A 72089-nucleotide genomic window follows, 5' to 3' on the forward strand; every position below is an offset into this window, starting at 1 on the left:
TAATTAAGGCTACAAAACTAAGTGTATACCTGCAATGTGTGTTGGTAACTCTGGCCAGAATCGAATGTGGATATACCCTGTAGCATGATGTTCTGCAAATGCTGTGTTTCAGCACACGATGCTAGATAGTAATACTTGGGAAGTATATGACATGGTATAAACTCCCAATCCCCCATCTTTAATGGGAAGTGTATCCTTGTTGAATTTTTCCAAACCCAGCACCATCACCCACCACTAAATGTCTCAAGTATCGACCCAACTGATTATCAAATAATGTTGTAGATGACTGCAAAGCTAAAGGAGAAGTTGTGCGTAATGTAAAATATAGCTTGGACACCCCAATGCAAATGCGTAAGAGAAGCAATTCACTTTGCGGGTCCTGTAGCTTTTTAATAGAGTTCATTAGCTGCACAAATTTCTCTATTCTGCCTGTAACCATGTTATTGCAGTCAAGGCTCACTGTCCCTCAAAGCAATTATTATTATTATTATTTTATTTATTTATTTTTATTTTTAAAAAAAGATGGCATCGAAGGCTTTTATTACTAAAAAATTATTACACATGAATGGGTGGGAGTCGGGCAACAATATTTGCACCAACACCCTTCTGGATAACCAAACCTACCCTATGGAAAAGCAATCCACCTACTTTGATATTAACATCATAGTTGGTCAAACAATTCTTCAATCTCTTCAACAGAATAACAAAGTCTTCTCCAAGCTCACCTAAAGTAGAAAATGCCAAGGCACAAAAACGGTACCCTTGAGACGCACACTTATCCAAATATTTGTTACACTTGCGAGTAACTGCTGCGGAGATAGCGTGGCCTGGTGTGAAGCTGCGAATCACTCCACTCGAGAAAGGTGAAACTCCAGTCACATCAAAGCAGGTGTCTTGTCTGTTTTCCCAATTATAGATGAGGATGTCAGCAGGCTTGAGAACATTGGCGTTGTCAGTAAAAAAGCCCAAAGCTACCTCCTTCCCAGCTGCGACACTTGATCTGTAATAAATATCCATGACAACATCTCTCACCAAATTATGACAAAACTTTATACCAACCTCGCTTGCACAATAGAGGGAATGATCCCCATAAACATCCATAGCACGTCCACAATATAAGCATTTGCCATCTTCAGGAAATAATGGAATACCAAGTCTGTACTGAGAAACGACACAAAATTGACGTGGACCAAGAGATTGTCCAAGGATTGGAATGGGAATCGCTTTCAGAAAGTCCATAGCATGATCCATCTTATTACTTCGCCACAAAAATGCGTCTCTTGCTGTCAAAGTAAACTTGGCTGGCAGTTCCCTCTTAACAACATCGAAATACTGTATTGCCAAAGCTTTCATGGGATGCGGGGAAACAGAGTTGGTGTTAAAAGTGGAGAGGCCGCAAACCTGCATGTATTTATTGAGAGCATATTGGTAGTTATGGCTTGTCTTTGAAGTGTCGATGGAGTTAAGGATAGTATTCTACAAATGTTGTGTTTGAATTTGTGATGCCAGGTAACAGTAATGGATGGTATCAGCCATTGTATAGACCCCAAATCCCCCGTATTTAAATGGAAGTGTAGCAAGTATTTGCTGAAGGAGACCGAAGCCTGCTCCATCGCCTGTAATCAAGTGCTGTAAATTTCGCAGTAAATGTTGATCATAGTAATCTATAGCAGCGTGCAAGACTTGAGGATTAGTGGTGCGTAGAGTGAAATATAGCCTTGAGATACCGATACAGTTACGAATGAGAAAAAATTCACTTTGTGGGTTCTTCAACTATTTAACAGAGTTCATCAGGTGGATAGTTTTGTCAACTCTGGACATGACCAAATCACTGCAAAATTGGTTGTCGAGACTAATTGGCCCTCCAAGTAGTTTAACACTACTAGAAGGCCTTCTTATATCAGCGGGAAAGACACCTTCCATAAGACTCCGGGGATCTGCAGAAGGCCAAAATATTTCAGTCTTTTTGATGTTCGAGTGAAAACCTCGTGCAACGCTTTCTTGTTGGATGATCCTGAGAGCTTTTGACACTTCCAAAGTATCTCCTATGAGGGTCCCATCATCGAGATACCACACATGCATGTTCATAGAGCATTGTGCAACAATGTTGCAAACTAATGGATATAGAAGCAATGCAAAAAGAAGCGGTCCAAGGGGGTCACCATACTGCACTCCTTGAGCTGATGCTAAAATAGAATCATTTAGTATAACATTGTAGGTTGAGCATAACAAAACTCAACCCACCTGGATATACTAGGACATCTAGCTCTCACCTCGCTAATTAGAGTTGTCCGATCCACTAAGTTAAAAGCATTTGTAAAGTCCACAAGCATCATGGTGATATGATTTTGCGTACCTTTCAATTCCATCATCATGTTTGCTGCATGAAGGATACTTTCACCTCTGTAGGGAACTCCAACACCAAATTGATAATCACCTAGATAACTGGCCATTTCTTTTCCCACTGAGGTCGCAACAATGTTAGAGCAGAGTCTCCTCAAAATTGTCCCTACTTAAATGGGCCTAAGTCCACCATCTGGCTTAAGTAACGGAGTTAGAGGAGCACTGGCAGTGTATTTCCCTAGAACTGCAGGACAAGCTCCAGATAACCATAAATTTATAAACCCAACAATTGAGTTAAGCAGCTCTTCAGAAACTGCTGCTGCAGGACCACTCAATGCATCTAATAAGTGATGAGCACGAAGTCTATCCCTCCCATATGATGTACCTTTAGGAAATCTCCTAATTGCGTTCAGAATTGTCTTGCTATCTACTACAACAGGTGCATCTATAACATTGTCTGTAGGGATAGTAGGGAGGGGTGCATGAGGGTGTTTTTGTTGTAGTTTATGAAGGGTATATGGGGTATTGGGTGCAACTCCATTAGAAGATAAAACCCTAATAGCTGCAGTATAGTGGCCATAACTCAGCTTCTTTTTGTAGGCGTCTACATTGGTCTTCCGTTTGTTGCCTTGTTTCCTGCTTTTTTTAGTCTCCTTATGTTCCTGAAGAATTTGTTGTACCAAAGCAACACAACCCTGTGGTTCTTTCCACCTGGCTAGAGCATGATTTACTGAAGCAGCTTGGAGTTTTTTTTTCACCTGGAGTTTTTTTTTCACCTGGAGTTTTTTTTTCTGTTGCCAGACCTCTCCTCCTTAGAACTTTTGGGAAAGTACAGATTGCGAGTACATATAGGCAATAAAAGCAACTGTAGCCATGATATTATATACTTGGGATTGGCCAACACTCTATCTAGAGATAATTTTAAAATTATTATTATTATTTAAAATTATTATTATAAAAGATTGTTGCAGGGGGCATTTATTGAAAATCAAATAAAGTTTTTATACATGAATGGTTGGAAGACGTCCAACAATCTGTGTGCCAACTCCTTTATGGATAGCAAATTCTTATTATTATAAAAACACCCCAAGGGTAAACTATTGAGAAGAAATATCAAGTTACAAGAAATGGTGGCAGCCTAGCGACACCCTTTTGAATAATAATGCCTAACCTATGGAATAGTGAACTTTCAGTTCTATGGTTAGCATCATGACTATACATATAGTTGCTTAACCTCTTCAAAAATACAATAAAATCCTAACTCAACTCTCCTAATATAGTGAATGCCAATACACCAAACACGTGTCCATTTGCTGAACATGTGTCCAAATATTTGTTATTCTTGCGCGTGACAGCAGCTTTAATAGCTTGGCCAGGAGTAAAAGTGCGAGTTCTAGGACTTGTGAAAGGCGAGACAAACAAACATCTTTACCTCCTTCCCAATTATACACTAAAATGTCAGCGGGTTTCAAGTCATTACTGTCGTTCGATAGGAAGCCTAGTGAAACTTCTTTTCTGGCAACAACCCCTGATTAATAACACATGTCTGCTGTAGTGTCTCAAACCATGTCATGCCTATATTTTAGACCCACTTCCTTGGCACAATGTAAGGCGTGGTCACCGTAGATATGCATAGGTCACTGACATATCAAACACAAGCTGTCTTCAACAAACAATGGCATGACAAGTCTATACTGCAAAACAGACCTGAATTGCCAAGGCCCAGCAGCTTGGTGGAGACCATGAATAGGAATAGCTTTCAAAAAGTCCATAGCATGTTCTTTTCTGTTACACATCCAAATGAGGGATTCACGTTCGCTCAAAGTAAAACTAGAGGGTTGGGAGTCTCGCAACAAGCTGAGCTCCGACACCCTTTTGAATAAAAATACCTAACCTGTGAAAAACAGACCTTCCTACCTTGTCATTTATACCAAGGTTCGACAAATAATTCTTAAGTATCTTCATAAAGACCACTGCATCATCACTAAGTTCACCTAATGTGGTAAAAGCAAACACACAAAAGCCATAACCGAGAGTCGTGTGTTTATCCAAGTACTTCTTACATTTGCGAGTAATTGCTCTGGAGATGGCTTGGCCTGGTGTACTTATTTTTTTTACACACGAATGGGTGGAAGTCGGGAAACAATATGTGCACCACCCATTATTATTATTGTTGTTATTTTAAAATAATTTTGCTATTATTAGATAAGAGCATTATTACAAGAAACTACTTGGAAGCCTAACAAGCTAAGCTCCAACAACGTACTACTACATTAATTTAACTGGTTGTCGTGCTAACCTACCAGCGAGCCTTATAGCCGAAGCGGGGGGGGGGGGGGGGGGAGATTATTTCGTAAGGGAGGCAAGCTAACTCTACATTCCATGTCAAATTCTGCAATATTTCTTCATTGGGGACTCGAACCTGAGACCTCCTGGAGCGCATCAACTTTTGAGGAACGTGGATGACTAGATGAGCTAGCTACCCGTTTATTATTATTATTATTATTATTATTATTATTATTATTATTATTATTATTATTTTACACTTCTTTCCTCTTTTGATCATCAGTTCGTATCCTCTTTAAGCATTATTGTTAAGTACACCCCCGTTATTTTGTCGTTGCTAATCGTTGGTGGTCCATATGCCTGAAAGGCGAACATTCCCTACTAACTCATAAAATTCAGCCGAGAAAAGTTATGAATTAAAGTCATGAAATCCAGCTGAAGAAAGCTATGTATTGAAGTAATAAAATATTTCGGTGAAAGTGAAATATTCTCTTTATATGAATTCAATTGATGAATAAAATTTATTTATAAGTCGCTCTATACTAGTATACAATATATCTAGGGGCATTATGTTTATTCAAGAGCAAGGTACATGATGAGAGTAATACCATACCGGTTCTGAATATCTATTCCTTATAGTCAGGAACATCTGGAGAGAATTGCTACCGACACTACCAGTGACGTTGTGAAGACATTATTGCCTAATACTAGTGGTCGATCCATCTAGGAGCTATTAAATCATTTTAGACTGAATAAAGAAGTGAATACTGAGTCATACAATATAATAAAAATATATAGAATATTGAAAGCTCGGCCGAGAGGATATAATATTGTTGTTATATATTTATGCTTTAAAGAGGCTACATGATCGATTTGATATCCTCGTAAATTTATTTCAATCCTCTTGCTATGAATTTCATACTTCTGATGTCGTATTAGAGACATATAAAATTATGATGTTTCTAAATGATTTCACGATTTTTGGTTTTGTCAAAAATCCTTTATCAACAGAAAGATAGGGCAATCATGAATAAAGATCAGTAGTGTTTCACAAACAACTGGAGCCTATTATTAACATAAACAATTTTTCTTAATTATAAGGTTGAGTTTTTTAATTATAAGACTAGGTATGTCTCACGAAGAATGAATGTAGACGATATCCAATTGCTCTTATCACGAATTTAAATTATAATTTGTACTAATTATTTTATAATTTTTAAACCATTACTCATTTTTCTAAAAGTAAAATCGTAACGTAGTTGTTGTTATAATTAACTAAAAATAACCCATGCCATGACGATATTGCTTCAATCTGACCTACTACTAATGAAATATATTTTTTTCGACATTATACATCGTCCAATTCTAAGAGAGTTATATATATATATATATATATATATGTTTCAAGCTAGAATAATGTTCATGCATACATAATAAAATTATCTATATGCATCACCAAAAATCCACAACCGAAATACTTTAGTAATAGTGTATAATTTCATTGTAATATTTTATACTTTAAAACATTGACAAAATAGTAAGTGTACGGTTAGGTTTTTTAACCCCCTGCTTGTGTTTGATCCAATCCTAAAGGATTTTTTTATGTGTTTGTAACCGTGATAGATATGGCACACACATTTTTTGTTTATTTCAGCATTTAATATTTTAATTAATATACTTCCTCCGTTCCATCTTACTTGATGTTTTAGGGTTTTTTTTATGTTCCAAAATAGATGAGAGTTTAAGCTTTTTTCCCAAATTCTCACTAATTTTCCCTTGCTTTGGAATCATACCATACCATTAATTTTTATTGGAATTAGTATATGGATAATTATTCTAAGTTTTAAATCCACTCCATGGAGGATAAATACTCTATCCCAAGTAACTTGCAATGGGTTTCGTAATTTATAATAAATATTGAAACTAAAAACTAGGTGATTTAAATTTTTAGAAAGCTATTAATAAGGGCAAAATTAGAAAAAAATTAGTCTCTATGTTGTTTCTTAATCTGCGTGAAAAACTTACAACATCAAGTAAAATGGAACGGAGGGAGTATTGATTAATAAATTTAGGTTCATAATGAAAGAAGTTACAAATGCCACGGCCTTCAGATGTCTATTGGTAGGATGAGATTGGGATGGTTAGATCATCCATTTGTTTCTCAAAATGTTATTTTGGCGTCGGTAGATTAAAAATCCCTTATGTTTTGAATTATAAATGAAACTCCAAGTTCATTTGATTTGTGTAATTTGTAAACTTAGTTTCATTTGAGGATGAAAATCAAAGCGAAAAGATACTACTATAGAACCACCTTTGAATTAAAGAGAAACCCTCTTAAGGGCTCGCAAAATTCCACCTGGAACACATTCAAGATCAAAAGGGGAAAACACGTAACCTTTCTTTAAATGATAAAGAAGACGGAGAAAAAAGGAAAAAATGCGTATGTTTTTGTAAACTTTATTCTCCCTGCTAAATCCTGAAGTTCTACCAAGTCAAAGTCAAGATTTAGGTCTTCGCCTGCATCATCTACACAAAAACCAAGTTGGCGCCCCCAAGTAACTTAGGAAAGTGGTACATTATTTCCCTCCTTACACTAATCTAAAAACCCTATATCTAACGTATTTACTGTTTGCTGACTAGGCCCCTGTTTCGGCATGAGTCAGATATCAAACCGTTCATTTTTTAGTTTAAGTCATATTTGATTTGCAACCTGACTAAGACCTAACCCTTAACTCAGACCCATTTAAACCAGGAAATAAAAAATTCTAACTGGTCAAGCCACTGGCTCGCATATTTTTGAGTCCAAATAGTTAAATAATAATCTCTAAAAAACCAGGTTAATACTATTTGAGTTGCCAAAACTCCATCCATATTATGTGGCTACCATAAAAACCATATCAAATAAAAATGGAACAAAAACCTCATTTCCATTTAAAATCGTTAAATTTAGTTTTTATTAGATTTCATAATTCTAATCTTGCCCTTCCATGTGTATACACGATCCTTTGGAGGAAACAGATTCAGAGATTATGAAGATCATATTTTCCGAGAGAATTCGAGATATTTTTTACTGATTTTTTCATGTATTTAGATTTTAGGGTTCATATAAATCTGATTCTTCCTAATTCATCAATCTTTTCAATTCATAAACTATTTTTTAGGTTCAATTTTATATCTAATCATCTCCAAAATTGATTTTGAGATCTCATTTTGGTTTCAGAATAGTTGAAGTAGTCAAGAGATTGTAGATAACAATCCTTCGAACTGTATCTAAAGACTAACTTTTTAGTGTTGAAGAAATTGAAGGACTTTCGTTTAGAAGAGATGTTACAGTTTAAGCCTTCGGATTATCATCTTAAGTCCATCATCTTCAAAGTGATCTAATCGTAGTAGTAGTCGAATTTCCATCAAACACGATTCCAGCTTATGAAAACGATACGTGGTCGTCGTGAAGATTCTCCGACATTGTTCAATTGATGTTTTAAACCTTAATATGTTTTTAGAATTCATTTTGTTTGACTGTTGTTGTTCATTTGTTTTCTTGTCTATATTTTGTACAGTTAAACATGTCAATTTTCTGCTGATGTTTCATTATTTTTCATTTAGATTAAGTTTTTCCTGTTGGTTTCACCTGTAACATTGTTGGAACCCTTTTTGGTTTCATCATTTTTACTACTATGAAAAAAATAAAAAATCACTTAAGCATATTGCTTGTTATCACCTAAACATATATATGTAGGATTTCTGATTCTACCTATATGAACAATGGATGGAAAAAAAATCACATTACTACCCAAGTAATTAAAGTGACTAGTGATTTATTTGAGATTTTTTGTTAGACCATATTGCAGTAGTTTAGTACAATATATCAAACTATGTTTGGTGTGTTTTTTTGTTGTAGTTTAATACTTGGGTGTAATTACACTTGTGTCTTTGAACATGAAAACATTTCCTTCCTAGAAATATATCATAATTTTTCATTTAAATCTTAAAATCCTCAGTTCTGATGTATGTGTTTCTTAAAGCTAGGAATGAACCCTGTATAACGAGTCATAATATTGTTATATGGAGTTAGGTCTAAGTTAAAAATACATTCTATGATTAAGACTTTAAATCAGGATCAAGACCACTTCCTAGTCCAAAACTCTAGGAACGGAGAAGATTCATTTTTCTACATGTTACAAGATTAAGCCGTGATACGACCCTTTTCCTTTTTGGTTTCACCTGCAATATATTGGAACCCTTTTTGGTTTCATCATATTTACTGTTATATTAGAACAAAAATATATTGGAACCCTTTCCGGTTTCATCATAAAGCAGTTAAACATATAATATTTCACTGGACATCCAGTATATTAACATGGTTTGGTTTAAGTTGCAGGGCACCAATAAACATAAATGTGATAATCAGAATTAAAACCATTCATAAAACATTTAAATCTTTTACTATTATAATTATTTTTAACGAAAACACATAATGTTGCAAAAGGCTGTTACAAGTATTATAACTAGCTAATGTTATACTAATTTTTATGTGTGCAATGACAATAGTGTCTTCTTTTCTAATTCTTTGGTGGTTTTTCCACCAGTGTCTTGTAGGAAAGCCATGCTCTCATGTTTTCCACCTTTGGTGATGTATTCTCCTCATGAGACTTCATGACTTCTCTTCAATAGGCTCTTCATGTAATAACAAACATGAAGTCCGCAATCTTCCCTGAAATTACAAAAAAAATGTCTCAATGTTTAGACTTGCAAAAGAAAATTGTTAGTATGAATTTAAAAAATTGTTTCATCGAAAAAACCAGAATAACCAAAACCACCAACAGTTTTGGTGGAACCAAATATAACAAAGGGAAAATGATGAAACCAAAATTGGTTTCATCAAAAAGACAAGAATAAACTAACATCACCAACAGTTTTTGTGGAACCAAATCTAATAAAGGGAAACTGATGAAACCAAATATAGTTTCATCAAAAAGGCCAAAATAGACTAACACCACCAACAGTTTTGGTGGAACCAGACCAGATCTAGCAAAGGGAAAATAATGGAACAAAAAATGGTTTCATCAAAACAACCAGAACTAATCAACACACCAACAAATTTTGGTGAAACTAAATTAGAAAAAAGTGAAAATAATGGAACCAACAATGGTTTTCATCACAACAACCAGAATTAATCAACACACCAACAGAGATTGTAACCAAAATTATACAAAGTGAAAATACTGCAACCAACAATGGTTTCATCAAAACAATCAGAATTAATCAACACACCAACAAGGTTTTGGTGATGAAACCAAACAGATAAACCAACAATTATTTTACTGAGAAATTCAACATTAGTGATCAGTTTACGAACAATAGATAAAACGATAAACAGATCCATGTTAGTTCAAACACTTAATAATTTACGAAGAACATGAAACAAAGTATTCAATTTACCTTTTGGAGTATTTTTGATCGTTGTACAGTGCAATTCATCTTTCTTCTTCACTTGTTGAGCATTTTCTTCACCATTTTTACCAGCTTTTCTGATTTTGGTTTATACTCTTTGATTTTAGGCCATAATTTGTTTCAATTTTGATTTCTAATCTTATGTTCCAGGTGAATCGATTCTTATTCAGTTGAAACGGAAAAAAAAAACGATTTCGTAGATCTGTTTCTAATTTTTGAGAAGCAAAGGAAAGAGAATGGGAAAAAGAAGAACAATGAATCGAGGAAATTAAAGGGGTCTACTTGTTATGTTAGTTTTGGGCTGTAAGAAATAAAGGGTATTTCAGACAGTTCTGGGATTTTGGATTTTTTTTATATCATTTGTTTTGTTGGGCCTATCTTACACCAATGTAGACAACCATGGGGTTGTAATGCACGCGTTAAACGGAAAAAGAAAAGGGCTTTTTGATAAAGTACCCCTACTTTTCACATTACACTAAAAACGTGCCCCCGTTTTTTATAAATTTGTTAAAGTGCCGTTTTATTCAAAAAACGGTAAACAACAATTAACAGACATTAACGCTTATGTAGCAGCGTCGAAAAGTCTAAAAAGCCCTTCCTACGACTGGGTAGAGCTGAATCGGAATCAAGGCCATGCAGTGCATAACTTCCTAGCTGAGCTCCACTTGCAACTTCATCCAATTCAAGCCACATGCTCATACTCAGATTGAGCTCAACTGCTAAATCAATCCCATTCCTTGTACATACACTTTCATTCATCACTACCAAACTACAACCAACACAAATTTTCTCTGCCTCATCTGAACACCACTTCACTGCATCGCAGACACTTGTTATTGTCCTCAACTACAACCCAACACCACCATCATCTCCGTATAACTGCATCATTGCATCAGTTCTTGTAAATCAGTCCATACACAACCAGCTTCACAGAACAACTCATGCTACCAATTCTTCTCAGTTCAGCTCAAGAAACAAAACTATTTGCAGCTTCTTTGTATTGCATCCTGCAAACTCAACCCATTAACATCACAATCTCTCAACACCTGCATCGTTACCACAATTCAACCATTCTCAACCAGCTTCAGCTCAAATCAAGAACTTTGCAGCATCCATCCAGCTGCATGAAAAATGAAAACACATCAGTTGGAGTGCATGAGTTATGAAGGAATTTGTTTTCAAGTAAGATATAATGATCAACTCAGTTAGTAAAATATGGTATGCAAGATACATATTTTGAATTATGATGTTTTTTCTTATACACCAAGGTAATACAAAAATCAATTGAAGTGCTTGAAGAATAAGATAGACTCACCCTCCACCATCACGGCTGGTTAAGAATGCAATGCATCCACCACCAAAAAATAAACAAGGCATAGGCACCATCACGTACATGAGAGCTACAAGAAATAGAGTAACACATAAGAAATAGAGTAACCATCTAAATGTTTTTTCTAGTTACCTGCCAACATTGGCCACCAGTTGTTGTAAATTGCACAGGCCTGCCAGTAATGAAATGAGTATATTAACCAATGACAGCACAACGATAACAAACACCACCAGGATAAACCACAAACATGTATGTTGCCATCATCACCTGCAGTTCAGCAATAACACCCATCTGCAATTCATAGCAGTTCTCAGCACCACCACTAAACACCTAAAACTGAAGCTGCAACAACTTCAGCCTGAGATTAACAGATTCACATCACCACCATCTTCTTGCTCAAAAATATTTCAGCCCTAGTTCAGTTAAACCCACCAGAGACTCAAGATTCATCTCTTCTTCTTTTTTCCCTGGCCTAACATACATCTAAATCTGCACTTCATATTCTACCTGTCTAACCATTCCAACACAAACCCATACTGAATAATCAATAGCAACAGTAACACCTCCACTTCTTTCTTGTAATCTTGAATCAGTACTAACCCTAAAATTCCCTTCTTCTTCCACGAGCTCAAACATCATCAATTCAACACTGGAATATGAAATCGACCCAGATTCTTCTTCTAAGAACCCTAAATCGTCATCAATTGCTACAATTTCATTCACCATCCGCACAATCATCACAACCCCATGAATTTCTGCTCAACTCAAATCAGACCCTAACTCTGTAGTTCTGCTCAATTCAAATCCTCAAATTGAATCATACAAAACCTAATTAAACAATTGTTTCAATTCAGGTTCAAAACAAACATTCACACACAAATTAATACAAACCCATATCTTAAATTGAATCAATTTAATCAAATCAAAAAAGAAAAAAAAAACTTAAATACACAGAATCAGGATGCTCTTCAATCAACTCAAAATCAGAATGAATGAATAGAATAAAATCAAAACAATTAATCTCATGAAGAACACAAGAACCCTAATTTAAAAAATTCCCAAAATTAAATCATTAGAAATCATCTATTCATGATTTTGTCTTCTTCTTCTTCCTGTTGTTGTGGACTATCTCTTCATACGCTTCTTCAACTCATCAAGGCCTACAAACATGTTGCATCGACAGTTTCAGAGAACCTCATCTTCCAACAAACCCTAGAATCATAATACAACAGTACCACCAACAACGACGACAACAACACCTTCATTCACTAATTTTATCCAATCGATTTCAATACCAGTTAAACTAAAACCATCATATCCTTAATCATACTAAAATCAAAGAACAACAAAAGGCGACGACTTTTTTTCTCACTGCTTCTGAAAGAGGAAGAGACTGAAGGAATGAATAGAGAGGCGTGTTGTATCAGGGTAGTTAAATATGATAGGATTGTGAGGTAATTTCACTCGTCTTTTTTGACTTGATAAACGACTATTGACTCAAATGTGGGCCCGGGCATTTTAACAAATTTTAAAAAAACGCGGCATTAATTTTATGGGTATAAAACAACGGGGTACTTTAAATTGGCCTGGGCTCACCGTGGTGCTAAACAAACATCCGGAACTTACCACTGGACCCGCGAGATAAATGCCATAGTCCTTATCAATACAGAAATCTAGCTGTTTGTTTCTTTATATATAGGAGAGAGATAGAGGGGTGGGGGTGGGGGGCGAAACAACGTTGAAAAGAGAATTAGGAGGCTTCTGGAATTTTGGATGTTTCATTAGTCTTCTCTCTTTGGGTTTCCTATCTCTCTTCAAAACTACAGTATATATTCTCTACTCCTCTCTTTTTCCAAGGAATTAAAAATAAAATTTAAACTATGAAGATTTCAGTGAAAAATCTCAAGAATGCAAAGTTCGATATAGAAGTTAATCCTGATGATAAGGTATAATTTATCATCATGTGTTTGTTTTATTTTTGATTTTAGGGTTTGCTTTTACAGTAATTAGGGTTATATTATTTTGATTTCCTATTCATGATTTTTGCGAGTTTGTATCGGGCACGGGAATGCTAGGGTTTAGACTTGTCATAGGATAACTAGTTATGATAAGTTCCACGAAGATTGCTAAGTTAGGTGGCAGAGTTTGATTTCTGTTTAGGTTGGCCCACTGTATCTATGAAACCGAGCAGACAGATTCACAATCCCTCAGATTACCCGTTAATTTACTATTTGATGTTAAGCGAGTTTTATTATATTCTGAGGATATATAGCAAAACAGAACAGCAAGTGTATGGTGAAAATATTATATTCTGTACTGTGGAGCTTATGGTATTCTTTGATCGTGTACATTTTAATGAGATTCATATGTATGGTGAAAATAATAGCTTACACCATTATGAATAAATGGTTGGAAATTGTGATTACATCTCACTAGCAACGTGATCCAATTTGGGTTATTTTTTTGTGCTAGTATTTTTCTTCCCAATATCACCATCCAACTTTTCCATCGGCCCTTTTACATCTTTTTACTTCTAATATCAACATAATTATAAAAATTATTAGTAAAGCAAGAAACTTAAATTAGATGTCTTCTGCAGGTGTCTGATGTCAAAAAAAGCATAGAAACTTCTCAGGGATCAGATGTTTACCCCGCCTCACAACAAATGCTTATCCATCAGGGAAAAGTTCTTAAAGATGACACAACGTTGGCTGAAAACCAAGTTGTTGAGAACAGTTTTCTTGTTATTATGTTGACTAAGGTAATACATCTGTATATTGATGTGTATATTTGTGTATGCTTTTGTAAGTATGAAGTGTAGTGTTAAATAGATGTTGTTGTACTGTATTTAGTATGCTAGTACTCACTAGGTGGGTGTTATGTGCCTAATGCGCAAATGGCTTATGTTCCTTGGCCATCTTATGTGTTCCTGTATCTCTTTTAGTGCATTTATTTGTGGCCTGCGGCATTTTGATGGGCATATTAACTTACCCAGAAAGGCAGATGGCAGTTTAGTTGATCGAGAGAGGGAAAACTGAGGTTAAATTGGTTTGTAAAATTGTGGAAGTCGTTTAATTATTAGAGCAATATGCTATCTGTCAATTAGAAAGTTAAGGGAATTTCGTTACTATAACAAACTGGGCTAATGAGCATAGTGTCAGATAATGTGGAAGAACCTGTTGATATAACTTCGTGACGACCGTCACAGATGAATGGATTGTACTTAGCGGGATTGGACAAGAAGCCATATTTCTGTGAATGTATGTTAAGGAGATTCATTACTATGACAATCTTGGTTTATGAGCGTTGTGTGGGTATTGGTAATGCGATGTAACCCGCTGACGAGCGGCACATAAACCCTGGATTGTTCTGTGAAGGACTGGACATAAGCCATTCTTTTGTGCATGTACGTTAAGAAAGCTAGCGTGTTGTAAAGTACTTCATAGAACTTGTGTACTTCTCCATACAGTGTTTCACCGTTTTCATCTGCTCGTGTGTAGCGGGTACTATATTAGCACATTGCGTCAGCATTTCGGCATGCATTATATTTCTTATATGTCCTATACTCAATTTTTTTGTGATGCATCTTTCAGACCAAAAGCTCATCTAGTGGAACTCCAACTACAACAACCACACCTACTGGTCAGGTAGGCATATGATGTATTGTATATCTTTGAAAGAAACTATGCTAGCATGCAGTTTATCTATTGCTTCTCATCAGTTTGACCAAGATAACAATGGAAATGACTTATGGTTTGCCTTAGGATGCAGTAACCACACAAACTCTCAAGGCTTGAGTATGACACACAGCCAGAAATCCCATTGTTGTATAGTCTTACATAAAAAACCAATTCTTGCTGTCTTATAATTATATCTACAGATAGATCAGTCAATGTGTTGTTTGATGGACTACATAATGCGCAACTGTAATCTGTCTTAAGAGCCATTTTTACGTGTAGGTTCAGTCAGCAGCTTCAGTGCCTCCTGCTGTGGCTCCAGCATCAGCCCTGCCTCAGTGAGTTTAACTTTTTGATAATTTTGGTATTTAGGATGCCTTTTAGTTTGTCATTGCTAAATTAGTTTAATTTATTCTGAAATATCTGAGGTTAGAAAGAGTTATGATACATGTAGCACAACTATGTTTAATTATTTACTAGTTATCTGATTATTTCCAGAAATTGATAAAAATATAGGATTATAATGTGAATTTTTTTCTCAAAGTTGGTGGGTTTCACATACAGTTGAAGTTAAAGTTGAACTTATGTAGTATCCTTGCTACCATTTTTTACTTACATAATCATCCATGACATTTTCTCTACCTTTTTAATGATGTGATGGTACGTGATTAATTACTTCTTTGTACAGACCACCATCTACTCTTGCATCTGCTCCTGTTCCAACTTCCGCAACTGCCTTGTAAGTATTGATCTGATGTCTTACAATTCCTTACTCTGGCACTATAGACTATAGTATTAGTATTACTTAGAATGTCCGGTTACTCAGATCTGCAGCTGTTCCCGTACCTCAGTGAGAATCTTTCTCCCTCTCTCATCTATATACACAAAGATAATCACAAGCGTGTCTCATATTATGTGTTAGATTTAGGAATGCGCGATGGACCTTGATCAACGTGACATTATTTTTCTAAAAACTCGGTCTTTACTCTTTAGATTGTTTGTACTCACAGATGAAAGTGTAAAAATGTGTAAGAAAAATCATTTATAGACATAGTAATTACAGAAAAGTTGCACATGAAGCGGGTAGTTAAAGAAGGTGGAGACAGCTTGTAGTGATGTTTACCATGTCCTAACAATTGAGACTGGCATTTTTGAACATTTTTGAGCATTGGAACTTTTAACCAGATGTCTTTTTCCTTAATTTGCATCATTTCTCTCTCTTACCCAATCTTACCAATGACGCTCTGAAGCAGGCAAGGATCAGATGTATATGGTCAAGCAGCATCGAATCTTGTTGCAGGAAATAACCTTGAGCAAACTATTCAGGAGATTTTGGATATGGGAGGAGGGACCTGGGACAGAGATACCGTAGTTCGTGCACTCCGCGCTGCTTTCAACAACCCTGAAAGAGCTGTTGACTATTTATACTCGGTAAGTTAGTTTTAACAGGTCACTAAGACGAAGTACCTCCAATTTGTACCCTTCTTTTTATCTTCATTTATTAGTAGGTGATAAGTACAAATTAAGGTCCTTGTTTGTAATTCATCTTTGGGAATGAACGATTGCAACATTTCATGGTAGAAAGCATATCTTCCTTTTTAGCTGCGGCCTTTTGGAATTGATTAGTGCTTACTCATAATTGTAAAAGTATGCTCGAAATTTGTTAAGCTTAATGTCTTTTTTTTTTCTTTCCCCCCCCCCCCCCCCCCCCCCCCCCCCCCCCCCCCCCCCCCCCCTGATCTGCAGCTACGAATCACAAACCAAGGGTTCTCTAAACTCGCCATGTTAACTGACTAACCTCTAATTAAATTGTACCAATGTTTTGTCTCATTGCACTAGTTTCTTATACTTCTTCCGGGAATTGGGATGGACAATTTTTATAGAGTCCTATATTCACATCTGAACACTAAATTAGACTAAATTGTCTTATTCCTTATACTAGGGAATTCCCGTGATAATTCTGCTATCTAATATTTGTCCTCTATCTAATATTTGACAGAGGTCAAATATTTGGTTTATTCCTTGCACTAATATTTGACAATTCTGCTGTCTAATATTTGTCCTGCTATTTGGGTTATACTAATATTTGTCAAATATTGGGTTTATTCCTTATAGCTCAATGACCTCTATCTAATATTTGACAATTCTGCTATTTGGTTTATTCCTTATACTAGGGAATTCCCGAGCAACCAGTTGTGGTGCCTGCACCCCAGGCTCCTGCTGGACAAGCTGGACTCCCTCCTGCCCAAGCTCGAGAACCAGCTCAGTTGGGGGTTCCCTCTACTGGTCCCAATGCAAATCCATTAGATCTGTTTCCACAGGTGTGCACCCTATATATGTATACTGTATTTTATTTTATTTTTTTCTCCTCAGTTCTTTGTTATTTGAGCTCAATATATTTGTCAATTAGGGCCTTCCCAACTTGGAGACTAATGCTGCTGCTGGAGGTAACTTAGACTTCTTACGCACCAATCCACAGGTATGCAATTGCAAGGGGATTTGTCATTTGCATGGTAATAGCTCACCTGAAACTTGGGAGTTCTTATCTAATTATTTTTCATGTGTAGTTTCAAGCTCTGCGAGCTATGGTGCAAGCGAACCCACAAATCTTGCAGGTTTTTTATGTTATTCATTGAAGCCTGTAAATATCTCCGTTTCTTTGATTATTCTTTTTTGGTAACTTATAAATGCTGTTTTCATCTACAGCCTATGCTTCAAGAGCTTGGGAAGCAAAACCCTCAGCTGGTGAGGCTCATTCAGGAGCATCAAACTGATTTCCTTCGCCTTATCAACGAACCCGTCGAAGGAGAGGAGTAAGCTCTCTCTCTCTCTCTCTCTCTCTCTCTCTCTTCCTCACACCAACACACACACACACACACATATTTGTTGAAGTTCCTGCTGAGGTTGTATCTGGCGATTATCTTATTGCTCATTATGGATCAGGAATATAATGGAACAGCTAGCTGCAGCAATGCCACAAGTGGCTGTCACACCTGAGGAGCAGCAAGCTATTGAACGTGTAAGTTTACGGCTTCCATTTTGATGAATGTGATCTTTTTCAGCAGTATTAGTGCGGTAACAGTAAAGTCTAATCTATCAATAGGAACTACTACACCCAACCCGAGACTGTTGAAAAAATATGTCAATTTAGTAACAAATGTAGAGTTGCTTATTGCATTCATCATGGTTAATGATTTATGTTGAAAATATTGTATTGTTGTAGCTCGAGGCGATGGGTTTTGATAGAGCGGTTGTACTGGAGGTGTTCTTTGCCTGCAACAAGAATGAGGAGCTCGCTGCTAATTATCTATTGGATCATGGTCATGAGTACGAATAGTTATACGAGAGGGACAGAAATTTTAATATGGTTATCCTTATCTTTCTGGCTTCCAGTTCTATTTCTTTTTTTAACCTCATTCACCACCTCCTAGTTGTTTAGATATGTGGATCGAGTACAACTAGAGTACCCTTTTCCTTTTTTTTCCTTATGTTGTTTTTAGTTTCTTCACCTGGAAAACGAAAATTACTAAGAGATGCATCGTAAAATGTGTTTCTGTTTTTTCTGGATTTATTAACATGTAAATGAATTTATACCCTCTGTTTTATTAACATTTTCTTTGTTTTTTTCCTCTCTGTTTCCTACATTTACGATGTTTATATGTTACTGTAGCATTACAAGCTGATTCTAGGTGGAAGTTTTGATCTACAATTGCGAGAGGTTGCATAGCAGAGTAAATCATTGGGATTTGCAAATCCTCTATTGCAGCCATATGGATTATGCACTTTTCATGTCGGTCTTCTTTAGATTGGTATTCTTTAATTTGTTTTTCTATAATCTATCGTCACCTGAACTACCTTCAAATAAGTCAGAACTTCCTTCAATTAAGTTGAAATCTATGGTAACCATATGGTGCGCCTATTCGGCAGTTGGATTTCACCTGGATCATAAAACACTTTTATGCGTCCTTGTTGTTGCTTCTTCGCTTAGAGCACTTCCTATGGACTCCACAAATTTGGAGTTTGTTGATTTTTATCCCACTATGGACTCAACAAACATGAAAAATGGATATACAAGCCAATAAATTTGTTGGTTTGTTGAGTGAGATGGAATATGTAGTGCGCGCGTGATGGAAGAGCGGGCGAGCTAGAGACTAAGGCTGGCGCTTGTCTTTGCAACGCCCGTTGTTAGTTCAAACGACAGCGTTTTTTTATAAACGCGCCGTGTTTTTCATAAATGTGCCAACGACTGAATCTGGACGGCTGAAAACTTTTGTGATCCAACGGCTATAATTTTTGAGTTCTATAAATACTCCTCATTTCAACTCTAAATCCACACATTCTTCACTCGCAAATCATCTACAAAAATGCCTCCCAGAGTTCGTGTTGTTAGATTTACTCAACAAGAGGATTTAGCTATTTGTAGAGCCTTTGTTTTTCACACACAAGATGCGGTCTTAAGTAATGTAGCCGAATCGACGTTGACTTTCTGGGAGAAAGTTTATAGAATGTTCACCGCTGAACATTAATGGGCGTGATTCTCACTTATTGTCGTATCGTTTTAGTTCAATAGAGAATCACAAAAATAAGCTCAACGGTGAAGCCGAACATGAAGTGGAACCCAGAACTCTAGCGATGTGGGAAGTATCTCATGGCGGTCGTCATTTCGACTTCCATACTTGTTTCAACATTCTTTGGGTGCTCCACAAATACAATCCCTACATCGCCCTAGGAATTCCACCACCCGCCGAGAATTGACGCCTATGTAGTAGTTGTTTTAATGTATTTCTTGTATTCTCATGTATGATGTGGTTGTTCAATGCAGTATGTTTTTATTTATGAGATTGGTGGTGCAATGTTTAATCCAGGAAAAAATTAAAATACTTATGATATTGATGGTGCAAATGTGAAGACATCCGCATGTTTGGTTTTAGATAATCGTAATAACACAAAATAAACAACAAACTAAAGAACATAATACCATAGTGAATCGATTTGTCCTTCAACTTCAATCAGCTCAGTCGACCAAAAAACACATAGGACATTCCCATAAACCTTCCATACGTGTCTACTTCATAAGAAGTCCGCAAATGCATAAAATTCTTGCAACCGGGCTTTGAGCATCCAATGATTCTCTGTGGACAATATTTGTATTCGTGATCTCCATATCCACAGTGCTTGCAGTGTAATAACTCCTTCTTCAATTTGGCTTTAAATTTGAAGTTTTTGCAGAGTGTTATATTTTTTTTTTCTTCTTCTTTTTTAATCTTCATAGCATCATCTAGCATATGTGGTTCCTATGGACAGTTGAAATCTTGACATTGCAAATACCTGAGCTTTTCCGGTTGTAATTCAATCACCATTCTGATGCGTGAACAACCTTCCCGCGGACACTTTGAATACATCCAAGGGCGTTACATAAGACTGTGGTTATCCATGAAACATAATGGACAAACCTCTAGACGTGTTAGCTCAATCAGTTGGCTAAGGCCCTGTTTGGGATATTAGTTTTTTCCTATAAAAGTACTTATAACAACCTTTCTTGAAAGCAGAAAGGAGTTTGGAAAAAAAAATTAAAGTAGTTTTCCCTAAGAGCATCTCTAACAGAGGATGAAAGTTTTATTTTCTCATGACACGTAGAATTTTAGACCCTCATTTAGCATAATTTCATCTCCAATAGTTAGGTCCTACAAACTAGGAGGGATGAAATACTAAGTATTAAGGTGTTAAAGAAAGTCTTAATTACACCTTCGGCTGCACCTTAACGGTATTAGTTTTAGTTAAAATTTCTTTAAGAGGCCATATATTCCAAGTTAGAAAATATAAATGTGCTCCGCCACTGATCCTAATGGAATAGAGTTTTAGGCTAGAACAATGTACATGCTAACGATATTAGATTGTATACGCATATTCTTTACACTTTACATTTGCATCCACAGTGTAAAGGGATAGCTCGCAAGGATGTTCATGTTGTTGATGATATTTCATTTATAGCAGAGCGAATCTTCGAAAATAGGATCCACGCTTTGTCCCTACTTCCCTGGTATTATATTACAAAAATATATTATTATGTTTATTTAATCTAAAATATAGGTTATAACCTTAACTACCGGAAATGAGTTTTAAAACAAAGGACCTTATTTGGACTCAATTATGAAAATTTTCACAAATAAAGGTCTAACAATGACCTCTACATTTCAACCTATTGTTGGAGATGCTCTAAAAGCACTTCTATTTTGAGCCGACTTTTAAAAACTATATATATAAACTAGCTTGTCAAAACATTGAAAGCGGAAATTGTGGAATCAATAATTTCAATTAATTAATTAATTTTATGTTTTAATCTTGTTGCAAAAATAACCATTTCTTTGACAATATTACAATAATAATAAAACTATTATTCTCATTAATTTTGAAAATTGCATAAAATAACAACAATAACACTAATACTAATAATAATAGTACTTTTATAGTCCTTCCGTCGCCAAATAGATGATTGGTTCAAGTTTGCACAAATTTTAAGGTAAGGAGGAGATAAGAGTATTTTATGTGAATCATACCTTATGAATAATACCTGGTAAGATTTTGATATTCGAAACTTTACTATTGAAAAAAATTTTAAAACTCTTACATAATGAACATGGTTATCAAGCTATACACATTTCTTATACTAACGATAATCAATTAAAATGATAGATTTAGAAATATCCCCTTGTTTAATGATATAGGTCATCTATTAGGTCGTTTCTATGGGCATGGCAAAGCCATGATTTTTCCACTTTTGCACCCACTATGGGCATGGCAAAGTGGCAAACAGACCTGGCTAAGTGGCAAATTTTCCACTTAGCCGGGTGAGATCCACCGCTCGGTGTAATGGTATAAATCGTTATCGGTAAAATCTCGAGCACCCGGTGCAGACTACACCGTTCAGTATATCTGATCCAACGACTATAAATCCACCCCCTATAAATACTCAATTCCAACTTCATCAACTCACACCTTCTCTACTCTTCCCACTTCTTACATTTGCGATAACCTAACACAAATTTCATAACCTAACTCCCATTTTCCCTACAATTCCTAATTTAACATGCGTAACAAAATTAAGAGTGCAAAATTTATCATATCCGAAGATGAAAGCATTAACAGAAACTATGTATTTTTTTTCACTAGATAGTGTCAATGCTCTCAATAACAAAGTAACAAGTTGTGGGATAACATATTTTATAAACTTTGTGAAGAAACAATGAACATCAACGATCGTGATGAAAATGGATTGTCGGGTCGCTTCGTTACAACTAACGACCGGGTTGCCTTATATGTTGCTGCTATAATGCAAGCTATTCGTGCTCGAGCGAGCGGTCTTGTTGATGTTGATGTGGAACGAAAGTGTCGAAATGATTGGCACCGCTAGCATGGGAAAACAATTTCTAATGAAAGTTGCTATCATATTTTGAAAGTGTTGCCTAAATATAATACAGAAGTGTTAGCACATATGCAGCGTGTACATGAAAGGTCACCATACCCTTCTTCTTCTTCTTCTTCTTCAAGACCAAGTTCACAACCATATCAATAATCTCAACCCCCTTTAGATAATCCATTTTCTTCACCAGACACCACAAAAAACCAAAACTCCAATTTGAATCTCAATGATGCGATTAAAAGAAAACAGTTAGGAAAAAACAATGCAAGAGCAGCGAGAAAAGCTGCACAAGAAGGAGAAGCAACTGAAGACCGTTGAAAAACAGAGGCCGTTGTTAACTTTTATGGATCATCACAAGACCGTTGAAAAACATAGAGCAGTTGACCGGAAATTCATGACCAGGGTGATGAAAAACATTGTAAAACTCAGGACAAGTTTGTTCCAGACTACAACAAGAATAATATTCTTGGTGCAAACACCTCGGTTATGACTGACCGACAAAAAATGGTATATGGGATGGAATTTGACATGTTAGCAGAAGAGTTGGAAGAAAAACGTAACAAGAGAAAACAATTTGGAAGTCAAAATGGAGATGATGATGATTCAGAACATGATGAAGTAGAACTACTTCATTAATTAATGTATCAGCTTTAATTTTAATTAAAATGTAATAGTTTGTTTAAGATGAATGAAGGTTTAGTAGCTTGCATTACTTGGATTTGAATTATATAAATGGTTTGCATGAAAAACACATAAAACTAAAATTAAACAACATCTCATTAAAACTTAAACTTGACAACATCTCATCAAAATTAACCAACAACCTAATAAAACTAACATCCCATACGAGTTATGAGAAACTCCTTAAGAATTTGGGAATACGCTCCATCTTCGCCATTCATCTCGAGTTCGCACTCCCAATCCAATGTTGGTGTCACCACTAAGACGATATCGATTGACAATCTGTCTCATAGCTATAAAATCCACAAGATCTTTTTTGATAGTGATGAATCGACAAAACAACCCGATATCGGTTATGTGGATTACTTATCTCTGTGCAGAAGGTTTCATGAATTTTACCCCAATAAATCATACTAGGTAAACCATTCATCCATCGTTCTTCACCTCTCTTTGGGTAGTATATTACATAATTTATAAAAAGAGATAAATCTTCATCTTCAGTAAAGCTAGGAGCACCCGTAAATTACCAAGAAAGTAAAGAAAATATTGAGTGAATGTGTGATTTTGAAATGGATGAATTGGTAGATTATATATCGAGTTTTTTTTTTGATAAATTCTAGTCCCCTCGATGCATCTTAGGCCGCTTGGTGCCTTCTAAGTCGCTCGGTCAAGTGAAAAACGTAAACTACAACCTTAGACGATTCAAACAATTTGGGTATTAACCAAAAATTTGAAACTTAAAACGATTCGAACAATTTCAAAACTAAACAAATAAACTTACAAAAATTTAAAAAATAAATTGGTCTAACATTAATCCATTCGCGCTCACTTTCTTCCAAAGTCAACCTACATATTCTCTTTTAGATCATCTCTTAACCTGTCATACAGAGCTATGTTCTCAATGTGACTAGTCATTTGCGCGTAGTTCCTTGCAGGTAATCGTCTTTCTGGTTGAACCCCAGGCCTTAAATCTTCATCTTCTTGGTTAGTAAAATATTTAGTACGACGCGTTTCCTGAATTACCATGTTATGCATAATTGATGTGATTTGTAGATAGTGGTAAAAGTGGTTCGACTCTCAGACTTGTGAAGGATATTAATTAGACTTAAATCATAATATTAAAATAGAAAACTCACTAAAAATTATAGAAAACTCAATCAAAGATGATATCAATACTAAAAGAAACACTGAGGCTAAGATTCCACTATTTTCCAAGTTCAAAGTGATTAAACCAATACTTATATTTATGCAATTTTCTTGTTTAATTTGATTCTAAAACATTGCAACAAGTAGATTTTCAAAAGTAATAATTGTAAATACCAAGTATGAAGCATCAAAAGTATTAAAACTAAGCATACTCCATCAAAATAGATCACAATCACTCAAATAAAAATCATATTCAATAATAATTCAAGGCAAATAATCATATAATTATTGCAAATAAAAAGATAAAATAGAATATACCACTTTTTTGTTGGAAAAATAGCTTCCTCTATCGCCTCAGCAATGTGGTTTAGCTCCTCATATTAATCATGATCTCAAAATATGTGTTTTTTGCTCAAAAGATGATTAAAAGAGTGAAAATTAATAACACAGACTGTTTGCAACAGTGTACTGAAGTTGCAAAACAGCTGTTACAATGGAACTGTTACAGAAAAACTGTTGCTTTGTCGCTGATTTAAGACTGCCCTGAAATAAGACTGCCCCGAACAGCTTATTGTTCTTCAGCTGTTAAACAGTGACACTTTTCTGCGACTGTCCACCGGGGGTCAATGTTCTTCAGCTGTCTTCTTCTTCAACAACAGCAACAACAAAAACAGAGTTTGGTAAAGATCTGATTTCTTCTTCTCTGGCTCTCCTTAGGTTCCCAAACTCTCGAAACATCTTCTATATGACCCAAGACATCTATTTATATCAAAAATACCGATTAAATCTCTCCCAAATCTTCCAAAATCTCTTTCCTTCTCTTCACGACCAAGTTACGACAATTTCTTGTTTTATGATTTCTACGCGTTTCCGAGCTTTCCTTTTTATTCTAAACTCTTCCTGATATAGATACAAATCTTTGGGAAGGTTTACAGCGTTTTAATCTCTCTAAAATTCCCTAAAACAGGTCACACACGTGACTTTCCATATTTTCTTATTGTGAGAAAAATCCGTCGATTGAGCCCAATCTAATCGATTTAAACACCCATATCAGATTCTTGGACCCATAACGAGTCTATCCTATGAAAATCAGAGGTTTAGTCGACCTCAAACTCCTCCAAATCACGATTGCCAAAACTGCTCTTTAACTACACTTTTTTCCCTCCAAAATCCTTTTTTTTTTAATGTTGAAGATGGTTGCCCCTTATCCAGAGTAGGGGTGAGATTAACAACTTACTGGAAATGGGATGCCCCTTAGTAATTAGGTTACCCCTTATCTAAAGTGAGAGTCCGAATAACAAATGTCCTCCGGGTGCTTTCCGACAACTTTTCGAGCCAATTTTTTTTCCAAAAATGTTTATTAGCCAAAAGTACCTACAGATAAATAAAACACCATAATAAGTACAAAAATGAGCCCTAACAATATATAGAATCGAGACAAATCGGACACAAAAATGTGTCTATCAAATACCCCCAAACCTATTATTTGCTAGTCCTCGAGCAAAAATAAAATAGAAATAAAATCCTAACTCACTGTCGCAGGCATCGTCGATTGCATTTAGCGTATGCAATAAGCCTTTAAACCCCTAGGTGTCCCTAGTGGCGGAGTGTTGTCTCCGGAGGGCTTACCAGATATACCCACAAAACCTACTCCAGACCCTAGCTATCTACACAGAACCTTGGAAGGCACTAAAGAATCTCCTTGGTTGGCATACTTATTGACTACAGGAGGAAGTACCCTGATGCGAAATTCCAATTGTTGTACACGAGTTTGCACTCAAGCATACTAAAATTCATATGAAGTGACAGAGCTCTACTCAGATAGTCGCACTATGGACATCAATATCCGGAGTCAAAACTAATCACATGGATAGATCAAGAAGATGGATATAGAAAAACATAGATGGTTTTGATGTTTACTAGGTGAACGGTGTTTCTCATATCTGTCTGAAGGCCTCCGCCAAAATGAACCTATCCTAATGGACTGAGATACTAGTCTGACTAATATCAACACACTGGCATATACAAGGGAACCAGTGATTGATAATCCTAACTCTAGGTCAACACAACTGGCATATACAAGGGTTCCAGTGGTCGACTTTATTGAATTTATTCCAGTTGGTCATGGTCTGGTCTTTTTTTTTTTGTATCTCAATCACTCTAATTCACCCTAGCATTGGTAACAACTTGAATCGTGAGCCCCACCTAATCACTTAGAGAAACATAGTTTAAAAACAAAACAAAATAAAAACAGAAGTGAAAAGGACTCAACGAGATATGGTGAAACTATCATGTTATTTCTAACACCTGAGCTCTGTGCTTTTATGAATAGACTCTTTAGATGTTGCCATCTAGTCAGATTGGTTCCTCAACTCCTACAACCAAAATGCTTCCATCCACTTAGATTGGTTAGTGCCATCCTTAATAGGGATAAATTTCTAGGCTCTGGAGTTTATTTTTGCAACGAAAAGGTAACAAAAAGTTCTACCCCACCCCCAAACTTAAATCTAACATTGTCCTCAATGTTTCTAATCAAAGAACAGTACCAAAAATATAAGTAACATGAGGAAATAGTAAAGAGAGAAGTCGGAAAGATAGTACCTGGGTGAAGTGTAACCAAAAACCTACAAAAATATTATACAACATACAAAATCGCCTCGATGGTCAATCAAGGTAAACAGGGTCCTCCAGAGGGACCTCCTCAACATCACCTGTAGGAAAAGGCTCTAAAAAGGGCTTCAATCGCTGACCGTTAACCTTCGAAGAACTACTACCATCTGGTGTCTCAATCTCAACAGCGCCATGAGGAAAAAAGTACGGACCACAAAAGGACCGGTCCACCGAGAGCGCAACTTCCCGGGGAATAGATGCAAACGAGTGTCATACAGAAGAACTTTTTGACCTGGAGAAAATGACTTTCGTAAAATATTCCTATCATGCACAAGTTTCATTTTGTTCTTATACTCCTTAGCACTATCGTATGCATCTCTACGAATCTCGTCCAACTCATTGAGCTGGAGCTTTCTTTGAGCTCCTGCCTTGTCAAGTGAAAAGTTTAAGTTCTTAATAGCCCAATAGGCTCGATGCTCTAACTCAACAGGCAGGTGACATGCCTTGCCAAACACTAAACGATAAGGTGACATTCCAATGGGTGTCTTAAACAGTACGGTAAGCCCATAAGGCATCAGTAAGCCTCGACGACCAGTCTTTCCTATTTGGATTAACTGTTTTCTCTAGAATACGTTTAATTTCCCTATTGGAAACCTCTACCTGACCACTAGTCTGAGGGTGATATGGGGTTGCTACTTTATGGGTAATACCGTATTGTTTCATTAAAAGAGAAAAGGTCTATTACAAAAGTGTGAACCTCCATCACTAATTATAGCTCGCGGCGTACCAAAACGTGTAAGTATATTCTCTTTCAAAAACTGGACTACGACCCTGTGGTCATTCGTTCTACACGGAACCGCCTCAACCCACTTAGACACATAGTCTACAGCGACAAGTATGTAAAGATAACCAAACGAAATAGGAAATGGACCCATAAAATCAATGCCCCACACATCAAAGACCTCAATCACTAAAATAGGGTTCAAAGGCATCATATTTCTACGGGAAATGGTTCCTAACTTCTGGCAACGCTCACAAGAAACACAATGACTATGGGAATCTTTAAACAACGAAGGCCAGTAAAATCCACACTGCAAAATCTTAGCAGCAGTCTTCTTAGCACTAAAATGACCCCCATGCATGTTCATGACAAAAGGAGATAATACTAGACTGGTCACTCTCAGATACACATCTCCTAATAATCTGGTCCGGACAATACTTAAACAGATAAGGATCGTCCCAAAAGAAATGCTTAACCTCGGCTAAAAACCTAGAACGATCTTGCTTACCCCAATGTTGAGGGGTTCGACCAGTAACAAGATAATTCACTATATTTGCATACCAAGGTGATTGGGAAACAGAGAACAATTGTTCATCAGGAAAGCTATCCCTTATAGGAAGGGAATCACTAGGGGAACTAACAACTAGCCTAGACAAGTGATCTGCTACTACATTTTCTGCACCCTTTTTGTCTCTAATGTCTGGGGAAAATTCCTGTAACAATAGGATCCATCTAATCAATCTAGGTTTGGTATCCTTCTTAGATAAAAGGTATTTCAAAGCAGCATGATCTGTATAGATTATGATCTTAGAACCTAATAGGTAGGACCTAAACTTATCCAAGGCAAACACGATGGCTAAAAGTTCCTTCTCGGTAGTTGTGTAGTTCATTTGGGCATCATTCAGAGTTTTGCTAGCATAATAAATCACATGAAGTAATTTGTTTTCTCGTTGTCCTAAAACGACGCCTATAGCATAATCTGAAGAATCACACATAATCTCAAAGGGTAGGTTCCAGTTAGGTGCCTGGACTATCGGGGCAGTAGTGAGTAAAGTTTTAAGCTTCTCAAAAGCCTCTAAACAAGCATCATCAAAGACAAACTTAACATCTTTTGCAAGCAAATTGCAAAGAGGTCTAGAAATCAAGCTAAAATCCTTAATGAATCGACGGTAAAAACCTGCATGCCCTAGGAATGACCTAATATCTTTTACGGTTTTTGGGACCTGTAAAGTCTTAATAAGGTCAACTTTGGCTTTGTCTACCTCTATACCCTTTGAAGAGACGATGTGCCCTAATACAATTCCTGATTTAACCATGAAATGGCATTTTTCCCAATTAAGCACTAAATTTTTTTCCTTACACCTAGTCAACACTAATGTCAAATGATGCAAGCACTCATCGAAAGATGAACCAAACACTGAAAAATCATCCATAAAGACCTCTAAGAACCGTTCTACCATATCAGAAAATATGCTCATCATACAACGCTGAAAAGTTGCAGGGGCATTACATAGCCCGAAAGGCATGCGTCTATACGCAAAGGTACCAAAGGGACAGGTAAAAGTGGTTTTCTCTTGGTCTTCTGGGGCAATAACGATCTGATTATAACCGGAGTAGCCATCTAAGAAGCAATAGTGACTATGTCCAGCTAATCGCTCTAGCATTTGGTCGATAAAAGGAAGGGGAAAGTGATCCTTCCTTGTGACCTTGTTCAATTTCCTATAGTCAATACACACACGCCATCCCGTGGTCACTCGGGTTGGGATTAATTCATTATTATCATTCTGGACTACAGTGATACCTGATTTCTTGGGGACAACCTGAACAGGGCTGACCCACTTACTGTCTGAAATTGGGTAAATAATACCCGCATCTAACAACTTAAGCACCTCTTTTCGAACTACCTCTTTCATGTTAGGGTTCAGTCGACGTTGCATCTCCCTAGAAGGTTTGGAGTCTTCCTCTAAATGAATCTGATGCATACACACAGTAGGACTTATACCCTTAATGTCTGCTATAGTCCACCCTAAAGCTTCCTTATTGTCTTGAAGTACATTTACTAGCCTACTTTCCTGATCACTATCCAAATTGGAAGCTACAATCACAGGTAAAGTCTCAGATGGGCCTAAAAACACATACTTTAGAGTATCGGGTAGTGGTTTAAGGTCCAACTTTGGGGGCTCTTCTAAAGAAGGAATTAGGGTAGTCTCAGAAACTGGTAACGGTTCGAACCTAGCTTTCCATCTATCAGTGTCTAACACAGGGGTAGAATCTAATAGAGCATTCACCTGTTCAATAGTGCTATCGTCGTCAAAATCTAAACCAAAATGGGATAGACAACTTTCTAATGGGTCTTCAGACAAGATGTTTGGTAATGACTCCTGAACTAAGGCTTCTATCATGTTCACCTCCTCAACACATGTGTCATCTAGCTCATGAGGTTGCTTACTGACATTAAAAATGTTCATCTCCATAGTCATATTACCAAAAGATAAACTCATCACACCATTTCGACAGTTAATGATCGCATTAGACGTAGCTAAAAATGGGCGACCTAAAATCACAGGTATCTGGTTCTCTGGGTCAGGGACAGGTTGGGTATCTAGGACCACGAAATCCACTGGATAAATAAACTTGTCGACCTCAATAAGAACATCCTCGATAACACCTCGAGGGATTTTAACAGACCTATCAGCTAACTGCAGTGTCATCTGAGTAGGTTTCATTTCACCAAGTCCTAGCTGTAAGTATACATGGAATGGCAGTAAGTTCACACTGGCTCCTAAGTCAAGTAAAGCTTTTTCTACCCGGAAGTTACCTATTGTGCAAGCAATGGTAGGAGAACCTGGGTCTTTGTACTTTGGAGTTGTGGTGTTCTGAATGATTGAACTTACGTGACTAGCTAAAAAGGCTTTCTTATGGACGCTAAGTTTTCGCTTTCGCGTACACATATCCTTAAGGAACTTGGCATAAGCAGGAATTTGCCTAATTGCATCTAATAAGGGAAGGTTTATGGTAACTTGCTTAAAAACCTCCACTATGTCATTAAAGTTCGATTCCTTCTTTGTTGGTACTAATAGCTGAGGAAATGGGGCTCTAGGCCTAAAATCAGACCTTTCAGGAACCGAATTCACATCATAGAAACTTTATCAGTCTCTTCAGCTACTGGTCCTGAGAGGTGAGATCCTGAGGGGTGAACTACAGTATGTTCACTATCGGGCATGGTTACCTTATTGTCTACAACTCTACCACTTCTAAGGGTTCTAACAACATTCAATTGATTCGATGGTTTTGCACCTAATTCATGAACTCCTCTAGGGTTGGGTTGTGTTTGACTAGGAAACTTACCTTTTTCTCTCAAAGAATCACTTATCAGACCAACCTGGGTTTTTAACTCGGAAATAGCCTGACTATTTTCTTGTCCTATCCTGTTACTAGCTTGTAGACTCTGTTCTACGGATAACTGGAATTTTGCAGTTTGCTGAGTTAACAAGGCGAGAGATTCCTCTAAACTTAGGATTTTCTTATCTGACTGATTCTGAAACTGAGCTAGTCCTGAAGGATTCTTAGTATAGCCAAAACCTGGGGGAGCATTAGAATTACTAAACTGACCTTGACTTTGGCCCTTAGACCACGAAAGGTTCGGATGGTTTCTCCAACCAGGATTATAGGTTTCTGAATATGGGTCAATCTTTTGACGGTTATCAAATCTAGTGTTATTATAAAGAGCATTGGCCTGCTCTTCAATATTCTGGCCTTTCCAAAAAGGCTCCACTCTACCACTAGTCTGGCCCACTTCTAAGGCTTCTAACCTTTTTGCTATAGCAGCAATTTTGGCATCTGATTCATAGCCTCCTTCTACCCTATTAACGTTTCCTCTACTTAAAAGAATTGTTTTCTGGGGTGCCCTACTATTTTCCCATTGCTGGGTTTTTTCGGCGATTTCATTAAAAAATTCCATCGCCGCATCAACAGTTTGGTTTTCAAATCCACCAGTGCATAGAGACTCAACCATGGTCGTTGTGGAATAATCTAAACCCTCATAAAGGATCTGAACTAGCCTAACCTTTTCTAAACCATGATGAGGACACTGGGATAATAAATCATTGAACCTTTCCAAATACCTATATAAAGATTCTCCTTCTTGTTGTGAAAATGTGCATATTTGCGTCCTAATAGACGATGTTTTGTGCCTAGGGAAAAACTTATTGAAAAAGGCAGATGTAAGTTGTTCATATGTCTCAATTGACTCGGAGTCCAAACTATACATCCACGACTTGGCCTTATCTTTCAGGAAAAGTGGGAATAACCTAAGTTTCAAAGCATCATCATCTAAGCCTCTAATTCTTAGAGCACTACAAATTTCCTCAAAATCCCTAACATGGTAATAAGGGTTTTCATTTTCTTTCCCTAAAAATATTGGGAGCATCTGTAAGGTCCCAGGTTTCAGTTCATAGGGTGCCTCCGTTTCAGCTAACTTAATACATGAAGGACGGGTAGTCCTAGTTGGATTCAACAAAGCTTTCAAAGTTGCCATTTCTGGCGCTATCGGAGCAACAAGAATTCTCTCTTCAGTCAAAGAACGTTCAAAACGAGACTCTTCAAAAGCCGGACTTTCTAGATTAAGGTAATCGAGATGCTTCGAACTACCAGGTTTCTCTTTAACAAATCTACCTAGTGCGTCTCTTTTACGTTCAGGCATACAATAGAATTTTCTAAATTGGAAGGGTAAGCAAACACAGATCAAGGACGACTCAACCAAATCAAACCTATTGATTTCTAGAAAACAAAAAGCATGATGGCTCCACTTTGATTGTTTCTAGGCCAGCTTCTAATCCTTCGAACGGGAATTCGTTACACTTTAAGCAAACCCCTCTGGAATCAATCCGAGTTAACGTACGTTGAATAGAGGCGAGGGAAGCTCGATGGAGCTTTGATACCCAATGCCTCATCGGTATTACAAGGCGGCGCAGTCACGCATTCAACTTACAGAAACCGTCAAGAACTTCGAAGTATGCTTAAAAGAGTAACCAATATTTTTCGAATGACTTTCCTGTTAAGCTCGTTACCCTATTGGTCTCGTTCTAGTCAAAATTTTAGGCTTAGGTTCGCGTAGGTTACGTGTTCCTAAAGCGGGCAAGAAGAGAACGGTGATGAAATCCGAACTCTTATCTTGTATGGCCAGGCCTTGACCTTTACTAGAAAAATAAATGTTTGTATTCAGTCCTCAACATATATGCATACGAAGGAGTCCAGTAACTCGCTAACAGGGGATTCGCGAGTGTTTAGAATCTTACCTCCCGTTCCGGACGGGGGATGAATCGGTTGTAGGCGACTCGGGCCACTGACTCCGATGTCTAGTGTACGAACCCAAGGTGCAGAGACAATATCGTAATTGTCCTCCTTCTCTGCAAACAGTTTATATTTAAAGTACCCTTCCGTAGGGTAATAAAAAAAAATAATGTCCCAAAGTCCAAAAGTCCAAAAATAATAAAGAAAAATTACAAAAATAATAAACCCTAATACAATTTTTTTTTAAATAAAATAAACAAACCCTAAACTAAAATTGTCTAAAAAAAATAAAAATAAAAATAAAAATTTCTTCTTTTCTGTTCTTTTTGCTTTAATCTTTAGCTCCAAGTCTTTATGAAATCACCAAACTCCTTGGCTCAATTTTCTTTATGATCCAGAACCTGTAGACACAAGATAAATACCCAAAAACATAAAAAAATACAAAAATAATAAAAACAAAAAAAATAAAAGAAAATCTAAAACCCTAAAAACAAGTCCGCGTCGGCGGCGCCAAAAATTGATGTGATTTCTAGATAGTGGTAAAAGTGGTTCGATTCTCAGACTTGTGAAGGATATTAATTAGACTTAAATCCTAATATTAAAATAGAAAACTCACTAAAAATTATAGCAAACTCAATCAAAGATGATATCAATACTAAAAGAAACACTGAGGCTAAGATTCCACTATTTTCCAAGTTCAAAGTGATTAAACCAATACTTATATTTATGCAATTTTCTTGTTTAATTTGATTCTAAAATATTGCAACAAGTAGATTTCAAAAGTAATAATTGTAAATACCAAGTATGAAGCATCAAAAGTATTAAAACTAAGCATACTCCATCAAAATAGATCACAGTCACTCAAATAAAAATCATATTCAATAATAGTTCAAGGCAAATAATCATATAATTATTGCAAATAAAAAGATAAAATAAAATATACCACTTTTTTTGGAAAAATAGCTTCCTCTATCGCCTCAGCAATGTGGTTTAGCTCCTCATATTAATCATGATCTCAAAATATGTGTTTGTTGCTCAAAAGATGATTAAAAGAGTGAAAATTAATAACACAGACTGTTTGCAACAGTGTGTTGGTGTTCAAAATAGCTGTTACAATGGAACTGTTACAGAAAAATTGTTGCTTTGTCGCTGATTTAAGACTGCCGGAAATAAGACTGCCCTGAACAGCTTAATATTCTTCAGCTGTTAAACAGTGACACTTTTCTGCGACTGTCTACCGAGGGTCAATGTTCTTCAGCTGTTCTTCTTCTTCAACAACAGCAGCAGTAGAAACAGAGTTTGGTAAAGCTCTGATTTCTTCTTCTCTGGCTCTCCTTAGGTTCCCAAACTCTCGAAACCTCTTCTATATGACCCAAGACATCTATTTATATCAAAAATACCGATTAAATCTCTACCAAATCTTCCAAAATCTCTTTCATTCTCTTCACGGCCAAGTTGCGACAATTTCTTGTTTTAGGATTTCTACGCGTTTCTGAGATTTCTTTTTTATTCTAAACTCTTCCTTATATAGATACAAATCTTTGGAAGGTTTACAGCGTTTTAATCTCTCTAAAATTCCCTAAAACAGGTCACACACGTGACTTTCCATATTTTCTTATTGTGAGAAAAATCCGTCGATTGAGCCCAATCTAATCGATTTAAACACCCATATCAGATTCCTAGACCCATAAGGAGTCTATACTATGAAAATCAGAGGTTTAGTCGACCTCAAACTCCTCCAAATCACGATTGCCAAACTGCTCTTTAACTACACTTTTTTCCCTCCAAAATCCTTTTTTTGAATGTTGAAGATGGTTGCCCCTTATCCAGAGTAGGGGTGCGATTAGCAACTTCCTGGAAATGGGATGCCCCTTAGTAATTAGTTTACCCCTTATCCAAAGTGAGAGTCCGAATAGCAAATGTCCTCCGGGTGCTTTCCGACAACTTTTCGAGCCAATTTTTTTCCAAAAATGTTTATTAGCCAAAAATACCTACAAATAAATAAAACACCATAATAAGTACAAAAATGAGCCCTAACAATATATAGAATCGAGACAAATCGGACACAAAAATGTGTCTATCAATAATTATGCAAGGGAGCATAGTTTTATGCATTTCACGAGCACGTAGACCACGAAAAGGCTCACAAATGATGATGAACTCCCGCTTCAGAATTACAAACGCCCGTTCCACATCCTTCCTCAATTCCATCTGTCTACTATTAAAATACGTGTATGAACGACCCAATTTACCGGCAGGGGGATGACAGTAACATTGAATTAAAGTTTACCATTTTGGATACATTTCATCTGCAAGATAATACCCATGAGTGTAACGATGACCGTTGATAGTGAAATTTACTTTAAGTCTAATTTTATACTTTAAATATTCAAACAAAGGCGATTTGTGCAAATTTTTTATGTCATTTTGAGACCCCGGAAGACCAAAAAAAGCATGCCATATCCAACAATCATAAGAAGCAACAATTTCAAGGATAAGAATTGGTGTTACATAGTGACCCTTTGTGACTGGGGAAAACGATTTGTTGTTTTTTTTAGGAAAGTGAAGAATCGAGCGTGCGGACAAGACTCCTCAACTGAGCAAACTGCTGAACCTCACACAGATGCACTGCAAAGGGAGTGCTTAGATTCGAGAGATCAATCTGTAGGACTCCAGCCTAAACCAAGTCAGTGGTCTTTCCAGAGTCAATTCGGTCACAAAGAGGGAGATGGGTTGATCTGTAGGAGGAAAGCTGCGAATTGTGTGGAATCAATGATGATCAAGGATTGTGGATGTGTTGAAGGTTTCTGCAAATTGATGAACTGCTAAAGTTGAGTTCTGTTAATAAGTTTTAATCGAGTTTGAGTAGACGAATGTTGATAATGATGTCTGTTGTCCTCGATTTTGGACTTATTTATATTGCAAGAATGATGAACACCCTGATCCCTGTAAGTGTGACGGTTTCTTGAGTGAAAGAGTGGGAAAGTGGAAGATCGAGGTAAAACCAGTTCCAGGTCGTGCGGAGACTTGGTTAACCGTCCACCCACTACTTTGCTAACTCCTTCAACCGTTGCACGACTTACTCACATTTCTCATCGTGGATGAATCCACGTGTCGTAGGCTTCCATACTAAAACCCTAATTGATATCCCCCCATGTGACGTGATTGATGTCTCACGAATCGTGGACCCTGCATGACAGACGTGTATTTTATTAGTCAATTGTTGACTCAGTATCCGAGCAAGTATTGCTCGATTCGACAAATTACTGAGTATTGATCGACGGATTTATTTATTGGTAACGTGACCCAATAAAATATTAATCAAAATATTGGTAGACTACCAAATATTATATAATTAATGCAGATGTTAATTGATGAATCAACATAAATTCATTAATGTTTGAATCTTGCTCAGAATGATGATTTGTGGAGCGTTTATTCGAAACCCTAATTTTTAATCAATTGTTCGTCAATTGATGAATCGCTGAAAATAGTTCATGAGTGATTGAAGGACCGACCACATGGGATGATGAACGTCCATGTGGCGCCCGAGTTCTCGAGTGAGCATGCACCAGGGTCCTTAGTTGGAAAGTTTGTGAAAGAATGATAATTAAATTCCGGTTTCATCATTTATCGAAATAGTGCTCGATTGAGCATTAGGTGATAAAACCTAATTTATGGAGGAGTGAGGGACCGACCAGGAGGTCATGGGACCGTCCCCTGGTGGTCACGGGACCAATGATGGTCGTTTGAGCAAATTCCAAGTCGGTTGGAAAGAGTTTAGGACCCAATATGAGTAATTGAGCAAATTAGGTCAAAATTGTGAACATGTGTGGGACCGGCTCTTTGCAAGCCTTAGGGACACCCTTGGTCGGTCAAGGGATCATGACCATGTCACCATAATGTCCGTGTCTCAATCCTGAGAGTTTCGGTATTATCTGGTGTGCGTTTGAGCAATATTGTGGATTTTCAGAAGAGTTTGATCTTGACTGAAATTTGATTTTTTTGCTCGAATGAGCAAGTATGCTCGTTTGATCAATATTTCGTGAATATTAAAATAATAATATTTTAATATATTTTCGTGAGTAGCCTAGTCGGTCGTGTGACCATGTTGACTTTTGGCTTTTCATGGTTTGAGCAATATTTGAGAAAACATGAAGAAACCATGATTTTTGCTCAAACTGAGGAGTTTCATGAGATGAGGAAAATAATAATTATGAAAGACTAGGGATTGTAAGATGTGGGATCGATCACGGCTAGGGCATGGCCGGCCGACCAGGTAGCCCGGTCCCACGACACCTTTCCCTGTTTTATATTATTATTTTTCATGAATCCGTGAAACTAAGGAGAAACCATGAGTTTTGTTGAAACGGAGGAGTTTCATGAGATTAGGGAAATAATAATTATGAGAGATAAGGGATTGCAAGGTGTGGGACCGGCCACGGCCACGGCATGGCCGGCCGGCTAGGTCGCCCAATCCCGCGACACCTTTCCCTATTTTATATTATTATTTCTCATGAAACCATGAAAATATAGAGAAACCGTGAGTTTTGCTCAAACAAGGAAAGTTGCTAGAATGAAGGAGTTTTCATGAGTTCATGAAAATAACAAAATAAGGAAAAATAATAGAAGAGGCATGGGACCGGCCACGGCCGGCCATCCGGTGGGCCCGGCTCATGAGCGCCTCTTTTATTATTTTAATATTATTATTTTGTCTCTCCTATTTTGTGCAGGATTCCTAGTTTGTCCATATTTTCGAATGCTCGTTCGTGCATTTGGGTGCTCGTTCGTGCATCATTGTTGAGTACACTTCACCATTTTATGGAGCTTACTCAGTAATAGTCCAGATGCCCGATTGTCGAGTATTTATTACTAATTTATGAAATTCATTAGAGGATGATTCATGAAACTGAGTAATAAAAGTGAGTAGTTTTTTATTATCAATCCATAGGATCAACCGTGGATTCGACGATGAATTCGGAATAATAAAACGAGTATTACGATTCCGTGGGATCGTGGATTCGACCATAGAATCGGAGTAATGAGATTATCTATTACCATTCCATGAGATCAGCTGTGGATTCGATCATGAAATTGGAGTAATGATATTATCTATTTCCATTCCATGAGATCAGCCGTGGATTCGATCATGAAATCGGAGTAATGAGATAAAATAGATTATCTTCTAGGAATTCAGTGATGAATGTCACAATAGAATTAAATCTATTACAAAAGGGATATTAGCCAGTTAAAGCGTCATATCCGTTCTGAAAGGTGCATAGTCAGGAAATAGCGAGTGTTGCCGAAGTCCTGAAGGCATTATTCCTCTCAATCTTACGGAGAACCGCCTAGATCTATACACGGTCTATCTACATAGTCAGGGAATAGTGAGTGTCACCGACGTCCTGAAGGCGTTATTTCTCTCAATCTTACGGAGAACCGCCCAATCGTTCTTCTATGTAGAGGTAGGTCTCTCTATGTAGTCAGGGAAGAACGAGTCACCGACGTCCTGAAGGCGTTGTTGCTCTCAATCTTACGGAGAACCGCTCAATTACGTTATTCTACATAGAGGTCATGATGAAATGTGAGGCATCGAACGCTCAACTAGTGGAGGCCTTTCGAGAAACATATTCATCATGTCTCGTAAAATATGAATCGTCACATGCCTGAAAGCCTTGTCAGAAACATGCAGTATCATGAATTTACGATTTTGACCTTTGTTGAAAATACACCATCTACACCCTTATATTGACCAGCCCAATAGGTAGGGCAACTGGTCCATACCCAATGCATGCAGTCAAGACTACCCAGCATTCCAAGAAATCCCCTTTCCTGATTTTGCTTTAATATTTTTCCAACATATGCATGTGTTGGTTTTCGTAAATAAGTTGGACCAAAATGATTAATCATTTCTTCGCAAAAAAATGCAAGATACTTGTATGCAATTGTTTTTCCCATACGAAGATACTCATCGTTAGAATCCTGAGGTTTTCCATAACCTAAAACCCTTAAGGCTGAAGTAACCCTTTGTTCAGGATTATGACCTCTAATATTCAGTGCATCATACTGATTATTAAATTGAGGTTCTACCTGATAGAGTTTACCAATAATCTTTAACACCTAATGCCGGGGAATGCGGAATCGATGTTAGAAATATGCATCAGAGAACACACAATCAGGAAGAAAATAATCTAACATCAGCTTCTCGTGGAATTATTCCCTTCGTCGATATGTACATCTTCTTGTGAATACTTCTCTTGGCTCTGGATCTCTAGGTATATGTTTGGATGAATAAAGTTGTAGCACAATGTTGATCAGTTCTTTATCTTCATATGACTCGTCATCCATTTGTTTCATCTCCTGAATGAATATTCTCTGTTGTGATTCAAGTCAATTCATATGAGTACACCTCTTCATCAGAAGAATCCATTAATTATGAAACTAAAAATAAGTAAAACGAGGATTAACGTAGAAAGGAATAAGGTGATAGTTAATTGATGAAAAAACGAGGTGTGATTAATTTAAGTTTAAATAGGTGAATATATAAGGTGGGATGGGGGGAGATAGACGTTATACCATTATTTCCTAAGCGATGAAATCTCCACCGAACGGTTTTTTATAGTTCGCAAGCGGTATATACTCGACCGCTAGCGATCAAAACGTGAACGCCAGCGGTTTAATCTCCATCGTTCGATACAGACTTCATCTGTTAACGATATTGCCATCATGGCACGGCTAGTTTTTCATGCCACCTGGAATTGCATATGTGTGGGTTTGCCACCTCCCTTGGGAACCAACCTTAGTGGGACAAAATTTAAAAATTAATAGGCTGTATATTTAGGGACAAGGGAATATAACACAACAAAGAACAACATAACATAAAATTGTTTTTCAAAAACTCATAGCAATACCAAACTTTCTTTAAAGATGGTATCAAGTTTGATTCCAGGTTGCTGCTTTGCCACCATGTTTCTTCTTCTCCTAATTGTTTGTTCGAGAATTTTCTAAACATAATTAATTTTTCGTTGGACCATTTTTCTCTCTTGTTAGGTTTCAGTATTGGATCTTCGTTTCGATGTAGTATCTCCCCGGTTTCTTGATTAGTTCGTGACTTTTTTCTATGGGTATTTATATTTTATATTACATGGTGTGATTTTTTGCGACTTGCTTGGCGAAAATAATGAATGTTGGACTTTTGAGGGACCGTCTTCGATGGTATTTGAGAGGGTGTTGAAATTATACGGTGATAAGGCGATATTGAGGAAATGTTGATGGTGTGATCCCTTTTGGATTTGGTGGACCTACAAACTACGTTTTGTATTCGGACGATATTATTGCTCAACAGGTCTATAAGCCGTAAGCGGTGAAGCTTATGCTTCATATGCAGATGACGTTATTGCTTATGTACCTTTGGGAATGTGAAGATTGTGGGTGCAGAAAATTAATGTTCCGAAGATAAAATGAAATTTACGTAGATTTTACACTACCTCCGGAATGAGGCTACACGTGTTAAATCCAGCTTTTCGAAGTTGCGCCTAGCTATAATATCCATTGTCGGTTATGCTTATTGACCTTACTTGCGTGTGTTTTAAGCGCGTTGTTTTTATTTTCTTAAGTAATTAGTACAGGGTTTTGTAAACGATTTTTTTTTCTTGCATGAAGTACACAGTAATAGAACAGCTAATGGTGTTTTTTTCCACAAACTTGAAAGAGCTAGCCATTAGGGATTTTAGTGTGATATATGGGTGATTTTTTGTGTTTATGTTCCTTGTACGAAAAACTCATAAAACAACGTATCTTGATGTGATCTCTAAAACAAATTATAGATCTCAAACGCCGAATAGGGCTAGTTGTTTAGTTGAAGATAAATAAAAGCTTGTAATGACCGATGATGAGTCGTAAAATGACTTTGATCAACCGCAAGTATACAATGCACGTGTTCAAATCTCATTAGTCAAAAAAACTTTTTTCTCTCTCTTCCGAGTTTTGCTCTGCAACTCGGTCTGTTGAGAGTTTGTAACCGATCCACCATTCACAGCACTCTTTCTTCTTCTTCTTCTCAGTCTGATTTTGCACATTAACAAGACAACTAATTTGAACCTAATTCAAGATGGGTTTTCAATTCGATGATGGTTGAACTGGGATAGCTTTATAGTTGATGGATTCAGAAGCTTGCATTCTTCATACCTCTTAAGTTTCTAGATTGGATTTAGTCAAGTAATTGAATAACCGATTCTTCCAGAAGTTGGAAACTAGGTTGAGTTCCTGGAATCTCCTCTGAATTGCCTTCCTGTAAGTATTCACAAGTTTCTTAAATATCGAGCCTGTTTCTCTTAGAATAGTTCATCTTTCTAGTTGTGATTTATCAGACTGTGCACAATCTATTCCTTTCTGTTAGCAACTAGATCTGCTTCTGAGTCGCAACTCAATCACACTCCATCTACTGTTTTATTTAGATCTCTCAATATTAACTCTACTATGCCAAAATCAATCAAGGCAATCTCCACAAAAACCAAAGCAACAACACCTACATCCAGACAATATATACTCTTAGAAATACCATCTCACAGTCGTTTCCCTTGTTATCTTCAAATTAATCCCTCTATCTATCGGTTTATCTATAATGGGTTTCACATAAATCCATTGTCCTTCAAGAGATCACGCTGTTGGGTCTCTAACCCGATCCAGGTAAAGTGGATTAAGGGTACGCAGCTCATTGTTAATCTTCGAACAAAGGAAAATGGTAGTCCATATAGAGAAGAAACTTTGGAAGAAGAACTGGAAGAGAAGACAAATTTTTTGATAATTCTTCATTAAAAAACTGTGGATGGCCTGCGAGCTTTGAAAATGGAAATGAAACTCCACCAAATCGGAGGAAATCAGCACCAAAGTTTTCATCAGGCTAGAGATGTCAAGGGAAATCCACTTACAGGGAAAATAGGATTAATTTCAGCATCGATGGTTTCACTGAGCACATTGGTCGAGTCGCGAGCAACCTGGTTCATCACGACCCACATGATTTGACCCGGTGTAAAATGGATTCGGGTGGCAATATTCCCTGTAGGGACATCTCCTGTTTTGGGGAATGTGCCGGTCTCTGTTGCTATTTCTGACAAAGGAAGGGATAAGAGTCTTTTTGAACGACACGTCAAAACACTTGGACAGAAGGATATAGAACAGAAATGGGGTGACCAAGTGGGATTTTGTTATCCCATAAATAGAATGACTGCAACTAAAGGTTAGAAGATCGAAAAACATTTTCCAGGCCCAGACACGGGTACGTGTAAAGCTGAAGCCAAGGAGAATGTGGAGAGAGTAACTTCAACTATGGGAGACCCAGCTGCAAATGCTATTACCGAAGAAATGCTAGAATTTGGCAAGGTCCGACTCTCGCAAGCTGAATGATTACTAAACGACTGGACTGTCAAAGGGTGCAACCATTGACAGTCCGAAATCTGCGTGGCCTTACGTATGCTTCTAGGCAAGCTCAGAAATTAGACTAGTATTTCCCTTCATGTTCATAAATAATCTAGATTTCGATAATTTAGAGTTAGGTTTAGTATTTCCCTTCGTGTGTTTTCCCTTTCATGTTGTTAAACATGTATGGAAAAAGTATCAAGGATACTTTAGGTAATGTGAGTCATCAACAACAGGAGTCTTGTATGCAAGTTTCTCATAATCAACATCGAAAACAGGTAAGCACAAAAGGCGAGGGTGGCAGACATACACCTCACCACAACAGAGACAGCTACCAACCCATCAACCACACAGCTACACAACCACCAGCAACACCAAGGGATCACTTCAATGTTCAGACAATGAAGTATCTGTCAAAATTTAGGCTATTCTTATGGATAGTCATTGAAGAAGGTGTAACAACCTTCACACTTCGGATCTATCACCACCACACCAACAACAAATATCGGGCTAGCTATATCTGTTACACCAACTGTGGACCAAAAAACCAAAGTCTAGAAACCAACATTGTGATGAAGTTATGCAGGTGATGAGGATCAAAACAGGACTCAAGACTCGCAAGAATATCGACGCTATCAAGGGGATAAAGAAACAATGAACAAGTCGATAAGAAGTTAATGCTTATAATTGGGAATTAGTTACACAAAAGTTTTTTTACCCAATTGTAAAGACCGGGAATGCTACTTTCCTGAATTATGTAAACCTTGACTGATCGCCTATATAAATAAATTCCTCTTTTCAAAAAAAAAGTATATAGTGCACTATATGGGAATAGTGGTATATAGGGTTCGTTCCCATGAGGAGTGTCAAACTCTATTTTCAATCAATATTAACAACTTTCGTGTCAAAAAATGTTTCGATTTTAAGATTTCAGAATTTTCTACTAAAGAATTAAGCTAGCAATTACATTAAAGAAAATATCTAAAAAACTTAATCAAGGATTTGAAAGTATCAAGGGTACGGAATCCGTTGTAGGTTAGGTTTCACTTATGTCTCTCACAAAGGTTTCCATTTTACTCGTATACAACAACAAACCTAGATATTGATATATGAAAGGTATTTTCAATTAAGAATTTACTCATTAAAAAATCAACCCGATTTTGAAAAACAAAATCATGAAATTAAACTTTTAGTTTTACCATTGTTTAAGAACATAAGCAATATAACCTACAATTACATCCTTTACCCTATAAGTTATTTAGCTCGACATGGTTTTCTTAAAAGCCATAAAAAATGATAAAGAGAATACTAATCTAAGCATGTCGAAAAGAAAAAAGACAAAAGTGGCTAAACCTAGTTCTCTTCCCTGTTTCGGTGTATCTCCCTAATCTGTTTCTCTTCCTATTTATAGGTGTTACTGCTAAGTCTTCTACCTGGACTATTGCAAGTATTTCCAAAGGCCCAATCCACCACCGACCATGACTTCTAAATTTAAGCCACACTGACCCTGATAGGATCTTCCTTAAGACTTATGACAAGACAAAATTGATTAATCCTGAATTGGACCATCTCACTTGAATCAATACCCCTTTGGAGAACCAATTGAGTCGGAACATATATCTCTTGTTCCTTGTTATTGTTGTTGACAACATCTCCTAGCCGTTGACAATTACTCCTCAATCACCGTAGTTCATAGCATAATTTCACAAAAGATCACAATAAAACCTCGATTCCATTGTTCTTTTTAACTGTATATGCTAAGAAGTGCTCCATGTTATGAAAATAGAATAAAGTTGGTTACCTTTGTAGCTTTGGCAACTCAAGCCAAAGCTTGATCTTGTCTTCATCCATGTCTAAAAATATACCCATATAGCCACCATCTAATCAACACTAGAACTAATATCTTCATCAACTTCTAACCCCGTCCAACTGTATTGATATTCCGTTTCTCTGTTGCATCCTAAACTCTCCCAAATACCAGCAACAACAGCTCTTGAATTTAATAAAAATAACCATCCTAACCAATCATTCTTAATCATACGATTGCTCTTCTTTGGTCTTCTGGAATTCCTCTTCAATTATTTTGTAAAGCTCATGAAGCTGAAATCAATTAAACCCCCAAATTTTATGTTGTTGTTATAGATAACTAGAGATACCACCAGTGTCACTAATATTTCAACCATCTAATTCTTCTCCCATCGAAAATAATCAACAACCTATCTCGTACCTGATACCATTGAAGATGTTTCTCAATTGAGAAATATCAATTGATGCCAAAACAGTGGGATTAGATCCCTAATATTATTGGTTCCGTTACTTCATCATTGAATACCACCATCTGAAATCCTTATCTCACCATCTCATTGTCTTATGCTTCCAAACTAAACCATCAATCTGATATATGTGTTCCTTCATCATCAAATATTCTCACAAATTTGCAACTCAGAATCCTTTAGATTCATGAACTTACACCCAATATAATTAATCAGATATCAGTTTATCTCGGACAGGACAGATAAGCTGATACAACTTTGTATCGAGGATGTTATCGGTGCAATACCGGTTTCAAAATTTATACCTATAATTTTTATGACAAACATTTTCTCACACATTTTTGTTAAGATATAATAAATTCCATCAATTTTAGAAAATAAACAAGAACACAAGAGCCGCCATTAATCATACAAAGAAATCAAAATCAAAGCAAAAGATGAGAGTAATTATCAAGACCCAACCTTCTGTTATCCAATAATCGTAGAATCTGTGAAATCGAGAAGAACATTAATAATCAAAGCTAAAATTCATTCATTTCCGATAGATGAGATTGACAAGAATAACTCCATTGATTCTCACCGATGAGATTGAGAAGAAAAACTTAATTTGCTGATTCTACAATTCCTTTCATTTTCCTTCAGCTGAGATGAGTTTTTTTCCCGGGTGAAGAACTAAAATTCGTCTGAGATTTATCCATTCCCTTCCCCTGTAACCGTCGTTCTTCACTAAGGCTGCACAAGAACCGGTATAGAGTCCCTGTACCGGACTGGAACCGAAAGAACCGGACCGAAACCGGAGTAAACTGTACAGGGACCGGGACTGAAACTGAAGAACCGGACTAGACCTGTACAGACACTGGTTCTGGGGGAAGAACCGGCAGGAACCAGACCAAAAGAACCGGTTAATGTAGTCTGTTGAGATCTTGTTATTTTTAATCCTATCTGTCCATCCTAGGTTTATAGAATCATATTATCTAATCTTAGAGTAACTCTTCACTCTCATTTTTCTTCTTCGTTTCTTCGTTTTTCTCTGAAGAGCAGCCTACTGCCCTTCAATCTTCAGTCTTCATCTAATTTCCCACTCTAAATTCTTCGGTCACTTCTTTGTCCATCATCATCAAGTCTTACTACACAAAAGGTAAATCGATTCTGTAATCTTTTCGATTTCCTTTTTGTTTCTGTTTTAAAACCAAACCCTAGAAATTGAAAACGATTTTAACAGTATTGCTTGATTAATCAACTAACCCTAGAAATTGTGTTTATACTCAAGCAGGAGAAGTGCCGAGTCTACCAATTTCTTCATCGTCTCTCTATCAATCTATCACCGGTACTTTACTTATTCTTCTTCTTCTTGTTCGATTTGTTTCAATTTTTGTAACTCTCATGGATTGATTTAGGGTTTGAGATTGATTGAGCAATCTATCTTATGGGTTCTGTTCTATGAACTTGTTGGTTGGTTGGATTGGACGAAGATATTTTGGTTTTGGTCATTTATGAAGTGATTTTAGGTTAGTTTAAGAAACAAATTGAAGCATGTTATTTTGGGGGTTTTGCAGTTGTGTTTGTACTTGATTCAAATGTTGTAGTTTGTTGAAAAATTATATTTTCTAGGGTTGTGTCAGATTTGGATTTGTATAAATTGATTGATTGTTTGAGATTTTAATGTTGATTCCTGTTACTACTGTTAAAGGATTTGATGATTTGAAGACACATATCCTCTTTATGTACTGTGTGATAACTATGAATGCTTGTCTTTTTTTTCTTAGTTTTTACTGGATTAAGAAAAAACCTTTTTTCTTAATTACAAAGAAATTAGGTGATATGAGAAAAGGGGATAGTTGGATAGTTAAAAAATAGAAAGCTAGGAGGGTTTTTTTTTTCTTTTTTTTTTTTTGGTGGTTTGCAATTATGAAGATTTAGTTGTATGCTTTCACTATTAATCTACTTAGGTTTGCTGCTGCCTGTATTTATTTTGCCTTTTCTCTTGTTTGTGAAATGAATGTCATTGTGCACAATCGGAGTTTGTATGTAACTTGAAGATGAACTCAAATGCATTGTGAGCAATGAACAGTGAAGCACTGAAGCTTGACCTGAAAAGATGTATTGTAATTAGTTAGAATTTGCATAATTAGGTATTTGCATTATCTCAGTCTAACATTGTGTTTCTGTTTAATGTTTGGACCACATCAAGTGCAACTCCAACTACAAATGCAACTCCAACTACAAGTACAACTCAACAAACAGAAGTTGGATCATCCTCTCAAGCTGCATCTCACACAAATGAAACTGAAACTGCAACTCCAACAAGTACAATTGAAGCAGTTGAAGTTGGTGATAGCAAAAAGAAGCACGACAAAGTGAGGTTTCTTGTTATTTGTGGTTGTAATACACACAGGTTGAGGTTGTGCTATCACTGGCCTTATTGAAGAGGAATGTGCAGATTTGTGGCCTAGGATTGCAACTTGCAAGTGCAGGCTGTGCATCCAATGCCATTGTTTGAGAAGTCCCCCATCCTTTTTTGTTGCCTGTTGCATTTCATTTCTTGTTGCAGACTTATGAAAGTGTTGTTTTTACTAATTTGTAATGTTGAACTTTGAACTTAAGTATGTAACTTGTTTTAGCCTTTGTTTATTTAAGAACAATTAGTTTTATATTTTGATAATTTTGTTGGTTTAATTGTATGTTAATGTGTGTCTAAAAATTCAGGTAAAAACCCAGTATCGGTCTTACAGATACAGGTCCAGGTCCAGGTACCGGTCCTCAAAATGAGGTACCGGTCAATTCCAGGTACATGTACCGGTTCCAACAGAAAACCGGGTAGTACCGGCTCATATGCAGCCTTATTCTTCACCTAAAATGTCTAAAATATTTTCACCTAAATGTCTAAAATATTTTCATATCGGAAATTTTGGTTGACTCGTATCGGTGTATATTAGCCGATATTATCAGCATATATCGTATCGCTGATATAGTGGTTTTCCTATCGCTCAAGTGTCGATACCGATAATATTGGCGATATATCGGCCGATACAACCGATATTGACTGTATTCACACCATAGGGAATTGGAGGCGCAACTGCTTGAATGAGAAATGAAATTTCTTTTATGTTCTGTAAGTAACAGAAGGAATATAAGCTTTGGATACTCATTCCACATAGAAATGTAGTGGTGAGAAAGCCACATGTTCATCATTTTTTTAACCCTTCATCCTGCAAGCAGATAAAGTTCTTTGTATCCTTCCCTGTGACCTAGTAGCTTAGGTAGTGCGACCAAGTCACGCAAATAACAAGGAAACTCCCGATTTACTAAGCCTGTCTCTTCAGTGCCGTGAGAACGCCAATATATCTTCCATTTAGCCATTTATCCTTCAGATGTTCGGATTCACTTGTAATTCCTAAAAATGTCTAAAAAAATATTATCAGTAAAATAACGAGTCCTAAATAGTGGAAATATGTGTGTAATTATATCGCACTTACATGTTTATCAACTATAAATCGGAAATGAAGTCATTTTGAAAGTGTTGAATGCAAATGAAAGCTTGAAAGTAAGTGAACCGAAAGTACATGAAATAGTAAAGCTTGTAGAGCTTTCATGGTTTTAAAGAGGTTTCTATGGGACTTTAGCGGAATTCATGTTTCCTGTGTTGGGGAAAAAATGTAGTTGCTAGATATACTGTACACCACACCCGTGTATAAATACGGAAGTAAATAAGCTAAGCATAAAGGAAGTATAGAGAAATCTTCTTTTCAGTGAGAGTGAAATCTAGTAAATAGTTCAAGATCCTTAGTATCCTTCGACTTCCTTAGTATGACATCGAAGGACCTCTATTATAGAGATCAAGAAACAAACTTCCTTGATCGTATACTTCTCATGCAGTATGAAAGTAATTTACACATACTAAGGTTCGAGAGTATTATAAGTAGTGGGTTTGGGATTGGAGCCTTACAACATTAATTTCTTTGTGTCATTCTGTCCTTGGTCTTTGTCTTGTAAACTTGTACTACTCTTTTATTGGTCTATGTAGTATGTGTGTGTTGTACAATGCTAGCATTGTGGTTCCTATCTCTCTTCTTTCTTTTCGGATCATACATATAGAGATGTCTCTCTATTTATGATAATGTAAGAACTGTTCATTTAATACAAGTGTTGTATTACAACTACGGTATCAGACAAAGATGCTTCTGCTTTCCGCCATTAATGGTGATTTTTTCTTCTTCATATCTAGAAATTTTATAACTTACGTTTCTTGTTTTTCATTTGAGTTCTTCAGTTTATTATCTTTTATTCATTCATCCTCTTCATCAATCATATTATTTTCTTCACATCATGGCACATTATGAATTAAGAATCTCAAATGTTCCACTTAATAAAAAAATTGTTATTCTATCTTACAATCTCAGAGAGGATAATTTTCTTACATGGAAATCTATACTTATTCATGTTCTCAAGAAATACAAGGTTCTTGGATTGTTTAATGGTTCGATTCCATGTCCACCATATATGATTGATAATACACCAAATTCTGGTTGTGTGGCATGGCATGATGATGATACAAGTCTTATACTCTGGATTCAATCATCCATATCTGACATTGTTATTTCTTATGTTATTGGTGCTGATTCTGCTAAATATCTTTGGGAAACAGATGAATCAAGGTTTGCTGGAAGTTCTTCTACTCATTCAATTCAGTTACATCTCAAACTTCAATCACTAAGACTTCGTTCAGGTACGATTTCTAATTTTATAATTGAAATCAAGAAAGTACCAGATGAGCTATCAACTGTTGGATCAAGAATTGCAGATGATGGGTTAGTTATAACTATTCTTAATGGATTAGGTCTAGATTACAGTTCTTTTTCCACTTCAATTAGAATTCGTAATCCTCCTGTTACTTCTAATGAATTGCATAATCTACTTTCGATTGAGGGAATCGTAGTTTCTAATAAGAAAAAGAAACTTTTACCCGAGGCTAATGGCAAAGCATTTGCTGCTAAATCTAAGCCTAATTTTTCACATGCTAGAGATATGGGTTATATGCCATCTTCATCTTTATTACCTAATAGACCTCATTTTTCACCTTCTATTACAACTATAAATGCATTAAAAGTATACCGAACTTGAAGTTTTATATTCTCTATTATACATCTTTATGTTAATAAACTTTGTATATGTTAGAGCACTGCGGTACGTTGCTATCTCAAGCTCGTTGTCAAGTTTAGTTGTCAAAACTATAAGTCTTGATTTCTAGTCTATTTATAGCTAATTCTCGGATTAGGATAGAAAGTCTAGTTGAGCATTAGACTTCACGGCGTTCATCGATTGAAGACGAAGAACTACTAAGGGGAGCTTGTGCAACTTCATCAACAAAAGGTATGTGGAGACTTGAACTCATCTATCACTCAAAACTCTATCTACTCTATCTACTATTTGAGACAAGAGTCGTATAGATTTATAGGCTTCATTTATACGTATTTGTTATTTCGAGCTGAGTTTAACTCGCTTACATATTTCTCGAGATATGTGTTGGTAACCTTTCTCTTTAACCAAGTTCATCATATACTCTTGACAAAAGTCAAAAGATGATCATATGTAGACCGCCTGGTAACATCTTACATGATTTGTGTGATACAGTCATTTGATGTCGACTCGGAATGTTTCATATTGATTATTTCAATAACTTGAAAATTGCTTTGATACTAATAGATAGTGAAAACAACTATTGTCATCCTCTAAGAAAGTTTCAATGATTGAAATAGAGTTTATAACAAATGGATTTAAGCATAGTATGCATACTTGCATTATGTAATCCATGTCCGGGAACCATGGTATGCATACCCGTATGCGTACTTATTGGTTTTGAGAAAGTCCGGGAACCTGGTATGCAAAACGGTACGCGTACTGGCGTAAGGTTCAGGTCCGGGAATTTCTGCTGAGTTTGGATGGTATGCGTACCAATTCGCGTACTGGAGAAACCCAAACTTGGTCCGGCTACTTAGGTACGCATACCTAAGTGGATGATGTTCTAAAATCGGTTTGTTCATGAACTAATACATTTATATAATAAGGAATGCAATCTTTTGCAAACTGTGGCTATAATGTTCATGACTTGATTCGAGTGAATCAAAATTGATTTTGCTTCAATTGTATCTTGTACATTTCTATGAGAATATAAACAATTGAACAACTCTAGAACTAGTTTCATTTGAGTCATTTGAACTAGTTATAATTAAGATGAATAAGGTTGATATGAAAGTATTCATATGGCTAACTTAGGTTAACTATTGTTGACCCAACAAGGTGTACATGTTTAGGTACGGTTACTCATACCTTTATGAAGGTACATTTCATTTGTGTGTAACAAGCTAAGTTAGATCTAACGGTTGAAAGATATTATCTTGAGTCTAATCAGGTTTTCATCTAACGGTGAATATTGAATGTTTTTTTACCAAGGTACATTGATGCAAACCCTGATTTGAAGACTATATAAAGGAGAACTCTAGCAACTGGGAAACCTGATCCCCACACCTCCTGTGTGATATTAGTTGCGACTAGAGTCGATTCTCCTTTAACCTTAGGTTTTTCATGAAACCCTGTAGGTTAACGACTTAAAGACTTCATTGGGATTGTGAAGCCAGACCCAACTATTTTCTCTGTAGTTGCGTGATCTGATCTTGTATCTTTTATCGTGATTGAGTACTATCTTCTTTAAGATTGGATCGAGATTTATTCTCCGATAGGCAAGATAAAAAGTAATCACAAACATCTTCCTCTCATCGTTTGTGATTCCACAATATCTTGTTTCACTACCATACGATTAAGATTATTGTGAGGTGATTGATATTTATAGGCTGTTCTTCGGGAATATAAGTCAGGTATATCAATTAGTTCCTATTCACCTTGATTTATCAAAAGACGTAACAAAACTCATAGGTTTATCTGTGGGAGACAAATTTATTTATACAATAAACTTTTCTGTGTGAGACAGATTTGTTTATCAAGTCTTCGACTTTGGGTCGTAGCAACTCTTAGTTGTGGGTGAGATATGAAAAAGCGGGGGTTTAACAACACCACCCAATATTTCACTTAGCAATATGTATGGACATACTCTAATATAATTTTTATGAGAATCAACTAGACAGTTAGACTTAATAAATAAAAAAAATCAAAGAGTTTATATCTCAATCTCTCGATTTAATCTTACTCAAGCAAACTGCGAGTCTCGATTAAAGAGAGATAAACTTGGACGGTACCAAATATCAATGTCCAAGGATCAATCAATATCAATCAACAACCGTCAGGTCAGACTATCCAATTGATTGATCTAACACACAACCTGTATTATTTCAATTATATAAATTTTATATAATGCGAAAAATAAATAACACAGACACCAGAAGTTTTGTTAACGAGGAAACCGCAGATGCAGAAAACCCCCGGGACCTAGTCCAGATTGAATACACATCGTATTAAGCCGCTACAGACACTAGCCTACTCCAAGCTAACTTCAGACTGGACTGTAGTTGAACCCCAATCAGTCTCCCACTGATCCAAGGTACAGTTGCACCCCTATGCCTTTGATCCCAGCAGGATACTACGCACTTGATTACCTTAGATGATCTCACCCACAACTAAGAGTTGCTACGACCCAAAATCGCAGGCTTTAACAATAAATAAATCCGTCTCACACAGACAAGTATATCAAAGGATCAATCTGTCTCCCACAGAAAAACCCTAAAGTTTTTGTTTCGTCTTTTGATATAAAATCAATGTGAACAGAAACCAATTGATAATCCGGTCTTATATTCTCGAAGTACAGCCTAGATTAATCAATCACCTCACAACAATCTTAATCGTATGGTAGCGAAACAAGATGTCGTGGAATCACAAACAATTAGACGACGATGTTTGTGATTACTTTTATATCTTGCCTATCGGAGATATTAAATCTCAAGCCAATCAATTCGATTGTACTTGTACGATAGAAGATGCAAGATCAGAACACACAACTACGATAAAAGTAGTATCGGTCTGGCTTCACAATCCCAATGAAGTCTTTAAGTCGTTAACCTGGTTTTAGAAGAAGAAAAACAAAGGTTAAAGGAGAACCGACTCTAGCACGCAAACTAGTATCACACGTAAGGTGTGGGGATTAGTTTTGCACAAGGCTAGATGTCTCCTTTATATAGTCTTTCAAATCAGGGTTTCTCCTTGCTCACAAAGCAAACACTATCCACCGTTAGATGAAAACCTGATTTAGATTCAAGCTAATATATCTAAAACGTTAGATCAAAATAATAGCTTGTTATACACAAATGAAATGCACGCACCGAGGTTTGTTAACCGCACCCAAACGTGTACATTGTTGGTTCAATAATAGTCAACCAAAAGGTTAGCCATTTGAGAATTTCATACCAACCATTTTCTTTTTCACCATAACTAGTTCAAATGACTCATATGAACTAGTTAGAGAGTTGTTCAATTGGAAAGAAATCTCATGTACTACACAAGACACAATTGAAGCAAAGATGATTTGATTCACATGAATCGGTTCATGAACTTTATAGCCACGGCTTGCAAAAGCATTCCTTAGTCTTTATAAGTTTAAGTTCAGAAATTATCTTCAGATATATAACCCTCACAAGTTCGCAGACTAGGTTCGCGGACTTGAAGTACTGAAAAGAGTTTTCAAACTCCAGCAGAAATTCTCGGGTTCGAGAGCTTTGCCGGTTCGCGGACTTGGCTCACGCAACAGTCTGTTAACTCAGCAGAAATTCACGGGTTTGAGAACTTCGGCAGTTCGCGGACTTGGATACTATCCATTCTCCAGTATAGGACTTATGCACATATGTGTTTCCACAACATACTTATGTCCATTATGGTTATGTAATCTAAACTATCATTCCAATCATTGAAACATTCTTAGAGGACGTTATATAGTTGTTACACTATTTCTCGTCAAAGCAATTTTCAAAGTGATTGAAACATATCATGACTTGTGTCACTAGGAAAAAAAAATAATGGTCGAAGCGAAACGCTTACCAACACATATTTCGAGATATAGATATGCGAGGTATACTCGGCTCGAAATACCAAATGTGTATAATCTAAGTCTATATATAGAGCATACGACTTTTGTCTCAAGAAGTAGGAGATAGAATAGATAGACTTTGAGTGACAGATAAGTTCAAGTCTTCACATACCTTTTTGTCGAGAAGTTCCACCGGTTCCTTGAGTAGTTCTTCCACTTGTATGATGAATCGCCATGAAGTCCTTGAGCTCAACTACACTTACTATCCTAGTCCGAGACTTAGCTATAATAGACTAGAAATCAAGACTTATAGTTTTGATCACTAACATTGATGGTGATATTTTTCAATGATGTTGTAGTAATAAGTTCGTTGAGACTTGTGAAAGCAAAAGATTTTAGACTTATAAAACTTAAAAATAGAAAACTTATTGCAAAATTGATTTCAAGATATTAAAACTAATCAAGACACTAGATTCCACTATTACACATGAATGAACGATACCAAATATGTTTCAAAACTCTAACTATCCTTTAAGTCCTTTATTTCTTAATTCACACATAATCAAACATATTCCCCAATATTAATTGTATTCCCTAAGAATAGACTATCAATCAATTAAACAAAGTATAATCTATCAAATTGAATCACAAGTAATTAAGAAAATTATGTGAACATTTAGAACTCCACAAAAGCAGTGATTGAATGAATTATAAATTGTAAATTAGAGAAAATAAAATTGTTACCAATCATTCATGCATAGATAGCTTCATCCATTGCCTTGGTTGCGTGAGAATTAGCTCATCATCATGGAAACATGCTCAAAATTCATTTTTATTGCTCAAAGGGTGTTTACAAAGATGAAATGGGAGAAACAATGATAAAACATTGATTTTCTTTTCTCTCCCCAAAACTCTCCCCAAATGTGGTCTCTAGTTCTCTATTTATACACACAAATACAGACACTCAAATATATTCTTCCCTAACTCCAAAATCTTCTTCTTTTTAATTAAAAATATCTTCAGAATTTTTCCTTCTCTTTATTTTATATATTTCTTTACTAAACCCATATCTTCTTTAATTCGCAGAATAAATTCCAAGATAAAATCTTCTAAGGATATCTTTCTTGTTTAATACAAGATAACTTCCTTTTTCTTCAAAACTTCATGTTTGTAAGGCAAGAAGATATTCTTATCTTAAAGATAATAAATCCTTTACTGTTGAAACCAAATTTCCCGCCAATTTTTTCTTTTCAAATCAAGGAAGAAGATGGAGCCCCCTTAACCAGTAATGGGGTGCGATTAGCAGTTGGTTCCCTGGGGTGCCCCTTATCAGTTAGGTTCCCCTTATCCAAAACTGAGAATCCGAATAACATGTGTCCTCCGGGTGCCTATACCAAGTTTTTGAGCCGAATTTTCCAAAACTGTTTATTTTCCAAAAATACCCACAAATACATAAAACACCATAATAAGTAGAAAATTGAGTACCAACAATATTGAAAATTGAGGACAATTTGGTCACAAAAATGTGTCTATCAAATACCCCCAAACTTATTATTTGCTAGTCCTCGAGCAAATCTAATCTAGAAAAATAAAAATGACTACACTTAGCACGTGCAGCAAGTCGTTAAACCGCTAGGTGGCCCTAGCGGCGGAATGTTGTCTCCGGAGGGCTTTGCCATAGGTGTACTCACAAAACCTTTACTCTAGACCCTAGATATCTACGCAAACCTTGGAAGGCACTAAAGAATCTCCTTGGTTGGCATATAATCATTGACTATATGAGGAAGTACCCTGATGCGAAATTTCAATTGTTGTACATGAGTTTGCACTCAGCATACTAAAATTCATATATAAGTGACAAAGCTCTACTCATATAGTTTCTAGACATCATAACCGGAGTCAACCAATCACATGGAAAGATTAAGAGGATGGATAAAGAGAAAAATAGATGGTTCAAAGTGAACGGTGTTTCCCATATCTGTCTGAAGGCCTCTGCCAAGATGAACCTATCCTAATGGACTGAGATACCTGTCTGATTAATATCAACACAACTGGCATATACAAGGGGACCAGTGATCGATAAACCTAACTCTAGGTCAACACAACTGGCATATACAAGGGCACCAGTGGTCGACTTTATTGATTTTATTCTGGTTGGTCTGATGGTCTGGTCTCAAACTTTTTTTTTCTTTTTTTTTATATATATATTTTTTAGGTATCTCAATCACCCTATTTCACCCTGGCAATGGTAACAACTTGAGTCGTGTGCCCCACCAAATCACTTAAGAAATAAAAACAGAAGGGATTAGGATTCAACGAGTTATGGCGAAACTACCATGTTTTTTTTTAATTATAACACCTGAGCTATGTGCTTTTATGAATATACTCTTTAGATGTTTCCATCTAATCATATTGGTTCCTCAACTCCTACAACCAAGATGTTCCCATCCACTTAGATTGGTTAGTTCTAACCTTAATAAGCATAAATTTCTAGGCTTTGGAGTTTATTTATTGCAACTAAAAGCTAACAAAAAGTTTCTTCCCCACCCCCAAACTTAAATCTAACATTGTCCTCAGTATTTCTAATGAAAGAGCAATACCAAAAAGTAAGGTAACACGGGGAATCAGTAAAGAGAGAAGTCGGAAAGATAGTACCTGGGTGAAGAGAGAAATCAAAAACTAATATACAACATACAATCGCCTCGATGGTCAATCAAGGGTAAACAGGGTCTTCCAGAGGGACCTCCTCAACATCACCTGTAGGAAAGGACTCTAAAAAGGGTTTCAATCTCTGACCGTTAACCTTCGAAGAACTACTACCGTCTGGTGTCTCGATATCAACATCTCCATGAGGAAAGACAGTGCGAACAATAAAAGGACCCGTCCACCGAGAACGTAACTTCCCAGGGAAAATATGCAAGCAGGTATCATATAGAAGAACTTTTTGACCTGGAGAAAATGACTTTCTTAAAATATTCTTATCATGCACAAGTTTCATTTTGTTCTTATACTCCTTCGCACTATCGTAAGCATCTATACGAATCTCTTCCAACTCATTGAGATGAAGTTTCCTATGGGCACCTGCCTTGTCAAGTGAAAAATTTAGCTGCTTAACAGCCCAATAAGCTCTATGTTCTAACTCAACAGGTAAATGACATGCCTTTCCATACACAAGCCGATAAGGCGACATTACAATGGGGGTCTTAAACGCAGTACGGTAAGCCCATAAGGCATCAGTAAGCCTAGACGACCAGTCTTTCCGATTGGGATTAACTGTTTTCTCAAATATAAGCTTTATCTCCCTATTGGAAACCTCTACCTGACCACTAGTATGTGGATGATATGGGGTAGCTACCTTATGTGTAATACCATATTTCCATCAAAAGCCTAAAAGGTCCATTAAAAAAGTGCGACCCTCCATCACTAATTATAGCTCACGGTGTACCAAAACGTGTAAGTATATTATTTTTCAAGAACTCAATCACAACCTTATGGTCATTGGTTTTACACGCAACCGCCTCAACCCACTTAGAGACATAGTCTACAACGACAAGGATGTATAAGTTACCAAAAGAATTAGGAAATGGACCCATAAAGTCAATACCCCACACATCAAAGACCTCAACAACTAAAATAGGGTTCAAGGGCATCATGTTCCTACGGGAAATGGTTCCTAATTTCTGGCAACGTTCACAAGTAATACAATAACTGTGGGAGTCTTTAAACAACGAAAGAGAATAGAATCCACATTGCAATATTTTAGCAGTAGTCTTCTTAGCACTAAAGTGACCCCCACAAGCATGATCATGACAAAAGGAAATAATACTGGACTGGTCATTCTCAGGTATACATCTCATAATAATCTGGTCTGGACAATACTTAAACAAATAAGGATCATCCCAAAAGAAGTGCTTCACCTCGGCTAAAAACCTAGAACGATCTTGTTTACCCCAATGTTGGGGCATTCGACCAGTAACAAGATAATTCACTATATTCGCATACCAAGGTACTTGGGTAACAAAGAACAGTTGTTCATCAGGAAAACTATCCCTAAAAGGAGGAGAATCATTAAGGGTATCCACAACAAGCCTAGACAAGTGGTCTGCTACTACATTTTCTGCACCTTTTTTTATCTCTGATGTCTAAGGAAAATTCCTGCAACAATAGGATCCATCTAATCGATCTAGGTTTAGTATCCTTCTTGGAAAGAAGATACTTCAAAACAGCATGATCAATAAATATTATGACCTTAGAACCTAAGAGGTAGGATCTAAACTTGTCTAAGGCAAACACAATAGATAATAGTTCCTTCTCCGTAGTGGTATAGTTCAACTGGGCATCATTCAGAGTTTTTCTAGCATAGTAAATCACATGAAGTAACTTTTTTCTCGCTGACCTAGCACAACACCAATAGCATAATCTGAAGCAGCACACATGATCTCAAAGGGTAGGTTCCAGTTGGGTGCCTGGACTATGTGGGCGGTAGTGAGTAAATTCTTAAGCTTCTCAAAAGCCTCTAAACAAGTATCATCAAAGACAAACTTAACGTCTTTTGCAAGCAAATTGCAAAGAGGTCTAGAAATTAAGCTAAAATCCTTAATGAATCGACGATAAAAACCTGCATGCCCTAATATCTCTTACGGTTTTTGGGACCTGTAAAGTTTTAATAAGGTCAACTTTGGATCTACCTACCTCTATACCCTTCGAAGATACGATATGCCCTAGAACAATTCCTGAACGAACCATAAAGTGACATTTCTTCCAATTAAGTACTAAATTTTTTTCCTTACATCTAGTCAAAACTAATGACAAATGATGCAAGCACTCATCGAAAGACGAACCAAACACTGAAAAATCATCCATAAAAACCTCTAAGAACCGTTCTACCATGTCAGAAAATATGCTCAGCATACAACGATGAAAGGTCGCAGGAGCATTGCATAGCCCGAACAGGTAAAAGTGGTTTTCTCTTGGTCTTCTGGGGCAATAACAACCTGATTATAACCGCAGTATCCATCTAAAAAGCAATAATGGCTACGTCCAGCTAATCTCTCTAGCATTTGGTCGGTGAAGGGAAGGGGAAAGTGGTCCTTCCTAGTAACCTTGTTCAATTTCCTATAGTCGATACAGACACGCCAACCCGTGGTCATCCGAGTTGGGATTAACTCATTGTTATCATTCTAGACTACAGTAATACCGGATTTCTTGGGAACAACCTGAACGGGGCTGACCCACTTACTGTCTGAAATGGGGTAGATAATGCCTGCATCTAACAGCTTAAGAACCTCGGTTCGAACTACGTCTTTCATATTAGGGTTCAGTATAATCTATCAAATTGAATCACAAGTAATTAAGAAAATTATGTGAACATTTAGAACTCCACAAAAGCGGTGATTGAATGAATTATAAATTGTAAATTAGAGAAAATAAAATTGTTACCAATCATTCATGCATAGATAGCTTCATCCATTGCCTTGGTTGCGCGAGAATTAGCTCATCATCATGGAAACACGCTCAAAATTCATTTTTATTGCTCAAAGGGTGTTTACAAAGATGAAATGGGAGAAACAATGATAAAACAGTGATTTTCTTTTCTCTCCCAAAAACTCTCCCAAATGTGCTCTCTAGCTCTCTATTTATACACACAAATACACATCACTCAAATATATTCTTCCATAACTCCAAAATCTTCTTCTTTTTAATTAAAAATATCTTCAGAATTTTTCTTTCTCTTTATTCTATATATTTCTTTACTAAACCCATCTTCTTTAATTCGCAGAATAAAATCCAAGATAAAATCTTCTAAGGATATCTTTCTTGTTTAATACAAGATAACTTCCTTTTTCTTCAAAACTTCATGTTTGTAAGGCAAGAAGATATTCTTATATTAAAGATAATAAATCCTTTACCGTTGAAACCAAAATTCCCGCCAATTTTTTCTTTTCAAATCAAGGAAGAAGATGGAGCCCCCTTAACCAGTAATGGGGTGCGATTAACAGTTAGTTCCCTGGGATGCCCCTTATCCAAAACTGAGAGTCCGAATAACATGTGTTCTCCGGGTGCTTATACTAACTTTTCGAGCCGAATTTTCCAAAAATACCTACAAACACATAAAACACCATAATAAGTAGAAAATCGAGTACCAACAATATTGAAAATTGAGGACAATTTGGCCACAAAAATGTGCCTATCAATTGACAAACATGCTTGATATAGTAACGCATGCGAGTTCGACTGAGCAGTGCTCTAACAAGATCATCTAAGGGAATCAAGTGCGTAGAGTCCTGTTGGGATTCAGAGACGTAAGGAGCGCAACTGTACCTTGATCAATGTGAGATTGATTATGGCTCAACTACATTCCAGTCTGAAGTTAACTTGGAGTAGGATATTGTCTGTAGCGGCTTAATACAGTGTGGTGTTCAAATATAGACTATGTCCCCGGGCTGCATTCGCAGTTTCCTTGTTACAAAATTTCTGGTGCCTGTGTTACTTCTTTTCCGCATTATATTTTGTTATATAATAGAAATATCACAGGTTGTGCGTTAAGTTCAATCAGTTCTTGAATCCGGCCTTAGGGTTGTTGATTGAATTGATTGACACTTGGATATTGGTTTGTGATACCTTCCAAGTTATTTCTCTTATTCAACCGGGCTCGAAAATTACTATTTGTTTGATTGCGGATTGAATTGAGAAATCGAGATACAAACTCTTAGATATATTTTCATTGATTGAGTCTGACTTTCTAGTTGATTCTCTTGGAATTATATTGGAGTTTGTCCATACAGATTGCTAAGTGAAATATTGAGTGTGGTTGTTAGACCCCCGCTTTTTAAATTGGTATCAGAGCAGGAAAACACGTTTAAGACATCATAAGTCTATGTTTGTAAGCGATCTGACTATATGGACAATAATGTTATCTCTGATAAACGCATCGCCAGAAGCAACAGTTCTGTTTCTATCAAATCTATTAAAGAGAAATATTTTTCAATCTGAAATGTAGATGAACCTAGTGTTTCAACGAAACAGACTTGCACTGACAAATGTTACCCCGATTAACTTTCAAACGAGTCTGACTCTTTTGATGAAAGTGAAGCAGCCGAGGAGAGTGAACTGATTCTTAATCTTGTTATAATCCAGGCTGATAGAATCAATCGGTTGAAAAACAATGTAAATGTACTTCTTGGTATAATGAAAGATCATAACTCTAAAGTAAAGGCTCCTAGCAAGGAAATCGCCAATTTTCGCTCATATCGAACCTTACTCGAGGCGAACCTCAAAAAGGATGCTTTGGAAGTTGAATATCTTTTGATTAAACTCTCTATTCAAGGATGTTCCAAAGAGTCCACTATACCAACTGCTTCTGTCTCAACTGTGAGAAATTCAGTTCCAGAAGTAAAATTGGAATCCCTTCCTATTGGAAAAGATGTGCTCGTGTCTTCCTCTATTCAAGGAATATGCACATCACATGGAAGGATGAAATCTCCAAACGATGGTGTTAAGTATGTTCTCTCTAATCACTCAAGTGATCAGAAAGTGTGTCTCTTTTGCGATTCTTATCCAACTCTTATGCTCTAAATTTTTCTTCAGTGAGAATGTAAAATTTATTGAGATAAAACTGTGAACTTATTCACCTAGCAAAACATTACTGTTAATCAACTCATCATGTCGTGTTTTTCGCTATCTGGGTATTTCCCGGCTATAGGTCAAGGTTGAGTTCGTACGAGTACCCATGTTACATGTCACAGACCAACTTTGGAAACCCTAAAATCAGGTTCCCGTGAAACTCTTTAAATAACCAGCCTTTTCTAGGAGAGTACGCATACTCCAGGTTATTTCTCTTATCAAGAATGAGACCTCCTTCTGGTTCTTGTAGTTTTGCAAAAGGTTTTCTTGATAAGGGTCTTGGTTTCTAGATCAAAAGGGAAAAAGACTCTTGTAGAAGTTGATGACACCTCTTCTGAATTGGCTGAGAATTATTCAGATATTGAGGATGATGAAGAGATTTCTGCTGAAGTAGTACAAAAATTTATATGTCAGTTTAACGGTGCAAAACTTTTGCTTGTTAATACTTTGAAAGATCTTGATGTGTTAAGAACTGAGTTGAAAAAGGTTAACTCTGACCTTGTTCTCATGAAGACACATGTTAAGGATCGTATTAATATGAATTTCTCCTCCAAAGAGACTGTCGACGCTGTCAGTCATAAGCTTGAAGGTCTTGAAACCCGTGAAGAACACGAACTCTGATTTTAACGTGTGTTCAGTTGTGTTGGTCTTAGAGTTTTTTTTTTTCCTTTTTTGTCTAGGAAACTTCTTATGAGAATTTATTCTTGTGTTTTAAGAAGGATAACTAGGGTTTGGAATAGCCATTTTTGTGAGTACACATAGTTATTTCCAACGATTTTCATCTTGCAATGTTTTTAGATTTATTTATTTAAATTATAAAGTTTATTTGGAAGATGATTTTGCAGTATTAATCTTTATGGTTTCATATGTTGCAACTCGTTATGGGATATGTGTGTTTGCGTCCGTGAATTATTATTGTCCTATATATGTCAAAAGTTAAGTCTTTCATATGTCATTATGGAAATATTGATAAAAGATTGAATGAACTTTTGACAAACAAAAGTTAAGCCTATTATGTGATTATCCAAATATTGATGGAAGATAGGATGAACTTTTATTTACAAAGATTAAGTCTATTACATGCCTCTATGCAAATAGTGATGAAAGTTAGAATGAATCTTTGTTTATTCCGCAATATTGGTCTTCCCTGATCCACATCTTTGAGTAAATATTGTGTGGCTACGTAAGTTTTCTTATGTCGAGAATTTACGATTAAATTAATCATGGGTTCTCTTGTGGTAAATCTGATTGAGTATGAAAAGGCGAGGGTACACAAATATTCCTCAAGCTAAAACTTTTCCTAACTATAAGTCCTTTCTCCGAAAGTGATTGTCTATGGACTGAGTCGAGATAATACAACTAATCAGTTCACACTTCGTGTGATCGTCTATGGATACGAGATCGAGACAATACAACAACAAAGTATGTTTACTTGATACAAAGGTTCGGACTTAACCAAACACAATAGGTTTGCTTATCAAGTAAATAGGAATTAACGTTTGTGTAATTTACTTTAATTATAATAAAACAATTATAATGCGGAATATAAAAGTAAATGACACGGTAAGATTTTTTTAACGAGGAAACCACAAATGCAGAAAAACCTCGGGACCTAGTCCAGAATAGAATACTCTCAGGATTAAGCTGCTACACTAAATTTGTATAGTTGAGACCAAGTAACTAACCCTATAGTTCACCTAGTTCCTTCTGTATTCCCACGCCTCCAACTTATAAATAAGTCACGTACTTGGAACAATTCCTTTGGTTCGTATTCCAAAGAGTAAAGGAACAACAAATCTGTTTGGTATCAACTCTATTCAACCAAGTGATATGAGTCGGAAAAAGGCTCTTCCGTTTATCTCAACATAAACTCCTTCGTCAAGTCCTTAGATCTATCTTATATTCAATCAACCAAAGGTAATCGTTTAAGATTAATCCAACAACACCTTTAATCCGAAGAATCGTGTTGATGCCGATCTACTCAATTAATCAATCCAATCTACCACAAGGATAAACAGATTACTAATTGGATCCTCTTTTACCGAAACAAGTATTGTGCACACCAAAGATTATAAAACCCAAGTCAGATCTTCAATATCTTCTTTGTCTTCAAATCTTCTTAAATCTTCAATAAAAACCTGCACACAATCACTTGAATCTCTTGTGATCAATCACGCACACAATGGAGTCTGTTAACAATGGATTCTCACAAGATCGTCTTTAGAACTAACAACAGAGTAAAGATCCCCGTCGAAACTCTGAACTAGTTTGAGTGAATCTTATATCAGAAGAGAAGATTCTCAAGAATAAACAAACTAGGTGCAATCAGATTTCAACCACGTTACTCAATCAAATCAATCGAAAACAAAAGATAAATCGCTATTATCTAGTTTCCCACCAACGGTACACACTAGAGATTCTCAATCCCAAAGAATACTTTAAACTGAGCGGACGTAAGAGATTTCGCCTAATTAGGTTACTCTCCTCTCCGAATAGGAGGCTACACCAGTAACAACAACAAAAGAGTAAATCTGTTATTACGAAGGATTAGTTTGCTAGAAAGGCAAACTTCGAGTATTTCTATACAAGGAAGTTTGGACACCAAGGAATTTCCAAAACCGAAAATATTCTCAAGATATCCATAAAAGCACAGATTCGGTTTTCATAATTCCTGGAAATAGTCTGTCCAAAAGTAACGATCGAAATCTCTCAGAAAATCTTAATTAGTAAATGCACATTACCGATTCTGTAATTTCCCTAAAAAATGAAATTAATAACCTTAATTAAAAGATTCTTAACTTACTTATGTTTTGATCCTGGGATTCTCTTCCCTTAGCCTTTAAGGAATATCTTTGAACAATTAAAGAAATAAACATTCACAGCACGTGTTCAAAGTTTGTCGACATATTTACTTTGTAAGTTCTCTGTCACGCTTAAAACCTTGAAACCGATTTTCCACACTTCCAAAAAAGTTTAGAATTGGTTCATCTGACTTTCAAGAACTATGTGATTGATCAAACCAACATTCAATCACAATCATGGGCTTACGGTTCTACCAAAACAAGTTTCGGTTCTACCTCCATGTGAGTATTGTGCATAGTCACACTAGCTTTCCAAAAATTTGGTTGACTAGGTACTAGGATCGGTTCCCCACATATATATGGTATCTAACTTATATGTGTTGCACATGTCCATAGGATCAGTTCCCTTTTTCCTAAAAACGTGTTGCACATGTCCATAGGATCGGTTCCCCTTTCTGATATAAACCTTGCTGCACCCCATACAAGGATCGGTTCCCTTTGATGTATTGTACCCCTTACAAGGATCGGTTCCCCTTTCCTTTTAATTGGTCAAACATACAAAATCCAATCATACCCCAAGTGATTACTTAAGATCGGTTTTACTAATAAAAGTTATACCAATACATAAGTCAGGCCTTTGTGAATAGTTCTACCAAGAACACAACAAGTTGTGAGCGGTTATACTCTATCACACATATTGGTTGTTCGTAATATATGCAATGAATAACAAAACCAATAACACCTAGAAATTTCCTTTTCGGTCCACAAACAAGTTTATGAACTTACTTCCTTAGAACACATGTACACATTGTTCCCTAGGATGAAATCCTCACCTCATACCCATACATAATCATAATAGCATTCAAATAATTATGGCGATGTCTTTTCTGCAAAGTTTAATGGTTAAGCAATAAACCTCGTATTGTATTCCTTAATACTATGTCTATATAGAGTTCAAATATGCTTCGTAGTTATGTTTTCAATATGCACGACTTGAAATATACGTTAGGGAATAAAACAGTTCAAGTCAAATATCACTAACCTCAAGTGGAAGGATGATTGTTGTCGTTGTAGCTCCTTGCTTCTTCACATCTTCAAGACTTCGCAATACTTGTAATGTCTCATATCCTAATACTTTCAAGCTAACCTACACGAAGTTGACTGTAGTACATAATCCAGTGACTCTTAACATGAGTTTTGATTTACTAAAATATGACAACCAAACTTGACATACCAACGCTTGGTGGGTTCTACAGAGAAATGCTTTAACAATCTCCCCCTTTGTCAATTTTAGTGGCAAAACTTTTACATCATATGGATAAAAAAATTACAAAAATTCATTACAATCCGCTTGATTCCCGATTCAACAACACAGTAAAACTGATTACATTCAATCCTTGAAAATGCCGCTGTTGACATTATAATAATAAAGCTAATACTCCCCCTAAGGAGGATAGGTAGATATTCAATCCGCACGTCTTTGTTATACCAATTTACATGACATGTTACTCCCCCTTAGTATGTGCTTTCACTCTTTCGTTAGATATAACATTCAAGTACCAATGTTATTTTCCCTAGCGATGCCAATCAATATAAAATCAATGCCAGCATCACCTGTTTACTCCATATATTTTTCCCCCTTTTGTCACAAAAATGACAAAGAAACGATTAAATAAAGGACAACACGAAAAGAATCTTACAAATCTCAGAATAGACTTGCAAACCTGTAGAGTTAGGCACGAGGGTTCCACACATCACGTTCTGATAACCAATATCAAAACCGAAACTACAAGTAGTCTTATTTTGATATGTTACCAAGGAAACAATTGTCTGAAACAATTTTTCCAATTTAGTTTAGCAAACCAAAACAACTAAGCACATTAGTCCCTTTGCTAAACCGATTGTTCAAAGACAACCGCTTAATTCGATAAGACCAAAATAAAGAGAAACTCTATTTTTCTCATCAGGTTCTAATTATCCATAAACTTAGACCTTTCAATTTTAAACAAGACAAGTACTAGGTTAGTTAACTAGCATTCCTTGTTTAGGCATTCAACTAGACTTGAATAACCAAAACTTCACTTTGATAAGACAAACTAAGATCAGAATTAACTTAGTTTCTTATCCGGAATCGAATTGGACTAAACAACTCATCCCGTACACAAATTATTTCGTTAAGCCATAAATAATTCATACAAACCAAAATAAATTAACTTGTATAATTATTCACCTCAACCAGAAGCAATTGAAACAACATAGACATTAAAAGCACCGCAATTGCACCGTAATTTTGTATGCCTAAACAATTGATACCATATAAAATCAAGATAACAATGGTTTTTCTTAACCGGAACCAATTAAATCACGCACATCAATTGTACCGAAATTTTGTAATCCTAAAGCAACAAATATATATAATATAAACTCAGGCTTTTCTTAAACAGGAAAACAATTAACTAACAAGATTGTTACCTCAAATTTCGCATCCACTTCTCCAATATATACATCTTCGTCCAAGGAGAATTGATATAGAAATATCACCACGTTGTCATCCTTATGCATAAACAAAAGAATAACAACACACCTCAACCTTTACCAGAGAAAGGTTGAAAACCGGTTTTAACAATTGCAAGCAAAAGTTGAAAACCGTCGAAACACATATGCTTTTGTGCTAAACCAAAACCGATTCAACATATTGTGACTTTTTCACATATTGTTTCTACCAGAACCCCTCATGATCCTTTGATAAAGCCTACCTACTAGGGCTATAACTTAATCCCGCTAAATCAAAAAGTCACCCAAACCATAAGGATTCACAACATATGAGATCGATTATTAAGGTAGTAAAACCGAAATCAAATATCCCATAAATCAATTTGCAATACAAAATAAATACTAAACATAAAATCATTTATTGCAATTACCTCAATATTGTAGGAAATTGAATTATCAAAACAACGCAAAAAGAATGAGGTCATTCTGATCTCGGACGAAGAAGTTACGGGCAAAACAGTTTTACACTTCTTCGTAAGGGGACCTCTCACTAGGATCGGTTCCCTCACCATGACATGGTACTAGGATCGGTTCCCTCACCATGACAGGGTACTAGGATCGGTTCCCAAGAGTTACTTGTGACAGATCACAACACTAAACTGTTTTCGACATAACTTTTGCGTACGATGTCCGAATTCAGTGATTTTTGGCTCGTTTTAACCGTAAAAACAAGAGTTACACATATATGGTCAGTAGATATCAACATCATAAACTCATAATTACCGTTTCTATCAAGACCTCAAATATAGATAGAGAAAGTATGAGTATAGAAGAAAAGAAATTTCCTAAAGATGTCAATTAGTCATATAATAACCAAGAGATCATGTGCTTCCTCACTTTAAAAAAAATTGAGCACCAAGGTGAGTATACATGTTATAACACAACTAGGTTGTGTTGAGTTGATCCTTGTCTTGTTCGTCACGAGTGACTACGACAAAATCATCATTTTTGACCTCTTGCTTGGTTTGTTTTCTCTTGTTCCATCTCTTGTTTTTCTTCTTTGACTTGTGATGAAGAGAGTCATTATCACAACCTTTACTAGTACAAGAGATTTCAGACATAATGTCTTTATTTAGCCTTTCAATAAGACTCTTGTAATTATTGTCACCAATGGTTAACAACTGAGAGTCATTCTTGTGACTAACTTTTGGTCCCTTCTTGGATATAGAGGACTTCGGGACCCATTTAGAGTTGGGTTTCGCAGGAGCAACTTTCTCCTTCATACCATTAGGATCATTGTCCTATTTGAATATTTTGCGAAACACCCTTTCGCCAATTTGGAACATCATATCTTGTTTTTGCATTTAAAAAGTCATCTCTCTTTGTAAAATTGGGTCCTTTATGAAATGACCTTGTCAAGTGATATGCAAAATTTGAACTATCATTATAATAATTCATTTTCTTAAACTTAGGACAATACCGATCTGAGTTCTTATGAGGAGAAAACTTAGCCAATTCGTTTGATACAATAGAAAGTGCATTTTGCATCTTACGAACTTTGCATCCCCATTTCAAGTGTCCTTTATTACCGCAATAATAACAATGCTTAGTACAAATATACGAAGTATGAGTTTTAATGTTACCTTTTTGTGGATCCTCTTGCATTGGAGCTCAACGAGTTTTCTTCTTCTTCTCCTTTTTCAACGTTGTTGCTTTCTTGACATTAGCAGAAGTGCCTTCTTTGTCATCAGTGGAAGCCTATGGTTTAGAAGAAATAGTAGCTTTAACAAATTTCACCTATTTGTTAATATTTGAAGCATTTATTCCCTTATAGCCCAATCCTCGTGTATCACGATGATTTCTACTTGCTTCTAACATTGAGGTTAACTTGTTTGGGATTTCATTGGATTTTTTCAGTTCCAAATTTTCTTCTTCCAACATCTTGATTTTATCAAGAGCACCGGCTAGATCAGCCTCAAGGCGTTTTTCTTATGAGAGATATACACCTTCTTTCTCTTCAAAAATCTTTTGTTGAGAGTTAATCCTTGCATCAGATTCAACAAGTTTCTCTTCCAACAAGTGAATTTTTTTAAGAGCAACATCACGCTCTTTCTCTAAAAATTTTGTTTGAGAGAGACTAGCACTGGATTTTTCTTCAAGACCCTGTACTTGTCGAGAATTTAACATTGCTTCTGATTCAGCATGTTTCTTTTCCGAAAAAAACAGTTCTCTTCGAAGATTTTCACATTCTAATTTCTTAGAATCTAGATAGTTTATACGATCTTTAAGAAGATAGTCACGGTTTTGGAAACCAATATAATAACCTTGAAAAACCTTCTTCAGTTTCTTGTTATCACGTCAAAGAGGAGTCATAAAACCAAGAAAATCCGAAGTTCTCGGCTTTTCATTTTTCAAAGGTTCCAGCAGTTTAGAGTATTCTGAGATATCCTCGTCTACTTCTTGTTCAAAATCCGAGTCATCATCATCGGAAATTTCATCTAACCCTTCTTGTAGACGTATTTTCCAGTCGTCATCGGTTTCTATATTATTAACAAGATTAACTTGTCTCATAGAATCTATAGAGATGATTTCTTCAGATATTGAATCGTAGATGCCATCATCAAGTGTTAATTCTAAACTCTTGATGTCTTTCTTTACGTTAACTGAATCGTTCATTATATTCAATTCTTATATGTTGGATCGCACCAAACACAGATTGTTAGATCTTTTCGTGTTTGTCTGCTCTGATACCAATTGAAAAGGCGAGGGTACCCAAATATACCTCAAGCTAAAACTTTTCCTACCTATAAGTCCTTTCTTCGAAAGTGATTGTCTATGGACTAAGTCGAGACAATACAACTAATTGGTTCACACCAATGTAGTCAATATCGGCCGTATCGGCCGATATATCGGGGATATTTCGGATATCGGCCCAGAACGATACGATAATAAGGATATCGGAGATACGATATTTGCCCGATAATATCGTCCGTATCGGTCGAATATCCGCCGTTTCGGTCAAATATCGGCCGTATCGGTCGATACGAAATTTTCCTATATTTCCTGATATGAGACGGTATTGGTCGTTTTCTATAAAGTTTAAAGGTAATTTTGGCGAAGAAAGTCTTCCAGGTGGTAGTAGAGGTGCATGTAGCTCTCGAAGCAAGTCTACTAAAGTTACTCTTTTGTTTTTTGATAAAATTGATGTTATCTATTATATCTTATCCGAAAATGTGTGGAGAAATGTTTAATATAAAATTATAGTCTCTAAATCTAGAACCGATAGTTCAACGATAATATCCCCGATATAAAATCGTACCAGTGTATCGGTCCCGGCCGAGATGAACCGATATCCGATATTAACTACATTGCGCCCCACATAAAGGAACCTTGTACACATTCCGTTCCCATCTTAACTGCCTTAAAGTGTGTTTGTTTTTTGCTGACTCGGCCACCGACTCGAACAGATCCAGATGAGTCAAATGATATCAGTCAGATCCAGATGAGTCAGAAAAAAAACAAAACAAGGTGTAAAACAATGTAGTCAATATCGGCCGTATCGGCCGATATATCGGGGATATTTCGGATATCGGCCCAGAACGATACGATAAGAAGGATATCGGGGATACGATATTCTCCCGATAATATCGGCCGTATCGGTCGAATATCGGTCGTTTCGGTCAAATATCGACCGTATCGGTCGATACGAAATTTTCCTACATTTCCCGATATGAGACGGTATTGGTCGTTTTCTATAAAGTTTAAGGGTAATTTTGGCGAAGAAAGTCTTCCAGGTGGTAGTAGAGGTGCATGTAGCTCTCAAAGCAAGTTACTAAAGTTAATCTTTTGTTTTTTTGATAAAATTGATGTTATCTATTATATCTTATCCGAAAATGTGTGGAGAAAATGTTTAATATAAAATTATAGTCTCTAAATCTAGAACCGATATTTCAACGATAATATCCCCGATATAAAATCGTATTAGTATATCGGTCCCGGCCGAGATGAACCGATATCCGATATTAACTACATTGGTTCACACTTCGTGTGATCGTCTATGGATACGAGATCGAGACAATACAACAACGAAGTATGTTTACTTGATACAAAGGTTCGGACTTAACCAAACACAATAGGATTGCTTATCAAGTAAATAGGAATTAACGTTTGTGTAATTTACTTTAATTATAATAAAACAATTATAATACCGAATATAAAAGTAAATGACACAAAAAGATTTTGTTAACGAGGAAATGTGCAAATGCAGAAAAACCCCGGACTTGGTCCAGAATTGAATACTCTCAGGTTTAAGCCATTACACAAAATTACACTAACTTTGTATAGTTGAGACCAAGTAACTAACCCTATAGTTCACCTAGTTCCTTCTGTATTCCCACGCCTCCAACTTATAAATAAGTCACGTACTTGGAACAATTCCTTTGGTTCGTATTCCAAACAGTAAAGGAACAACAAATATGTTTGGTATCAACTCTATTCAACCAAGTGATATGAGTCGGACAAAGGCTCTTCCGTTATCTTAACATAAACTCCTTCGTCAGGTCCTTATATCTATCTTATATTCAATCACCCAAAGGTAATCGTTTAAGATTAATACAACAACACCTTTTAATCTGAAGAATCGTGTTGATGCCGATCTACTCAATTAATCAATCCAATCTACCACAAGGATAAACCGATTATTAATTGGATCCTCTTTTACCGAAACAAGTATTGTGCACACCAAAGATTATAAAACCCAAGTCAGATCTTCAATATCTTCCTTGTGTTCAAATCTTCTTAAATCTTCAATAAAAACCTGCACACAATCACTTGAATCTCTTATGATCAATCACGCACAGAACCTTTTAACAATGGATTATCACAAGATCGTCTTTAGAACTAACAACAGTCTAAAGATCCTTGTCGAAACTTTGAACTAGTTTGAGTGAATCTTATATAAGAAGAGAAGATTCTCAAGAATAAACAAACTAGGTGAAATCAGATTTCAACCATCGTTAGTCATTCAAATCAATCAAAAACAAAAGATAAACCGCAATTATCTAGTTTCCCACCAACGGTACACGCTAGAGCTTCTCAATCCAAAAGAAGACTTTAAACTGAACGGCCGTAAGAGATTTCGCGTAATTAGGTTACTCTCCTCTCCGAATAGGCGGCTACACCAGTAACAACAACAAAAGAGTAAATTTGTTGTTACGAAGGATTAGTTTGCTAGAAAGGAAAACTTCGAGTATCTATATACAAGGAAGTTTGGACACCAAGGAATTTCCAAAACCGAAAACATTCTCAAGATATCCATAAAAGCACAGATTCGATTTTCATAATTCCTGGAATACTCTGTCCAAAAATAACGATCGAAATCTCTCGAAAAATCATAATTAGTAAATGCACATTACCAATTCTGTAATTTCCCTAT

The 72089-nt window shown here is 36.3% G+C and overlaps 1 protein-coding gene, 1 long non-coding RNA gene and 1 pseudogene across 3 annotated transcripts; 2 read left to right on the forward strand and 1 right to left on the reverse strand.

Moving 5' to 3' along the window:
• Positions 1 to 10416: 10416 nt before the first annotated feature.
• Positions 10417 to 12807, reverse strand: LOC113303068. Its single transcript, XR_003337286.1, has 2 exons — positions 11399 to 12807; positions 10417 to 11203 (listed from the first exon to the last, which is right to left on the reverse strand). It is a non-coding gene; the product is annotated as an uncharacterized LOC113303068 (long non-coding RNA).
• Positions 12808 to 13124: 317 nt separating this feature from the next.
• LOC113303067 (ubiquitin receptor RAD23d-like) lies at positions 13125 to 18719 on the forward strand. 2 transcript variants are annotated; one of them, XM_026552054.1, is made up of 12 exons: positions 13125 to 13359; positions 14013 to 14174; positions 15007 to 15060; positions 15373 to 15428; positions 15779 to 15829; positions 16341 to 16521; positions 17265 to 17411; positions 17501 to 17569; positions 17658 to 17705; positions 17797 to 17903; positions 18034 to 18109; positions 18314 to 18719. In XM_026552054.1, the coding sequence occupies exons 1-12, from the start codon at positions 13294 to 13296 to the stop codon at positions 18425 to 18427; spliced, it is 1131 nt and encodes a 376-aa protein (XP_026407839.1). In that variant the 5' UTR covers positions 13125 to 13293; the 3' UTR covers positions 18428 to 18719. The 2 variants fall into 2 exon arrangements, with proteins under 2 accessions (XP_026407839.1, XP_026407840.1); XM_026552055.1 differs by having other exon boundaries at positions 16344 to 16521.
• Positions 18720 to 31801: 13082 nt separating this feature from the next.
• Positions 31802 to 31901, forward strand: LOC113307115 (annotated as a pseudogene).
• Positions 31902 to 72089: the final 40188 nt, after the last annotated feature.

Source organism: Papaver somniferum, chromosome 8 (assembly GCF_003573695.1).
Source record: "Papaver somniferum cultivar HN1 chromosome 8, ASM357369v1, whole genome shotgun sequence".
Taxonomy (NCBI): Eukaryota; Viridiplantae; Streptophyta; class Magnoliopsida; order Ranunculales; family Papaveraceae; genus Papaver; species Papaver somniferum.

Bases quoted from the DNA above. Each gene is read 5' to 3' on its own strand.
- LOC113303067 (XM_026552054.1), top strand. From the start codon at position 13,294: ATGAAGATTTCAGTGAAAAATCTCAAGAATGCAAAGTTCGATATAGAA. The intron at 15,061-15,372 runs GTAGGCATATGA...TTTTACGTGTAG, and splicing joins CAACCACACCTACTGGTCAG to GTTCAGTCAGCAGCTTCAGT. The intron at 16,522-17,264 runs GTAAGTTAGTTT...TCCTTATACTAG, and splicing joins CTGTTGACTATTTATACTCG to GGAATTCCCGAGCAACCAGT.